Here is a 70,616-nt window from a genome sequence, read left to right as displayed (position 1 = left end):
TGACTTCCTTAGGGCCCGGGACCTCTAAACTATGGTTATTCATGGACCTTGAGGTCCTCTGCGGGGCATACCAGGAGAGGCAGTCCCATAGATAGGGAGGGTGATGCCACCATAATGTCCTGCTGGTTGGCCATGGTGAAAATACTGGACTAGACGGGCCCCCTTTGGTCTGATCCAGAAGCCAGTGTCTTCTGATGCCCTTGTCCTCTCTGATCCAGTTGAGTTGCTGTAAACTGGGCATATCCTGCCCGGCAAGGGGCTTTAGGCAAAAAATACTTCTGGATGTGGGTTTAGGAGTCCCCTATGTTGCTGCCCCAGATTCCTTCTTCTTCTCTCTGACCCTTCATGCCAGGAGACGAAGCCAACACTGTTGCCTACACTCAGGCTATTTGACAGGCCATATAAGTAGATTATTTAATCAAACCAACGAGGCATCGTTTATTTTCACATCACAATGAGCAAAATGACTTTTTTTATTCCCATTTTCCGTATCAACACAGCAGACTCGGGCAATAAAAGCTAAGCTCTAATTAACAGCTGGTGTGTCGGTTGCTGGCAGGCGTTGCAAGCAACTCGGCAACAAAGCAAACATATTTGCTATAAACGGCTCGGATTGTGGGGAGACCGAGGTGGCGGAGGAAACCCCAAGCATAGCCAAGCGGCCACCCTGCGTCCTTTTGGCACTGCTGCAGGAGAGGGAAGGTGGGGGTGGCTGAGCCATTTTGACCATGGGAAGATGGGAAGAGCAGTAAGGTCCAGTCGTGGCCGACTCTGGGGTTGTGGCGCTCATTTCACTTTACTGGCCGAGGGAGCCAGCGTACAGCTTCCGGGTCCTGTGGCCAGCATGACTAAGCCGCTTCTGGCGAACCAGAGCAGCGCACGGAAACGCCGTTTACCTTCCCGCCAGAGTGGTACCTATTTATCTACTTGCACTTTGACGTGCCTTTGAACTGCTAGGTTGGCAGGAGCAGGGACCTAGCAATGGGAGCTCACCCCATTGCGGGGATTCAAACCGCCAACCTTCTGATCGGCAAGTCCTAGGCTCTGTGGTTTAACCCACAGCGCCACCCCCATAGCCTCCGTCAAATAAGAGCAATGGTTCAGAAGAGTCTCTATGTCTGCACTGAGCCAGAAGAACATTGGTGGATGGCAGGCTAGGGGTGAAATGTGAGCTACCAAAATTGTGTTGTGGTGTACAGGGATGGCCACCACAGAGGAGAGCCAATGGCCTGTGCAAGGAGGAGTTAGTAGTGGGCAACGGCCATAGCTCAGTGGAAAAGCATCTACCTTGCAAGCAAAAGATCCCAGGTTCAGTTCCTGGTATTTCCAGGTAGGGTTGGGAGGGAACCCAGTCTGAAATGCTGGAGAGCTGCTGCCAGTCAGTGTAGACAATACTGAGCTAGATGGACCAGTGTTCCCAGATAATTTCTGGTCCCCCAGCAGGCAGGAAGGCAAGGCAGCTTTGGGGAAGAAGGTCTACCATGGGTAGCACTTCTGCAGCTGTAGACCAAACGTCTGAGTTGCTTGGAGAAACGGGCTGAGATTTATATGTTGCTTTAAATTATATTTAATATTATTTTTAATGCTGTGACCTGCCCTAGGACCTTAGCGTGAAGGGTGGGAAATCAACCAACCAACCAACCAACCAGTAAATGTAAGGCTAGGGGTGGCATGGAGACCCCATCCCTGAGTGCTGCCTCCTGACCAGTGAAAGGGCCAATGCCGCCTTCTGAAGTCAGCTGCTGGAAATTGTGGGAGGGGAGAAGGCTTTTCTGGCTCTGACTTTGCTTGAGGGTTTCTCATGAGCACCTGGCTTTATAGCCCTCCAATACAACTCAATCAATTTCTCAAGACTCTGCTGAGACAACTTGGATGTTTGGCTTCTGCTGCAGGAGTGCTATCCATGGTCTAGATGGGCCATTAGTTTGATCCAGCAGGCTGTTCTTGCGTTCTGTGTAGTAGGGTTGTCAGGTGTGTGGACCCCTCCTCGGGGCTCTTTTGAAGAGTCCGTGGACCATCCATCAGAGTCTGGTGGCAGAGGTGTCTCCTTGGGGCTCAGGGGGCATAAGGCAGATTCGTAGTGCTCACAGACCCACACAGAATGATACGGGGTCTGGAAACCAAGCCTTATGAGGAACAGTTGAGGGAGTTGGGCATGTTGAGCCTGCAGAAGAGAAGAGTTGAGAGGATATATGGAAGCCATCTTCAAATATTTGAAGGGCTATCATCTGGAGATGGAGCAAGCTTGTGTTTTGCTGCTCCCGTGGGGAGAACTTGATCAAGTGACAAAGAAGGAGATTCCAACTAAACAAGAGGAATATCCGGGCACAGGACCTTATCAGTAGTGGCACCCACCCTGTGGAAATAAAACATTTAGGAAACATCTGAAGGCAGCCATGTATAGGGAAGCTCTTTAAGGTTTAATGTTTTACAATGTTTTTATATATGCTGGAAGTTGCCCAGAGTGGCTGGGGCAACCCAGTCAGACGGGCAGGGTACTAATTAATAAAGAAATTATTATTATTATTATTATTATTATTATTATTATTATTATTACAACATAATGAATTGGAGGTTCCCATATTACCTAGACAATGTGAGTATGTTTTCACTTCTGTAAGAAAGGTGTTAATGGATTTTAAATGCCATCTTAAACAACAAAAAATAATATTTATAATTTATTGAACTTTGTATAGAAAGGGACTATCTATGATAACATGTTATTGGATACTTCTTTGCAACATATGTTTATGCAATGTCCATCGCTTATGAAGCTTTGGGGGAAAGTACTAGATTGTATAAATATTACTTTGGGGGAAATCTAATATTGTCAGAGGATAATATTATTTTAAATTATCTACCTACAACATGGCATTTGACAACTGGTAAGCATAAATGTATTATTTGCATCCTCACTACAACTAAAAGGCTGATATTGATCCACTGGAAAGATAAATATATGGCCCCCTTTAATCAATGGATAGAGGACATGGCAACTCTTGCAGTTTATGAATGGATAGCTTATAGACTGTGTATGGACAAATATATTTGGAAAACATTTATAAAAGGCACTATAAACTATAAATAATTGCATATGTATTAGAACAATAATTTCATTTACATACCATTGTATTAGATACTTATAGAATTACACTTGTTTGTTTGTTTCCAATGCACTATTTGTTCCTTTTGATTTGTTTCCCACTTTATTTTGTTTAGCTGAAATCCTTTCAATAAAACATTAACAATAAAAAAGGAATAACCTTCTGACAGTAAGAGCAGTAGAACAGACTTTCTCCATTGGAGGTCTTGAAATAGTGGTGGGATAGCCATCTGTCTGGGATTCTTTAGCACTGCAGGTGGTTGGACCAGTTGACCCTTTGGTTTAACAATTCTATAATTCCATAATTCTATGAGCTGCAGGTTCCAAAGGACCCCACTTCCAAGGAGTCCTGGTCCGGAGCCATGACAAATTACCTGCAATAATTTAACCAGGAGTGAATTTGCCCCCCAAAAAAACACCGGTGCAGAAAGAGCCTTGGAAGACAGGCGAGGAAGGCAAAGAAGGCTTTTAACAGGAAATATGGTGTTCCAATCTCCGTGACTTGCTACCACTTCCTCACTTGCGAGAACCTAATAAATTCCAAGGCAGCCAACAAACACACCCCTGGCAGGGCAAACATGAAGGACAAAGTGGAGGAGAGTTACTCTGTTATTGGAAAGTGTTTGATTTCAGGCCTTGTCCAATTCTCCCTACCGCCTCCCCGAAACATGCAATCTTTGTTTCAAAGCACTTAGCTGCTGTCTGCATGAACAAGAGAACAAAACGGAGGTGTTAGCAGAGTCAATATTTTCACAGGCAGGGACAAAGGTCCAGGAGCTCTGGTGAATGTAAAGCCTCTTCAAGCATCAGTTTACAGAGCTCAGGCCAAGTTTAGAGTTGTTGTTTTCTGGGAAATGACACCCAGCTTTTTGGGTGCACCCAGGCATAAAAGCAAGGGTGGGTGGGGGGTGGCCCTGGCCCTCCATTAATTTATATCCTGCCCTTCCTCCCAAAGGAGCAAAGGCAGCATGTTGCTTGACTCCCAGCTGCTATCAGCTGCTCCAGCCAGCATGACCAATGGTCCATGGTAATGGGAGCTGCCCATTGAAAGAGGACCATGACGATGACTTCCAGCAATGGCCTTAGTGAAGACACCCCCATCACTTAAGGAGATGACACTTGGTTTGAGCCCTTCACCCACCAATAAAAGCAAAATTGATTGGAAAGCTCCACTCTCACCACGATGTTCTTGGGAAGCGTTTCCTGGCTGAGCAAGTTATAAGGCGGGAGGGGTGAATACCAGGTTGTGTGTAATGTATTAATTGAGGGAGGGGGGAATAGATACAGTCCATGTTTTCCAGAAGGGTTTGTCCATTGTAGCAACAACAACAACAACAAAGTCTTGTGCCATCTTGAGGACTAAAGGCCTCAGTATACAAGAGAAAGTTCTGGGGATTTGAGGGATCCACTTTGGAATAGATGCTCATCATACTGTAAATACGGCTTTTAAAAAATTGAAGGACACAGGCCTCAAACACAGAAATCAAAAAGAAAAGATAGTCTTGGTACATAAGCAGAGTGTCCTTCCTATTCCACTATTATAAATAAATAAATAAATAAATAAATAAATAAATAAATAAATAAATAAATAAAATAAAATAAAATAATAATAATAATAATAATAATAATAATAATAATTGTACTCCACCCACCCGGTTGCTCCAGCCACTCTGGGCAGCTTCCAACATATATAAAAGCATAATAAAACATCAAACATTAAAACCTTCCCTATACAGGGCTGCCTTTATGTGTCTTTTAAAGGTTGTAGTTACTTATCTCCTTGACATCTGACAGAACGGTGTTCCACAGGGTGGGCACTAATACCGAGAAGGCCCTCTGTCTGGTTCCCTGTAGCTTCATTTATCGCAGTGAGGGAGCCACCAGAAGGCCCTTAATGCTAGATCTCAGTGTCTGGGCTGAATGATGGGGGTGGAGAAGCTATGTCAGGTATACAGGGCCGAGGCCATTTAGGGCTTTAACAGCCAGCACCAACACTTTGAATTGTGCTCAGAAATGTACCGCATGCAGAAACTTCCAGTTTCAGTCCTCTGAAGAATCATTGCTGGTGGCTGCCAAACTTCCTCCTCAGGGACCACACAAATATTAATTATGTCCTCTCTCCCCCCCCCCTCAGGCAGGCAGGGGAATCCCCTACTGAGGCAGTTAGACAGAAAAAGCATCCCAACATGCAAAAATACATGAGATCCATCAGATCAGCAGCATCAAAAAAACATAACATCCTGAAGGAATCTGCCCACCAGGAGAACTCAGTGACTCTGCAAGGCACCAGGTAAGTCGCACTGTCTTCCTGATCCATAAACCAGACCGCCGTCTCCTTCTGCCCCAGCCCCGCCTGGCTCTTGTCTCCAGCCCTCCGTTTATGTAAATAGCAACTCCGGCCATGTTGGCAGAGCCAGTGTTGACATTGTGTTATAAACAGCCATGTCAACAAGATAAAGTTAATTACTTATATTATTTGGGATCCCGTTTGCTTTGGAGGTTGAAATGATTAATAAGCAGAGATTGCCTCGCCTTCAATGGCGTGCTGGGGTTTTAAAAACAGAAGCTTTTTAACTGCCTGGGGTGTGGGTGTGTACAGACTATTATGCAAAAAAATATTCAATGCAGCAAAGTGGGGGGGGGAGCAGTCCATGCACTTGTAGCTTTAAGGGGTTTAAGGCACGGTGGTCCTCTCTGCAGCCCCCATATGGAAAACACCCAGAGCAATGACTTCCGTGGAGGAAAAGCATCATGTCTGAATCCGTAGTCTGGGTATCTCTTGAAGAAAGATCACACCACCACCTTGAAACAGCTTGTTGGCTTTGACCACATGGACAAAACAATGAATAGTACCTCCTACACAGCTGCTTTCGGCCATTTATGCTCTCAACTATTAATAAAAAGATCCCCCCTGCTTTTCCATTGGTTACAAGAATACCCAAGGAGTTCTCAAACTCTGCAGCCTGCCCAGGTGCCCACTTTCCAATGGGGGCGGGGAGGGAAACATCATGCAGTAGCTCAGATCAGGATGAGGAAGTGCCAGCAGGCAGGGAGGCTGCAGCATGTTAGAGCAATGTAATCAAAGGGGATGTGATGAGCCCATGGGGGTTTGACAAAGGATTTTTGCTGCTGCTTCTAGTATCATTTGGTCAGGCATTGAACCCAAACCCTGATCTGGCCCTTCTGTCACTAGATGCCTTCCTTTACACATAAGAACCCACCTGACAGACTGCTTATGACTTAGAGACTGTCTCCCATTGAAAAGGCACATCTAGCTCTTCTGGGCATCTAATGCAACTCAGGATTGTTAGAGATCAGGCTGAATCACCATTATTTCGACAAGGTCTGGTTCCCATATATCAGCTACTGCAAATATAGGTGGTATCAACAAAAATATTTAAAAGACATTAAGGTCCCTGAAAATCAGACAGAAAAACTGGAAGCCTCTTTTGCAAAGGAAGCAAATTATGGAAAAGTGCAGATATCTACCCAGCTCCCCTCTAGCCAAGGGAGGTCAAGACATGCAGCCACTTAGCATCACCCCTGCAATACACTACATGCAGAAAAACACATACACACAGGTGTTGGCTTTCATTTTCCCCACCCTCCAGTGTCAGCAGAGACAACAACAAACATCTGTTCCCATAACCGATGCGCAGCATTGTTAGCAGAGTAAATTGTGTGTTTTAAGAGGGATCTTTGTTGGGTAAACACTTTTGCTGCTGCTGTTTGCAAGGATGAACGAGACAGGCAAAGGAACAGGCGCCCAGGAGGCTGCTGTGTGATGCAACCAATAGGGGCAGAGGCTGCACTCTGGCCTTTTCAGGTAGGAAGCTGAGAGAACGGCTCTTACTTTATTTGCTGTTTTCTAATTGAGTGGAAGGCACCTTGGCCGGCATTCCTCAAAAAGAAAGAAGAGGAAGACAGGACATGTGGAGAGTGGGGGTCGGAGAGTGCTAAGTACAGTGGTACCTCGCACTTACATACACTTCAGGTTACATATGCTTCAGGTTACAGACTCTGCTAACCCAGAAATAGTAACTTTGCTTCAGGATAAGAACAGAAATCATGTTCTGGCGGTGCGGCAGCAGCAGGAGGCCCCATTAGCTAAAGTGGTGCTTCCGGTTAAGTACAGTTTCAGGTTAAGAACGGACCTCTAGAACAAATTAAGTACTTAACCAGAGGTACCACTGTACTGACAAGGGCACAGGGAAGTCCAAGACAAATGAGAAGAGCTTGCTGGATCAGGCCAAGGACCCATCCAGTCGAGCATCCTCTTCTCAGAGACCACCCAGATGCCTGCGGGAAACCTTCAAGGAGGACTCGAGCATAAGAGCTCTCTCCCTTCCTGTGGTTCCTTAGCAGCTGATATTCAGAAGCATTGCTGCCTCCAGCTCTGGAGGCAGAGCATAGCCAACATTGCTAGTAGCCATCAATAGCACTCCTCTATAAATTTACCTGATCCTCTTTTAAAGCCATCCAAGCTGGTGGTCACCTATGCCTCCTGTGGGAGTGAGTTCCATGGTTTTATGTCTTACATGAAGCACTTTCTTTTATTTGGCCTGAATCTTCCAGCATTCAAGCTTCACTGGATGTCTGCAATCAGTGCTTTTTCACTGGTGGGGGGGGGGACGGACGGACTCATACCCCTAAACATTTTGTGAATCTAAGGTTGGCCTCAATGAGTAGGAAAATGAGAGTACCTCAACATTTTTAAAGAAAAAAAGCAGCCTGTAAGTTCTAGTGTTAGGAGAGGTAGAGACGCCTTTCTCAATCCATTTTCTCCATGCCATGCTTTATTTTGTAAACTTCTGTCATGTTGCCTCTTATTCACCTTTTCGCTAAACTAACAAGCCCAAAACACTGCACCCTTTCTTCAAAGGGGACTTGATCCCTCCCCTTAATCATCTTGGTTGCTCTTTTCTGAAACTCCGCAATATCCTTTTTCAGGTGAAGAAACAGACACCAATCTGCATATGCCAATTCAGCCTTCGCCAGCTGGCACCCTCCAGATGTTTTGCCTTAAATTCTTTTATTTTCCAAAAAACAAAAATTTACAGATGTTTTGGTGTACACTTTCCATCAGCCCAAGCCAGCTTATTTGGGCTAATGGGAGGTTTAGTCCAAAACATCTGGAGGGCACCAGGTTGGTGTAGTCTGTGTTAAGAGTAACACAGTTAAGAGAGCCTTCAGATGCCGAGACCTGAACAGCACCTTGCCTAAACATACATGCAACATACACTACCCAAAGCATGAAACCAACCCAGCTTTGTTCAATTCATTTTTAGGTGGATGCTGTCCTCTAGTGGACTCTACTAGGCAAGCTCATACAGCCTCTTCTGTTCAATTCATTAGGTATCATCTCCAACCTACTTTAGGATATTATTATTCAGAAGGCGGCAGAGGAACCTAAACTAGGCATGAAGTGAAATATGTTTTTGCATTTTTTAAAAAAATGCAAATAGCACCAGCAAGGGTTGAGAGGTTAGAGGAAGCAGGAAAGGAAAATCTCATTTCTTCCCCTGCTTTGGTCATGGGGTAAATCCCAAGAGCAGCTCTTGATGGATCAAACAAAAGCCCAGCATCCTGATGCCCCTGGGAAGCCCAAAAGTTGGACCTGAGCAACTGCCTCCAACACCATAGGAATAACCGCAAACAACACTGATAGTCTTATGCTCCATGAATTTAATGCCCTTTTAAAGCCATCAGGGTTAGTGACTAGCACCGTATTTTATGGTAGCAAATTCGTTTTATGTAAGGGGCAGGAATGCCTGGTTAGTGCTGACTTATGACAGGGCCTCTTCAGTGGTGGCTTCCCAGTTGTGGAATGCTCTCCCCAGTGAGGTGCACCTGTCTCCATCATTATGCACTTTCAGGAGGAGTTTGGAAGCATTCCTGTTCACCCAGGATTTGGGTGGCTGAAGAAGACTGCTCCTGGCAAACCCAAGATCACTGAGTGGAAGAATGTTCTTAACTGTAACTGCTTTTAGAATGTCATAACTGTTTTTATTTTCCTTTTCAAACTGTGTATCTGTTTGCTACCATAGGCTCCTTTCCAGAGGAAGGGTGGGATATGAATTCAATGAGTAAATACAGCACAGTTGCTTCTTATGCAAAATTGAAAACCAAACGGCTAAAATTGTGTAAATTAAATGCATGCAAGGCAGAGAGCTTAAAAGCTCTTTTTGTGCTGGGTTTTCCCTATGTGGAAAGCACTTTTAAGCTGTCTGCCTTGCTTACCAGGCAAGTCCTGCTCAGCACATGGGCTCTAGGGTGCTCTCACAAGATCTTGCAGGAACTTGGGTGGCCTCAAGAGCATCCCAGAGGCCATGCACTGAGCAGGACTTACCCAGGAAGCAAGGTAGTGTTTAACAGCCCTCTGCCTTTCTTGGGGAGGCATGTACCACTCGGTGCACTAGCCCCAGGAGCATGCTGGTACGGTGGCAGTTATACACCATACCTGGAACAGAACTCTAGCACAAGATGAAATTGTAATGCAGTACATGATGTGTGTCTGTCCCCAATCTCCCAACATTCAGCGTCGCTGGATGAGCCCATTGGGAGTCCAAGCATTATGAAAAAGGGAGAACAAAATCTCTATCTGCTCCACAACAGCAGTAATTTTTATACACCTCTAGCCTTTTTAAACTAAAACACCCCAAGTATTTTAATTATTCCTCATCAAGGAATGTTAATCCCCTTGATGGTATCGGTTGTCCTTTTCTGAACCTTTTCCATTCCAGCTCTACAAGTTCCTCCGGCAGCTGGGGCCAATCCTGGATATGTTAGAGGGAGAACAAAGTCATGCCACATCAAATGCCCCTTTGTTTTATCAACACAAACTTCACCCCAGATGACGGGCTGTGGCCATTTCCGACTCGATGACGTCAATGGGAGGGGAGAAAGCTTTTTTAAAAGTACTGCCAGATATGTTAGAAGTAGACAAGGAAGACCACAGAATGCAAGATGCTGTGAAAATTTATTGGCAAATTCAGCCCTTTAAAATATACATATATATCACACGTGAATATAGTCACCTTCCTACACAGATGTCTACTCATCGTGCCCCGTTACAATCATGCATAGCAAACAAAACAAAGAGAGAAGGTAGCCAGCGCCGAGAGCCTCATCCTTCCCACTGCTCAGAATACATTGGCAGGAGAAGGCCTTCTCCACCGGTTTGCAGGGGCACAGATGCTCCCAGTCTAAGGACAAAGCCATTCCCAGCTGAAAGCTTGGGCAGGACTGCCATTCTAAACAGGCGTCAAGATCATTCTAAAGTGCATCAGGACAGCTAAATAAATAGCAGCACATTTTTAATACAGTCTCATAAAAATACCCATAAGAAGACAAAAAAGGTGGCAAGGAACACAGCTGAGCCCTATGAAAGGGAGTCTTGTATCCAGTCAAGAGGTAACAGAACAAAACAAGGTTGTCTTCTTCAATGCCACAACAGAAGAGAGCCAAAGGAAAAAAATGTACTTTTATTATATATTTGGCTCTTTCCTTGCCTAGCATATGTAGGCCTGCAAATAATCCCTTTGCCAAAGAAGTCCTAGAAGGAATCTCCAATAGTTCATGGTTTTCTGCGCCTGCAAAGGAAAGAAAGGTTTGTGGTCATCCCTCACACATACCAAAGTTGGAAGGTCATGATCGATGTAAAATTCTCAGCACACAAGCAGAGCCCCTTGCGATGAGGCAGCTCCCAAAACCTCCTGATGCCCCCGCAGAGACTCCTGCAAGAGGCTATTTCCGGCCCTTTGGCTCCAGGAGCTGCCGTCGCATCCCAACATCTACCCCACCCCTACCCAGCAGACAAAACCTTCAAGAAAAGCTTTCTGCAGTTGAGCCAATTGGTCAGGAGGGGCCGACGTAGGGAGCAGCAACTGCCCAAGGCAGGGCAGGATTTGGCAGCCCACAGAGGACAAAAAAGGATTCTAGCCTGTGCGGCTGTAAAATATATGTGAGCAACACCCAGCAAGGAAATCCAGAAGCCACTGAGGGGAGGGGGTGTAGAGTATGAGCAGGCTTCCTTGTCCTATGGAACATCCTGCCTTCTCTGTAACTCAAACTCAGCACTACCTTAGAGGTTTCTCCAGGTCCTGATGATAGCTTTTCCCCACTCAGAACTTTCAGTAACTTTTTCTTTTCTTTTACCTCTGATGCCCTCTTTCCTGCCTGTTAACATGTCTTGTAAAACTGCCATGTTTTCGTCCCCTGAGCTGAAGAGATCACTTTCACAGCTTGGTCGGCACCTATCTGCAAGAGGCCAAACCTCAATAATAAACTCTGCCCCCTCTGCCCCCCACCCCAAAGCCAACATCTCCCAGGCACAGCTCCTGTTCCGTCTTCAGGCCCTAAGCAGAAAGCCTGGTTCTGGTTCCAAACCCAGCTTTCTCAAGAACACAAAGCTACAAGCTTAGGGAAGCAGAAAGCCTGGTTCAGTATTTAGGAGTGAGGGGTGAGAAGGAGAGAGAAACATACTTGGGCTGAGCGTGGTGCTGGTATCCAGGCCCCAGGTGAGAGCCTGCCTTCATCTCCACTGCGACAGAACACTGGACAGAGAAACACAGAGAGACCACATGGGATCAAGAGGCAACTCAGAAGCAGTCTTTGCTGCCCCCCCGGGTTACACCAGGACTAATACAGTGGTACCTCGGGTTAAGTACTTAATTCGTTCCGGAGGTCCGTTCTTAACCTGAAACTGTTCTTAAACTGAAGCACCACTTTAGCTAATGGGGCCTCCCGCTGCCGCCGCACCGCTGCTGTGCAATTTCTGTTCTCATCCTGAAGCAAAGTTCTTAACCCGAGCTAATATTTCTGGGTTAGCAGAGTTTGTAACCTGAAGTGTATGTAACCCAACGTACCATTGTAATAATAATAATAACAACAATAACAAAAAATATATAGTTGTATGTTGCTCTATACCTGTCAGGGCAATTTACAACATAAAATCACAAAATACATAATAAAAACGACAACCCAATAATCCCCCCCCTTCCACAGCACATTTTAAAAGGGCACTAGATGGCAATCAGCCAAAGACCTGGTTAAAGAGGAAATTTTTTGGCTGGCACCTAAAGGTGTATAATGAAGGTGCCAGCCGAACCTCCCCGGGGAGAGCATTCCACAAACAGGGAGCCACTGCAGAAAAGGCCCGTTCTCGTATGGCCACACTCTGGATCTCTCGTGGAGGAGGCACACGAAGAAGGGCCTCCCTGGAACTTACTCTTGTTTCTACATCTGTCCACTCGGACTCTGTACCCTCCTCTGCAGGTGAACGGCTAGAGGGAGACGATCTTCGCTTGCGGCTGGAAGAAGCAAAGGAACATCAGTTGAGGGGAAGCTGTGTCCAGCTGATAGAAGCAAGCCACAATAGGGCGCCTGGCTGGTTCACAAGCCAAGGCCTTCAAGGTCAAACCCCCTGTCCAGAGGTTAGGTGAACTAGTCACAGATTAACGGGTGGGGGAGCAATACCTGCCCCCCACATCAAGACTGCCATCATTTTCTGACAACCATGTTTTTTGTCTGTTTACTGAGTATTTTTATACCTTTATCTCAAATGGAGCCTGTTTTAAGGATAGTTCTATGTTTGTATTGAATTTTATGGCTACTCATCTGGAAAAAGCAAATGGTTAGTTTAAAGGATTGCTCATCAAACCTGATCCTGCCCTGAAAACTTCAAGTCTGATCAAATCCACTGGGAGATGCACTTCTTGGCCTTGCAGCAGGAACCTGCCTCATATTATTTACTAGCCTTGGGTACACAGAGTTCTCCAAGTTTCTTACAACGTATTAAAAAACTTAAACATAAATACTTTATGTCAGGATACTAAGTTACAGCGGTCTCACTGGGCCCTCCCCCTACTCCCAGGAGCAAGAGAAGCCCCATGAATGGACATCTTGGTTCTGTGCGTTTTAAGAGGGCAAGAAATCTGGGCTAGAAAACTCACCCTGTTGGAGACTCTTGCTTCAGGGTCTCTATCTCTGTGAACTGGACTGCCTGGCCACCTCCTCTGGTCTTGTAAACATCACCCTATAAGACAGGAACAGTGAAGAAGCTCTTTGCATCGTGAGGGGGGCAGCTGAGGTTCCCACTCTTGTATTGTTTTAACTGTGCTCCATTTTTACAGATACAGTGGTACCTTGCAAGATGAATGCCTCGCAAGACGAAAAACGCGCAAGACGAGTTTTCCGTTTTTTGAGTCGTTCCGCAAGACGAATTTCCCTATGGGCTTGCTTTGCAAGACGAAACATCTTGTGAGTTTGTTTCCTTTTTCTTAAAGCCGCTAAGCCGTTAATAGCCGCTAAGCCGCTAATAGCCGTGTTTCGCAAGACGAAAAAACCACAAGATGAAGAGACTCGCGGAACGGATTAATTTCGTCTTGCGAGGCACCACTGTATATAGATCAGGCCAGACCAGCCTAGGAAGCCTAGCCTGGGTTTGAAGGCAGTGAAAATGTAAATTGATGCAGTAGAATCACGTCGGGGGGGGGGCTGCATTCCAGGAAGGGCACGTATATGCTAAAAACATACCCCTAAACTGCCCCCAGGCAACCATCCCTGCCTTTCTTGCCAAGCTCTGGGATGCTTTCACAAGAACTCGCAGGGCCATCTGAGTTCCCGTGAGATCTCACAAGGGCATCTCTGAGCCCAGTAAGCAAGTCTGAGAGATTAAAAAGCACTTTCCATGCCAGGAAAACTCAGTGCAAAAGGAGCTTTGGAGCTCTCTGCCCTGCATGCAATTAATTTCTGGGATTTCAGCCGGCCAGCTTTCAACTGCCCAAGGTTGAAATCATGCCAGTTAATGGTGTGCAATATGCATTTGTATGCATCTCTCCACATGCCCCTCTGCTCTAAATGTGTAGAATTCTAATGGCCCCACAAGAGTTCAGCTGCTTTGCAGCCCAACAAGCCTCAAAGTTTGCTTGGAGGACTTTGTTAGAAAACAGGCAGACATTTGGGAAAGCTCCCTTGCCTGCCTGCTTGATTTCTGGCCCCCTTTACCTTGATGAGCTTTGTCTCAATCTCCCCATCGGAAGCCAGCTCCTGGTGGGTCAGCATGTACTTGTCGCACTTGGCTAGGGCCTTCTCGTTGGCAGCCGCCACTGTGATGGAGTGGGGGACGTGGGGCTGCATGACTGTCTCAGTCTGGACATTGGAGGCAGGCTTGTGGTCCACCCATCTCTCCCCAGCTGAACGAGAGCGCCTGTGCCGGATGCGAACTGGCGGAGCATTCTAAGTGGGTCCCAAAAGGAAGAGAGAGATGCAAAAGGGGATGAGCAGCAAATTTCACCCAAGCTTATCTTTGGAGAGCCAAGTCAACAAAGCAATTCAAAATCTTTAGTCACTTTATTCTCATCCCCAACTCTTAAGATATCCCTTCAGTGTCATGCATAAATCTTATAGGTGCAATCGTAGTATTTTGGGGAGGGTGGAAGAGCTGGAAAAGGAAGAGCAAAGGATAACAAGTAGTCTTGATTTTAGAGCAACAGTGTTGAACGCAGGCACATTACCAGGCTGGGGGCAAGGAGGGTGGGGTCAGTCCATGGGCAAAACTCTTCAATTCCAATAGGCCAAATCAAGTATGCACACAAAAGACAAGACAAATGCAACACCCCCACCTGCAAAGATTTCCTAAGTTGGCTGAGCATCAAACGTTCCTGCCTCTTTGCCTTTTGCCCTGCTGATGGACACTCAGATTAAATGCTCCAGAGGTAAAATGCTGTTTCACAGCCACACAGGGAGTGGGGAGGAGAAATGTTGGGACAAGGTAACCTTTGCTCTCAAGTAGGCCTGATCACCATTATAAGGTCCAACAAGCTGCCCCGGCCACCAGGTTTTCCCAGGACAGTCCTCACCCACTTGTGAATCTTCCAATGCTTTGGACCACAGCTCCCATTAGCATGACTGCTGGACATGTGCTCAATGGGAGCCACCATAAGCAGCTGTGTAATGTGGCTATAGAGCAACAGGAACCCAGAAGACCAGCTTGGGGAGGGACCATGTAGTTCAAGAGCTTTGGATGCAGAAGGCCCAGGACTACATCTATGGTCTTGGTTGTTGGGTGGGCCAAACTAGAAGCGACAGGAAAGGCCCCTCTCATACCAGAGCACAGAGGGACAAATAGCCTGGGCAGCTCCATGCACTTATAATTCCTTTCTCATGAAGCCCTTGATGTAGGGCAGAGGGGAAGGCAAGGGGTGGGGGACCTCTGGCATTCCACATGGTTGGACTACAAGTCCCATCAACTCCAACCTACATAACCAATGGTCAGGACTGATGGGGGCAGGTGGCTCAACCATGGGGCAACCCCACATTCCTCACATCCCAGAAAACCTAAGTAATAAGATTTCATAGGGGTGTATCCAATGCTTGTCCTACTCAGAGTAGACTCATTAAAGTTATTGGGCATGACTCACTGAAGCTCATTAATGCCAATGGGCCTACAGTGGTGCCCCGCAAGACGAATGCCTCGCAAGACGGAAAACTCGCTAGACGAAAGAGTTTTCCGTTTTGGAGGTGCTTTGCAAAACGAATCTCCTATGGGCTTGCTTCGCAAGACGAAAATGTCTTGCGAGTTCCTGCGGGGTTTCCCCCCCCCCCTTTTCTAAGCCGCTAAGCCGCTTATCAGCTGATCCGATAAACCGATAAGCCGCTAAAAGCCGCTAATAGCGCTAATAGCGCTAATCTCTCAATGGGCTTGCTTCGCAAGTCGAAAAAACCGCTAGATGAAGAGAATCACAGAACGGATTCTTTTCGTCTTGCGAGGCACCACTGTACTCTGAGTTGAAGTAGCATCAGCTACAGCCCATGAACTTTGCCTCCATGGTCACCTATGCTTAGCCTACAACAATGCATTGTAGCAGCCTTGTTGCCCACAGTGACCATTGCCCCATTCCATGGAACTAGCCTGTTAGTTATACTGGTCCACACAGCACCCCAGGGCTCTAGAAGAACCTTTCCCAACCTGGTGCCCCCTATCCTTCTGGACTACAACTCTCATCAGCACGGCTAATGGGAAAGACGAGTGCAGATTCACACAGTGTGACACAAACACCACTGCAGCCTGTCAGATGCACTTTCCAAAGTTTTGATTGCCCTTGATTGATGCAGAGAAAGAAAATCAAGAACTCTTGATTGGAGGCAAGTACAGTATAAGTTTTCTGATTTACAGCTGATTTGCATCGACAGGCTGATTTCACTATTTGAAGATGTTTAAGCAAGCTGACATGTGTTTGGGACTGGCTGGCAACAGATTTAAGTGTGTGCTTTAAACAATCCCAACTGAAAGAGATTTCAACTACCGTATTTTTCACCCTATAGGACACACTTTTTCCCCTCCAAAAATGAAGGGGAAATCTGGGTGCGTCCTATGGGGCGAATGCAGGCTTTCGCTGAAGCCTGGAGAGCGAGAGGGGTCGGTGCGCACGACCCCTCTCGCTCTCCAGGCTTCAGGAAGCTCTGCGCAACCCTCGGGAGACCTGCTCCGAGGGTTGCGCAGAGCTGCCTGCAGTCCCCGGCTCAGCACAGCTCTGCGCCGCCATCCCAAGTGGGGCGCTAAGTCCCGCCCCGCTCGGGATGGCGGCGCAGAGCTGCCTGCCGTGCCGGAACTGCCTAGTTTGCTGGAGCTCCTGAAGTCTACTCCTGCCTTTGGACACGCCACTGCCACCACCGCCGGGGTGCTTGCAGATGTGCGCCGCCATCCCGAGCGGGGCGCTAACTCCCGCCCCGTGCCGGGACTGCAGGCAGATCTGCGCCGCCATCCCGAGCGGGGCGCTAAGTCCCGCCCCGCTCGGGATGGCGGTGCAGAGCTGCCTGCAGTCCCGGGATCAGCGCACTTCTCCCCATTGCCAGCCCCACAAGCTCGGGGGACAGCGGGGAGGCAGAGCGTGCCTTCCCACTATTCCCCGACCTGGTTCTTCCAGCCCCGCACCTGGGGGGGAAATAATTGTTTTTTTCTTTATTTCCCCCCAAAAAAACTAGGTGCGTCCTATGGGCCGGAGCATCCTATGGGGCGCAAAATACGGTATTTGGAAAGCTACCTCATAGCAATTTAAAGCAAGAAAGATGCAAGTTTTACATGTTGAGAAGTCTAGCATACAACATATTTCAGATCTTTAAAATGGAGAGTCAATTAAAAGTAGCTACCCAGCCCCAGATGCAGGAAAGCTTACAGCCATGGGACAAGCAGAGTCTGGCTAGAATCCATCTCCTAGAAAGGTTTTGTTTGGGCTCCAAAATTAAGTCCCAAACTGGTCCGCGAGCTTAATTCAGGTGGTCCACAGTGGATCTGTGGTGCAGCTGAAGGTGGGAGATAGCAAATTAACTATGCATGTTAATTTTTAAATTTTTATTTTTACTGCTTCTTTTAATTCTTATATATTGTATTCACGCAATTTTGCTTTTGCTGCGCTCTCCATGGCTTTCAGGGGATGGGGAAAGGCAACCCTTGAGCCACTATGCCAGGCTCACCCCAGCGTCAAGCCCCGCTAGGAGGAGCAGCACTAACCCTGCAGCACAGGTCCTCTTCTACCTCTAGAGCCTCTCTAGCGCTGGGGACCTCGAGGGCGCCGGTCCAGCACATGCCTCGCCTTCTGTCTGACATGGCACAGTGCCTAGCTTGCTGGAGCTCCTGAGGTCTACTCCTGCCTTTGGGCACGCCACTGCCACCACCGCCGGGGTGCTTGCTGCTCTGAGTAGGCGTCCTCTGCTCCCATTCCGAGACGCAGGAGGCCACCGAAATGCTGCTGCAGGAGTTAGAACGCCTGTGCAGCTGTGGCTGGCTTGCGGCAGGCAAGTTGGTGGTGTTAGGGAGCTGAGTGACACAGGGACTAGAAAACTGAAGAGAGGTGCAGTTAGCAAACAAGGAGAGGGAAGAGAGAGTCAGCCCCCAGATTCCGGCACAGGCAGACACCCACCGTGGCCCCCAGATCTATTGGTCTGAATTAAGCAGATTTACAGAGGGTTTGGGGGAAAGAACAAAAGCAGGGAACAGAGGCAGGGACTCAGCGCACTCGCAGCCAAATTCCCTTACTGGACTACAAAATCCCCTAGCCCCAGAAAGCCACCCAGGCTGAACAGTTCAGCTTCTCTAATGCTTCTGCCCGACGCACAGACAAACACACATAAGAGACACTTAAAGACAACCTACAGGGACTGGGGGAGGCGACAGGGACCTCTGCAGGGGCTTCTCCCGATCCTTCTCCCGAGAAGGCCGCTCCGGTTTGCTGCCCTTGGGTTCCGTGACGATGGCTTTCAGCTGCTTCAGTTTTTCATCTTTCACCCAAAGCTTGTTCTGCATCTCCAGCTGCTTGGCTGCCACCCGCCGCTCCTGCGAGAGAGAGAGCGAGAGCCAAGTGGTGCTAGGAAGGGCTCCGGACAGAACCACAGGAAGAGAAGATGCTATGGGCCCGTGGAAGAGGACATGTTCCCCCCGCCCAAAGAGCCTTGCAGGTATTGAGCAGCAGCACAAAGACTGTCTTTCCTGCGGGATGGACACCACAATCACACAGATGAATGATTCCCTGGGCCCTTGGTGGGGGTAGATAGGATCCCCTTTTGCTTGAACCAGAGAGTTCAAGTCAGCAAAGCTTTTGGGACATGCAGACTTCCTCAAATCCCTTTCATATTGTCCCAGTAGAGAAGAGACTGAGCTGCTGGGCATGGTACAGGCACCCAAGGATGCCTTTGCAGCCATGGTAGGGAGGAAGAGAATGAACGAACAAAAGTCCTCAACATGCCATGGGCACCCAAAGAAGTACCTTTCTCTTGATCAGGCTTGAGGGGGGAAACACACACAAACACAAAAACCAGGAACGAAAATCAATATATCTCATGCACACAAATAAGCAGCGGACCACATAGATCAGCAGGAGCTTCCCAAATTAGCCAGGAGTCCAACAGCTCAATTCCTTCTGCATAGGAGGCAGAGCAGAGAACTAGACGGACTGCATTAACCCTTTCCTGCCAGCTCTCATACGATATATGATATATTTATTGTCATTGTCCCATGCAGGACAACGAAATTGAAAAACTACATAAAACTACATAAAACATTCAAAAACCCCTAATGCGTAGCAGGGAATGGCTCAAATGATCTCCAGCACTGCCTCATGGTAAAACGACAGGGAGCAGGGAGTAGCATAACATGTGCATTGCATACAAAAGGTCATGGCTTCCACCCCTGGCATGTCCAGGTAGGGCTGGGAAAGACTGAAACCCTGGAGAGCTGCTGGCAGTCAGTGTAGACAGTACTTAGATGAACCGATGGTCTGATTCAATATGAAGGGTCCTAGGAACTTCTGCCTGGAAGCATTCGGATTGTGCCTCAAGCAGCTTGCCTCCAAAACAGTATTTACCCCAGTGTGTGGGCACACACAACACTTACGCATTCCTTCTCCCACTTCATTGTTGTCTCCGTCACCATGCCTTGCAACCGTGCTTCAAGGCGGCGCTTGTCAGAAACTTGTCTCTGCAGCTTCTGGCTCTTGCTTTCCAGCTCCTGCTGCAAGTTGCGCTTCTCCTCTTCGTAAATTGTTGTCGTTTTCTCCAATATCTCGATCTGGTAAGACAAAGTCCACTTTCTGTTACCAGAACTTCATTTTCACACCCCCATGCTTCCATATCCACACCCACCCTTACATCCAAAATAGAGGGGAGGTTTGGGGGCAAAAAAAGAACCTGCACTGCAACTGAATGTCAAAACGTGCATAATTTGAAGCTGTCAGGCATGTGCTAAGAGGACACCCCTGTTTCAAGACGACAGCCTCAAAAATGATCACCGCTGGGCAAAAAAGCTATCATACTTGCAACTTCTAGGTTAGCATAGTGCTCAGCAAGTTACAAGAGTCCCACTTGCACTGGGGTGGGGAGAGGAGAACAGGGATCCTTTTGCACTCCATCCTGTGGGCAGCAGGGCAGCAGTCAGTGGTGGGCAGAACCATAGAGACTCTTATGCACAGGCCACACTCCAGCCATACAAAAACCAGAAAGTTCTCTCTCTCTCTCCATGCACACACACATGGCATTCTCAAGTTTTAAGGACACATTCCAGCCAGGCAAACACCCTCAAGGAGCAGAGTTAACAGGGGTGTGTCCTGAGTAGCATCCTAGGGGCCAGATGGAGAATGCTGGAGGGCTGCATTTGGCCTCTGGGCCTGAGATGCTGCACTCCTAGACTTATGTGAAATAGGCCGCATGCTTAAAGAACATAAAGGCACAGAACCCAAACCTTGTATTCCAGAGTTTTTGCTTTCTTTTCTAGGCGTTCGATCTCAGTTTTCTGGGCTGCTATAAATTTTTCTCTCTCGGCCATTTTAACTTGTGCATAGTTCTCCTTGGAGACGATACTGGAGTCAAGCTCCTGAAGCATCCCCTTGACAGAATGCACTGCAACAAAAGAAAAAGCAATCTGCGTTACTGACTGGATTATTTTTTTTTAAAAAAAATATTTATTACTTTTCCAAAAATTTAAACACTAAAAAGACAATACAATACAATACATTAAACTAACAAAACAAAACAAAATAAAATAAATCAAACAATTTCATTATTCCATCTTTCATTCACTTATTTCCACGACCTCCTCACACCTCCCTTTTTGTATTCCACTTCTATTAATTATTTCAGCAATTCCTTTCCATCTTCCTCTGTTTTCTAGCCTAAAATTATCTTAACTCATTCTAACCTTATTTTTCCCTTTAATACTCTATTAATCTATTTATACTTAACTCCTTATAACTTTTCTACTAAAGCCATATAACTTCATTCCAACATTTTTCTAACATTCATTAATTTTACAGTATTTCTGTAAATAGTCTTTAAACTTTTTCCAATCTTCTTCCACCGACTCTTCTCTCTGGTCTCGGATTCTGCCAGTCATTTCCGCCAATTCCATGTAGTCCATCAACTTCATCTGCCATTCTTCCCTGGTGGGTAAATCTTGTGTCTTCCAATACTTCGCAATGAGTGTTCTTGCTGCTGTTGTTGCATACATTAAAAAGTTCTAGCCTTCTTTGGCACCAACTGGCCGACCATGCCCAGGTGCGTTACTGACTAGATTAGGCCAACTCTCCAGAGAAGCCTGGGTCATCCCATGGGAGCAACATTATGGGATGTGTTTCTAAGACCAGAGTAAAAGCATAAGGCTCCCTTACCATTTTTGCCCTTAAGAGGATGGATGTTGTTTATATAATCTTGTTATATTTATATATTTTTTGTATGTTATATATGCCACCGTTGTATTTTGCCATGTTATTATGAAATGCAGTGTTTACTTCAAAATGCCCTCCTGTTTTCTTTGTTGTAAACTGCTTTGAGAATGATTTCTTTGTGGAAAAGCGGCATGCTAATAAAATGAAGGAATCTCTCCAAAGATGTGGAAGCACATTTGTAAAATGGGAAGTATGTGGAAACCCTCATGTGACAGAAACCAGAGGAGAAGAAAATATCAAAGTGCTTCAAGTGGTAGATACGAGGATAATTCACTACCAGTTGCATCTTCTGATCAGAAAATAAGGCATTCCTGTTTAGAATCTGATACATTAAAACTAGTCATACCTTGGTAGTCAAATGTCTTAGTTGTCAAACAAATCAGCTCCCGAATGTCGCAAACCTGGAAGTGAGTGTTCCGGTTTGCGAACTTTTTTTGGAAGCAAACGTCCAATGTGGCTTCCAATTGGCTGCAGGAAGCTCCTGTAGCCAATTGGAAGCCACGCCTTGGTTTTTGAACCGTTTGGGGAGTTGAATGGACTCCCAGAACTGATTAAATTCAAGAACCAAGGCACAACTGTATAAGCAAGAAGACTACAATGGCTAGATATCCAATGAAGCTGAGTGTCGGATGATTCAGGAAAGATAAAAGAAAGTGTTTCAACACACAGTTAAACTACGGAACTCACTCAGACAAGAGGCAGTGATGGCCACCAACCTATATGACTTTAAAAGAAGATTAGACAAATTCATGGAGGAGGCTATGAATGGGAATAAGCCATGATGGCTATGCTCTGCTGCCACAGTTGGAAGCAGCAATGCTTCTGAATACTAGTTGTTGGAAACCAGAGAAGGGGAGAGTGCTGTTGGGCTCAGATCTTCCTATTTTCCACACTCATCTGGTTGGGCCACTGTGAGAAAAGGATACTGGACTTGGTGAGCAATTGGCCTGATCCAGCAGGCCCTTTCTTGTAATAATAATAATAATAATAATAATAATAATAATAATAATAATAAATTTTATTTATATCCCGCCCTCCCCAGCCAAAGCCGGGCTCAGGGCGGCTAACAACAATCAAATAATCAGTCAAATAATCACACAATCTAAAATATTTCATTATAAAATTAATTAAATCAAATTGATGGCAACCAATTATGCAGAATTATGTGCAGGTTGCCAGAGGAGGGAGTCAGGCTGCGCCCTGACCAAAGGCCTGGCGGAACAACTCTGTCTAATAACTATAATAATAATAATAATAATAATAATAATAATAATAATAATAATTTATTATTTATACCCCACCCATCTGGCTGGGCTTCCCCAGCCACTCTGGGCAGCTTCCAAAATATTAAAATACTATAATACATCAAACATTAAAAGCTTCCCGAAACAGGGCTGCCTTCAGATGTCTTCTAAAAGCCTGGTAGTTGTTGTTCTCTTTGACATCTGGTGGGAGGGTATTCCACAGGGAAGGCGCCACTACCGAGAAGGCCCTCTGCCTGGTTCCCTGTAACTTGGCTTCTCGCAGTGAGGGAACTGCCAGAAGGCCCTCGGTGCTGGACCTCAGTGTCCGGGTAGAAAGATGGGGGTGGAGATGCTCCTTCAGGTATACTGGACCGAGGCCGTTTAGGGCTTTAAAGGTCAGCACCAACACTTTGAATTGTGCTCGGAAACGTACTGGGAGCCAATGTAGGTCTTTCAAGACCAGTGTTATGTGGTCTCTGCGGCCGCTCCCAGTCACCAGTCTAGCTGCCGCGTTCTGGATTAGTTGTAGTTTCCGGGTCACCTTCAAAGGTAGCCCCACGTAGAGCGCATTGCAGTAATCCAAGCGGAAGATAACCAGAGCATGCACCACTCTGGCGAGGCAGTCCGCAGGCAGATAGGGTCTCAGCCTGCGTACCAGGTGGAGTTGGTAAACAGCTGCCCTGGATACAGATTTGACCTGTGCCTCCATGGACAGCTGTGAGTCCAAAATGACTCCCAGGCTGCGCACCTGCTCCTTCAGGGGCACAGTTACCCCATTCAGGACCAGGGAATCCTCCACACCTGCCCGCCTCCTGTCCCCCCAAAACAGTACTTCTGTCTTGTCAGGATTCAACCTCAATCTGTTAGCCGCCATCCAACCTTGTGTTCATAAGATGAATTTTTTAAAAAATGGAATAGCTGAGGCGTGGTGGCCCCCGGCTATTATTGGACTCCAACTCCCTTCAACCCCAGCCAGCGGCCAGGGAGGATAAGAAGTGGACTTCAGCAGCAACAGGAGGACACCAGGTCAGTTACCTCCAAGGCAGAAGCACCCTGAGCTGCCTGCATAACGACTTTTGGCCAGGAGTCATACAGCTCACCGTTTTTGGTGAACTCTTCCGACAGCATCTGCCGGATGCGATGGCGTTTCTCAAGCACTTCGATCAGTCGAGGAAGGGTCTGGTCATCATGGATGTCCAGAAGCTCGCAGGAAGACATTGGGGGGAAATTCTGCAGCAGCACCTCTGTGATAGACCGCTCCCGATCTGCAAGAGACAATGAAGCAGCTGTTTCAAGAACATATCTTGGCCAGGGCTCTGGCAAGCTCCCAACAGGAGGAATAGCTGCCAGGATGCTCTGTACAGAGCCTGGATCCCAGGTGCATGGAGGGTTGCTAGAACAGGGCACTCTGTTAATTTAAATGCACGCCTATCAAGATAACCACAAAAAGACCTTAAGGGTTAATACACACACACACACACACACACACACACACACACACACACGTATATTCTAGGCCAAACCTCATATGATACAGTGGCTGAAGTGCAACAATACCCTGATGCCTTCTGTGAGAAGGGACTGGCTCTGCAGCAGAGGAGGAGGAGAAAACAGTGGTAGTTTAACCCTTTTCCTCCACCCCTGCTGCTCTTACCCAGCTAACACTGAATGTGAGAACACAGGTCCAGAACACCATGTTCAGGCAGTTCTGTGTATGTGTGTACAAAGCAGGAAGGATTAAGACAGTTGAATAAACTAGAATGAGAGGTCTATGTTGCTGGTTGTTTGATAAATGCCGCTTTGGGCACTCTAAGTAGCCTCTTGTGATTTACCTCCATCAATCGGTCCACCTCGGATTTCCAGCTGCCGTGAGAGCTCCTCCCGAAAGGCCTGGTTCTTAAACCGTCGACCGGGGATTAAGCCGCAGACTGGCTTCTCAGCAGGCCTCGCAACCTCTACTTCTTGGGTGAGCTCTGCGAATCGCAGGACTTGCTACAAAATAATGATATATGGGAGTATGTAGGATCTGGTACTTTACAACACAATTAAACAGGAAATGGAGACATTAGTCAAGCCTAATTACACACCAATAGATTTGCGTATGCAAGATCTAAGGATTTCACATTATTTTCTCTCCCTCCCACCCACCCTATAAGACGCAGCACAAGTTAATTCTGCTCTAAAAGGTAGTTCCACTACAGAGCAGGTTTGTGCTTCATTATTTGGGTCGACCAGCCTCCTCAGATGTAAAGTTCTTATAAATAAAGGTAGCCCTCCCCTTCATCCCAGTTTCAGCAAGATGAGAGCAAGGAAGCTCAAAGAAGATTTAGATTACCAAACTCTCATCGTAGTCTTCAGCCTTTGGGTTCACACAGACTATCATGCGCACTTTGCCTTCTCCATCAAAGTAGTTCTTGAAGAGATGGGTTAGTTTAGAGTCTCGGTAAGGGACCATCTAAAGAAGAAAAAAGTCCTTAAGTTCTAAAGAAGAAAAAAGTTATCAGGAAGAAAGACTGCCAGGGGAGAGGGGGACCCACAGAAATGGGGAGCAAGCACACACCTTGTTGGTCCCATAAGTTTGGTTCTCCCGCAGGGCTTCAATACAGGTCCTCAGCGTCATTAGGGACTGGTTAATATTACCTGGAGGGGAAAGGGAAAGGTGTAGCCCATTATTCACCCCAAACCATGCCTTGGTCACAATACATGGTTTGAAAAAACAGGGACATTTTCATACTGTAAATTTCCTGCTCTCGGGAGAGTAAAGGGCACTTTCTATATATTTTGCCCACCAGGAGGCCCTCTCAGACTGGACTGTAGTGGAGGCTAGCCAGTTTGGGCAAACGTGGCACTGCCCCACAATCTCAGTCTGCCCTCAACCAGCCCACACTGTCTTCTTAAATACATCCAGTCCAGGGGATTGAACTGTCAGCTTCCTCTTCCTGAAACTCAGAAGAGAACCTTTTGGACAGCATTAATCAGCCAATATATCAAAGCCCAGTTTCATTTATTTCAGTCCATTGTTATTGTCCAAGGGTTTCCCCTCGGAGGCTGGGGGATCTCAAGTTCACTGGAAAACCTTTTATCAGCTCCTTCTCCAAGACAGAAAATCTATCACAGGCTGCTATTGTGACAAGCCATTATTCTGGTTAAACTCCATTTAAGAAAGGCATAAGAAAAAACGTCCCTGATGGCCTTAACCTGCCCATCACTGCCACTTGCCAATCATCCAAGAGGACAAAGCAGAATCAGAGGTTAGCAGGGTGAGTCAAATGCTCTGCTCACTCTCCTAAGCACAGTAAGAAAAGCCTGTTTTCTCTGGCAGAGTAAGGAGGAGATTTATTGGGGATTTAGAAGCACTGTCAGTGGGATTGGCACACACAAGCTGCACTCTAGTTGTTGCTTGGGTCATCTGAAGAGAGCCAGCCCACCGGCACTAGAGACAGGCTGGCAGTGCTCATAGCTTAAATCCATTGCAGCAGAGGTTGCTGTTTCTCTTCTTGATAAGCTAAAGGATGGGAAACAATCCCCACCCTCTGATTGTGAAAATGACCCAAGTCCCTGCTAAGGGAGGGGATCTAGAAAGAAAAGGTGGGGGGAACAGAGATCCTCCTTTGTAGTCACAAGGCAGGGCACAGTCTGGGCCAAGTTAGCCCCGCCTACTCCTGATGGGGGGCAACCCCAAAGGAACTGAAATGCCCTCCTTGCTCTATCAGAGAATACAGTTTCCCACCAGGCTTCAATGGAAAGCTTTCATGAATGGAGCTAGATTTCGTTTTCATGCCCGAAAAGGGTGGCAAAGCTTGGACAAGGAAGTCACAACCCCTACCTGCTTCCCGTAGTCTGTTCCCTTCTGCTTTGGTTCTGTTTGTTCTCTCACTCCCTGCTAAGTCAACCAAAGATAACTGGCTGAAGGTTATCAGCTCTCTGTCCTGCAAGAGAAGGGAAGGAGTCATAGTTTTAATAAAGAAACAACCACAATGAGAGAAAAGAATCTTCCTCCACAAGTTGAAAAGAGCAGCAGCTCTTTCAAGGCCTTGGTTGGGAGACCTGTAGCCAGCTCTACATCCCATACCTTGGCTATCAGATGGGAGTCATTTTATGGATCTACCTTTTGGGAATGGGTTGGGGGAGAGAAAAGAGCAGCTGTGCTCTCCTTAGCCCCTCTTGATTTTACCTGTAGAACATTATCCCCACTGGCATCAAGTGGCGCCTGGGCCAGTTTGATCAGGAACACACTATGGGAACGGCTGGATTCACGATTGAGCTGAGTGTTTGCAATGCGCCTCTTCTTTTGGCCTGTTTGATAGAAAGCAGGAAAAAGTCCTTTAATCTAGCAGAGACTGAACACATAGCAATCAATAGCATTCCAGGTGTTGGTGCATCGTGGTGTGCACACAGTTCTAGGAGCCATAGCTGAAGGTGGTCCAAGCTAGAAAAACATACAGGAAAAGGAAGCCAAAAGGGGCAAGGCTTGGAGCACCATTTTTTCCCAGAAGTCAATATATTTGGGGAGGGATGTTTTGGTTGTGTGAGTGACAGCTTAAGGAGGATGTGGGGGATTTATCAAGTTGCAAATGGCACGGAAACGATTTTTTCCCTCTCCTGTATCTGGAAGTTGGGGTTAATCAATGAATTTCAATGGCAGTCAATACAGAACAGAAAAAAGGAAGTGCTAGACACAATGTGTGACTTATGGAATATGCATGAGCACAAAACAGGGCAATTAGCTCAAGTGGTTTTTAAAAGGTGTGAGACAAATTCATGGGATAATGCAATCAATGGCAATTAGTTATGCCAACTGTGCTTTCACAAGGACTGGGTATTGCCCCCACCCTCAGCAACTGATTTTCAGGGTGGGGCTAGTCCTGTTGCATTTGTGCTCTGCTGCTTGGGCTTCCTATAGGCACCTGCCTGGCTGCTCTCAGAAGACAAAGAACTGGACATTATGAACCGTCTATCCTATCAGGGCTCAAACAGACAGGAACAGGAAGCTCTGTGGCAGATGTTTTCCTCTGTGGCAGTCCTCTGCCACAAGGGCAGCACTTTGGAGGAGCCCAGGGAGTTTCCTACCTCTCCAGAAGACTTCAAAAGCTTCCTCTGTGGATTTGACTTCCACCTCCGTGCATCCTGCAACATACATGTTGTGGTTCTGATCCTCGCGGAGAATTTTGGACTGGGGAAGTCTGTAAGAGTGAGGGTGTCAATGAGAGTCGGCCAGCATCAACATACTTATTGCTAGCAAGGGGAAGCCAAAAACTAACCACGCCAAGGTCAGCTACAGCACAAGCTGCCATGCAGGATTAGCTTATTCGGGCAAGAAGGGAAAGAGAGGGAAGGTCAAGCCATTCAGACTTCATATAGGGAGGGAAACACTCAGGTACATGTCAGCTATCAACAACAAGCTGCAGGGAAGAAAAGCCAATGGGAGACATCACACCAGTTTCACTAAGTGCAAAACAGCCAACTGCACATTAACAAGAGGAAAATATAACCTGTGCACATACATAAAGTCAGCACTTCGCACTGGAGTGCCACAGCTGCTCCACCTAGCAAAGAAATTACAAGTGTTACAGGCCCACACCGCCTTTCTCCCACTACACAACCCTTTTCAGACATTTTCCCAAGACATTTTCTGCTTTTGGAATGTATGCCTGTGACTTTTAGGTGAAGTTGTGGCAGAATTTGTATGTTTTTGGAACATTCCTAAAAGTCTGTTTTGGGGTTACTTCCTATGCAGGCAGCCAGCAAACACCAGAGTTTGGAAGACTTTTGTTTGTGGGCAATGCCAGCCTCAGAAAAAAGGAGTGTGCTCAGTGATGCTTCTGCATAACCCTGGACCAAAGATGCCGAAGAAATGTTGACGAAGAGAATAGTGCCTACGCCAAGGCTAGGTAAGACCCATATTGGTACCAAAGCTGACTTCTGCAATGCATCTGTAAGCATGACACTGCTTCACAGTAATGTTCACTATTACAGAAACATTTCCTCAATACTACCTCAGCCCAATGTTCTGGAAACAGACACAATCCATTTGTTCCCCAAGGCATAAACCATCAGATCTGGAATCTATTTCCAACTTTACTTTTTGGAATCCGAAACACCAGACCACAATTCTGTCACTTACATTCCATGTAGCTATAATCTGGTTAGCTGTCAGATTCAGAGAGCCAGGCTGAAGGAAGTTTACTCACTTTGGTTTGATGGCGTCAAAGGGGCCTTCATCCAAAAGGTCATAGATGTAGTTGTTATAGATCTCAATGTAGGAGACAAACACACTGTAAACATTGTCTTCATCAACTTCTTCCGCTTTGCAGTTGTTTTGGACATTGATCATATCAGCTATTTCAGGGTCAATTTGCCGCCTGCTTTTAAAATAAAAAATAGCACAGCAAGTTGAAATTTTGATATATTCGACAACGGATCTATGGCAGTCCCTGATGGGATGAGGGTGTCCCAGCCGCCCATTGCACTTACTTGCTAGATGGAGTTTTTGGAGTTTGAAAAACTTCTCGTTTCTGACGTTCAAGTAAAGCATCGACATCACACTGCACCTCAACCCCATTCTTATCATCCAGCTTGAACACCTGAGGTTAAAGGTTTTCAGAAATAAGGTAAGTCTTTCCAAGAGGAAAGTAGCAATTTTATTTTACTAATAGTGTCACAATTAGGCTATTGGCCAGTGGTCTCTGCTATCTCAGACCTGACCTTCTCGACCTGAGAAGCAGGAAGGACAGCCAACACCAGCTGAAGATTTCTACTCAAACTCACATCCTTCAAAATTCACGTGCCTGGACCTTAAGATCAACTGTGGTGGGGAGGGGCAGTGCTGATTCAGGGCCTTCTTAGTGATAGCCCTGCCCCACACCTTTGGAACACCTCCCTCTTCTGTCATACTTTGTCATTCTGTTGGGTCTGCACAGAGAGAGGTATGTGAGATATTGGTAGTTTTATATTTTAATCATGGGTTAAAAGTGGGAAGAGTTGATCTCACTGTATTTTATTTAAATTGTTGTTACAAACCCCAAGCTCATTGATTTGATGTTTATCTGTTACATTTAGGTCTGACTTTTCCTTCAAAGAGCTCAAGGCAGCATACATTGACTCCTCCCTATCCTATGTTACCCTCACAAAAACCTTGTGAGGAAAGTTAGGCTGAGAGATAGCAACTGCCCAGGGTTCCCCAGTGAGCTTCAAATAGCTGAGGGATTTGAACCCTGGCTTACCCTGTGCCGGCTCTCCTCTTCACATTTATGATGAAGGGCAGGAAAGAAATTTAATAATCAAGCCTGTCCAACCAACAACGAAAGTTTCTAACATTCATAATGGGGAGCACTGATTCAGAACTCATCAGAAAATACGTTGAGATTTACACATTGAACTTTTGCTGTTGATTGTTTCCCCTTCATCTCAGTTTGCCTTTTACAAAAAGAAGCACAAACTCTCTTAGCTACAGAGTAAGCAGTAAGTGCAAAAGAGACCCTCTGAACTCCACCCAAGTGGTTTGCAGGGGGCTACCCTGCCTTTCAGGACTTCTTCTCTACCTGCATTGTGTGTCTTTAAATGCAATGCATCCCAACCTGTTCATTCAATGATTTATAAGTTAAGCATGTGGCAATGGGAATAAAACCGTTTACACACCAAGACTTGGTAGGAAGAGACTTACGTATCGTTTGGCCTGCAGAGATCCTATGCTGTTGAAGATCATGTCTAAGCAGCGAGGAAGCAGGCCACCGTCACCAGGAGAACCAGTCATGGTGTAAGTTTTCCCACTCCCAGTGACACCGTATGTAAAAAGGAGGCCTAGGAGTCAAAGAGAACATTTTATAGGCAAATGTCTACTTCATCCTTCTGTTTCACAAAAAAAACACTTGGGCTTACAACGAATCAAACTGTACCATAAATGCATGATATACAAACAATACAACAGAGGCAGGCAGAACAAAGAAACACAAACTTTAAAAAGCTTTCTCTACCCAGCAGGGTCAAAACAGATGTCCGTTTCAAATAAGGATTTCCTCAGTCTAGGTGCAGCTATGAAGAAAGCGTTTTAAGCTTCACCGACCTCCACAAAATGAAGTATTTTATTCAATTAAGATTGGATGATTATAGGTGTATTTGGGCTGAACATACTCCAAACCATATATGCTTTTAATCAGTACAAAATAAAGTAGATCCTAATCAATATTTGGAAAGTGATAGCAGAATGTGCAGGAGGAAATGAAGCAAGTTTAGAAAAAGAAAGATCAGTGGTTAGATATCAGCTAGAGCATGAAATGTACTATCCTCTCGTACCATTTTTCCCATGAATCAGATCATCCACTAGAGGTTTGGCAACAACATCAAACACATGTTTCTGAGTCCCACCGACATTAAAAACCTCTTTGAATGAATATTGAACCTGAAGAGGAAGACAACAAGCTGTTATGAAGCAACAAGCAAGCACTTTGCTGCTGTTTCTAGACCTCAAATTATGTCTTGCTTTTTTTAGAAAAAAAATATTGATTGCTTACTCAGAAAACTTTAAGCACAGTATGTAATAAAAATATCACTAAAATGCAGATAAAATCAGCAAAACTCTTTGAAAAACAAGCAAATCTAAAATAACTATCAATAACAGAGATAAAAGCAGTAAAATGTTTAAAAATAAATACACATAATTTATATCTAGATAGGCTTGCTGAACTAAAACAAGGTTTTCAATAGACATCTAAAAATAGATACTAGGGCTCCTGCCTAATGGCTGATAAGAGGATGTCTAGCATTGCTGCAGCATATTAATTCCTAATAAACACATTTTACTCTAATTTTCCCCAAGATCCTATTAGTTCCCCATCTCAAGCAGTAGTTGAGCATAGTCAAGGGAAGCAGCAAGCCTCTGGCTACCAGCTGCTGGGGAGAAGCGGTAGACTACTATTGTTCTCATGCATGGCTTGCGGGCTTCCCAGGGGCATCTGGTTGTACACTGGACTAGGCTATCCTTTGGTCTGATCCAGAGGAGCTCTTTGTTATGTCCCATGAGAGGGGCACTTGTCCTCTCATTACAAGTTTTGCCTTTTACAAAGCTTTAATTTGTCCTCCAGGGAAGAAAGTTCCCTGCAAATGTTAAAGGATAAAGCAGATCCAAACCTAAACTCAACAGAACCTCAGTTTTCAGCTTTTGGTTGCTGGCCACTTTCCAGCAGGCTTTACCTCCTTATACTCCCCATTGCGGAAAATTCGGTATCCATCTGGTGGGTGAACCTGGACTGTTGTGGTATTGATCACTTTTACGCAGCATTCTTGGTCTGGCACACTGAGTGGGCGCAGCCGGCAGTACACCTGAGGAAAAAGTGCTTAGAAATGTCACAGCTTGCAGATTCCAAGTCTTAATAAGCCTAGCAGGTGAGATAAACGAAACTTCCACCACTAGCCCCCATTTTAGGATGAAGAGAGCCCACCACTAGGTAGCCAAAACAAATGCACCAACACAGAAGGCTGAAGGTATCAGCAGGCTGGGGGGGGGGGGGAGACGACCCACGGTTTGCAGAAATATAAAAGGTGTTTCTGAAAGAACCCTAAAGAGGACCACTGGAAAGAAATGCTGGAAAGAGAAGAGGCAACAGCAAAATTGATTTCCTTGGATCTTTCATTAAAATAATTTCTTTCTGTGAACCAAGAAATTTGCCCTCAGGACTGGAAGTGAGGACCTCCCACAGAGACAGAAATCCAAGATTTTTAATGTAGCTGGGAATCAGTGTCTACCACAGACAAAAAACCTAAAACATATTTCCACTTATTGCTCTCACAAAGGACTGTGTGACAAAACTAACGAGCATCTTGTAGCATCAGAAAGATCAGCCAAATTAAAGGTCAGCTGTCACCACAGGCCATTATTCTTTTAGCACATGTTTATACAGTATACCTAAACCAGTCTAACCATTGATGTATTTATGTGAAAGGATCCAAGGGGGATCTCCCTGACCTAGGAGAACAAAGTTCAAATTCCCACCTGATCGGGAAATGCAATGGGTGACCTTAGGCCAGCCACTGCCTCTCAGCCTACCCTGCCCCATATGGTAGACGTGTGGGCAATATGGAGAGTGAGAGAGCCATGAATGCCACCTTGAGTATCTTAAAGAAAATGTGGGATAGAAATAAAAGTAAATAAAAGTAGCAAAGCTGTGAAGGGAACCTCTGACTGAGACCCCAATTAATTGTCATAGCAGATAATGGGTGAAAGAGAGAATATTCATGGGAAACATGAAGTTATGCCCTTATTTGCTTACGGACTCTGCCTATGTTGATCTGCTGTCAGAGCATCTCACCTATTCATCTAGAAAAACACACATCACATGAGGTTTGCATTTACATCCCATGTCCATCCCCTGTATCAGCCACTTACCCCAACAGGGTCCTTCAAATTGTTGCTAGATCCATTTTTCTGCCCAGGCTTCCTTGGAGTTTTGGTTTTCCTGGAAACAAAAGAAAGAAAAACCATCAGGCAAGCCAATCAAGAACCAAGGCACACAGGGGACAAATAACCTGACTGCTCTGGGATCAGTGTGACAATAATGCAGGAGCATGCTTCAAGTCACCTTGTCAACCACAAGCCATGTGAAATAGTTTTCATTGATAAGAACAGCTAAGGCAGAAAGGCACTGCACTACTAATGCTACTTAAACAAAATATCACATGCAGAGCATTTTAGTTTAGAAGATATGCAATCCCACACACCCCTCCTTCTCCAATATTGTGGCTTTCAGCTAAAGGCAATCTAGAATGGACTCCAGGCCAGTCTTAAATGCTCTGCTAGAGTTGAAGTCCATGTAAAAAAAGAATCTCAAACACAGAGGAGACTAGAGACAGGAGGAACAGCAGAGCACACATATTTCTTTTGTTTATATCCCTCCACTCTGTTAAAAGAAAAGGTAGTCAAGGTGGCTTCATCCCTTCTGGACTCTGCCAGCATCATCTCCTATGCTCTTAAAAATTACAGTGGTGCCTCGCAAGACGAAAAGAATCTGTTCTGTGATTCTCTTCGTCTAGCGGTTTTTTCGTCTTGCGAAGGAAGCCCATTGACAGATTAGCACTATTAGCAGCTTATCTGCTGATCGGATCAGCTGATAAGCGGCTTAGCGGCTTAGAAAAAGGGGGGAAAGGGGAAAAAACCAGCAGGAACTCGCAAGACATTGTCGTCTTGCAAAGCAAGCCCATAGGAAATTCGTTTTGTGAAGCACCTCCAAAACGGAAAACTCTTTCGTCTAGCAAGTTTTCCGTCTTGCGAGGCATTCGTCTTGCGGGGCACCACTGTAGATAGTGAGCTGGTTCACAAGGTAAGAGTCGTCAACAGGCTCATCTCAGCTATCTGTAAGACCTATTGCAGTCGTTAATAGTCGGCAACAGGCTCATCTCAGCTATCTGCCAATCTCCCATTCCCACCACCCTTCTGAGTAATACCCCTCCCCACCTTCACACTATATAGAAGGATCTGGCAACTTCTGTTTCAGTGTATCTGAAGAAGTGTGCATGCACACAAAAGCTCATACCAAGAACTAACTTAGTTGGTTTTTAAGGTGCTACTGGAAGGAATTTTTTTATTTTGACTATGGCAGACCAACACGGCTACCTATCTGTAACTAGACTCTGGAATGTTTCTGCCTTCATATGACACAGCTGATGCCTGGAGAGGAGCATCATTTGTTTTAAACTAGCATTTCATGGCAGGAACCTGTTGCTTTTAACTATTGTATGGTCGTAGTATCACAGTGCTTATAAATGATAGAAATGCATAAAGTTGAAGGTCATTACTGTATTAGAATCTAACCTTTTTTCCTTTGCCATTTGTCACTCTGGAAAAAGCTAGTAACACTTTTTTGTAACACAGTTTAGAGATATGTCCCTGATTTAGTTAAAGTAGCGTGCATAGATTATGTAGTTGCTTGTTTAGAGCATTTGTACCCTGCTCTTCAGCCAAAAAGGCTCCTACAGCAGCTTACTAAAAACACAGTCTCTGCCTACAAGCTTACAGTATTAAATACATGTCACAAAAGGAATTGACGAACAAATACAGGAGAGGAAATAAAACAAACTCAGGCACCAATTCTTATAAGTCTATTAGCAGCTCTTACTATGGCTAGCTAGAACAGAAACAGTTCAGGGCCAGATACAGCCCAGCTTCCAATCTCTCCTGTTAAGACAGCCTGCTACCAAGCAATACAAATACAAGAGAGAGAATCTCTCATATATAATCTATGCTATTTACCGGTATATAAATTGATATACAGGTTATAAAGCGAGTGAGAGAGATTATATGCATACACATCTGAGAATTTTTTCAATCTTATTTCATTTATGAATCACTTCTCACAAGGCACCCCAAAGCAATTTTCAATATATTTACTTAAGTAGAACAGTTACATAGGTAATAGTGCTAAAACCATTGCACATATAAATCAATTCAAATCTAAAACAGATACCAACTGGGTATCTCTCTCTCTACCACACACACAAGATTTTATATACACACAAGTAATTTTTAATCTTTTAAATGTGTTCATTATTTTGTGTTTCAAATTGCTGAAGCCATATCTGTAAATCTCACTGAGACAGTGCTTTAGAAGGCAATTAATTAATTACTGTACAATAATAATCGGCAACTATCTATATAAACATATGCGTGTATATGTTAAAACATCTTAATTTAGACAAGTCTACCCAGATACATAAAACAATGGTCTGTATTCTAATCTGTTTGTCGCTGCTTTTTATTTTTTTCAACGTTTTAAATAGTTGTTGAACTGTTTATACCCATTTTTTTTGTTTTATACTTTTTGTAGATCGTTTAACAAAGTTTGCAATCAAGCAGCATATATATTTTATGACATATAGATACAGAGAGAGCTAGAGAGATAATGAATGCAGATAAGTACAGTATCTCAGACATGAATCTGCACGATAGAAGGGCGCTTTTGTTCGAGGAAAATAGTATGGGAAAGAGGAAGGGAGGGAGAACTTTAAAGGGAGGGCTGGGGGGCCTCTAACTAGGCGCCACTCCACCCGCCCCGGGTCACTCACGCGGCCGCCTTCATCTCGCCGAGGCCGCCCCGCTCGTCCTTTTTCTCCCTCTCGCAGCCCTGTTGGCGAAGGTTCGGTTTGAACGTTCCCTCCCGCTTCCCAACATCCATTGCGCGGCCCGCTGTTATTCAAATCCAACCAATCAGGATGGAGCTAGGGAGGGAAGGGGCGGGGACAGGACAGCGGCCCTTCGCCGCCTTCAGCCTTCACTCCTTCTCTGCTGTCACCGCCTCCTTGCTTATTGGCCCTTGTTTCTTTGTGTGGCGTCGTGGCGCGAGTTTTTTACCTCATAAAGCAGCGCGCGGGAAAGGGAGGGAGACAAACCGCCCCGTCTCCATGGAAACGGGAAAGCCAAAGCGAGCTCAGGCCTTAACGAAGCGGGCTAGGCCCCAGATGTGCAAATCTGGTTATGAACGTAAAAAAAGACTCAAGAGGGACTGCTGCGACTTTAAAGAAGTAAACTCCCTCCCTCTCATATACACAACATTTCTTCCGATGAAAATAGGGACGTCCCATTTCACAATGATAATTTTACTTTTTAAAACCCACATATTCCTACTGGGTTGTTTCAGCCACTCTGGGCAGCTTCCAGCATATATAAAAACATAAAACAAACTTTCCTATACAGGATTGCCTTCAGACGGCTTGGGGGTCAGATAAGGCCATGCCCTCCAACATTTCTCGAATGAAAATAGGGGCACCCTAAGCAAAAGTGGGACATTCCAGGATCAAATCAGAAACCGGGACAGCTGTAAATCAGGGATGTCCCTGGAAAAGAGGGACACTTGGAGGGTCTGCTTTCTCTCTCTCTCTCTCTCTCTCTCTCTCTCTCACACACACACACACACACACACACACTGTGATAAATGCTTCACAAGAATCTTTGCTGTTTTTGGTGTAAAGTAACAGCAACACACAGGACACAGGTGGCGCTGTGGGTTAAACCACAGAGCCTAGGACTTGCCAATCTAGAAGGTCAGCGGTTCGAATCCCTGCGACGGAGTGAGCTCCTGTTGCTCGGTCCCTGCTCCTGCCAACCTAGCAGTTCGAAAGCACGTCAAAGTGCAAGTAGATAAATAGGTACTGCTTCAGCGGGAAGGTAAACAGTGTTTCCGTGCACTGCTCTGGTTCGCCAGAAGTGGCTTAGTCATGCTGGCCACATGACCCGGAAGCTGTACGCGGGCTCCCTCGGCCAATAAAGCGAGATGAGCGCCACAACCCCAGAGTCGGGCACGACTGGACCTAATGGTCAGGGGTCCTTTTACCTTTACCTTTTAACATGAACACACATTTCTCTATCCCACCATGTCAGAGCTTTTACAAGGTTAGGTTGCCTGGAGGTGACCATAGGTGCCAGCTTGAAACAAACTCAGATCAAACTGTGGTTTCGGGTCCTTGATAACTAAGCACAGTGGTGAAGAAGAAGAAGAAGAAGAAGAAGAAGAATTTATACCCTGCCCATCTGACTGGGCTTCCTCAGAGTTTCCTATGTTTGGAAGGAATGGGAAACTGCAGTTTATTAGAAACTGGAAACGGCAGCTTTCGAGCTTCCCCTGCACGTGAACAAGAGAGGAAAAAGAGCACAAGCCTGATACTTGCAGTGGTTTGTTCTCATAATGCTAAAATCAGGATTAACCAACATCATGGCTGCCAAATGCTGTTGGACCGCAACTCCCATCAGCCTTAGCCAATGGTCACGGATAATAGGAGCTGGAGGCCAATGGTCAGAGATGATGGAAGCTGGAGGGCACCACAATGGGTAAGTCAATGCTAAACCACTGTTGAGCACTAAACCATGGTTGAAGTCTGAACCAAGCAAGATGTGACTGTGGTTTGGGAGAAGATTGGTTTGGGCAGTGTTTTCCTCTCCTTGGTCAATCAACCCACACAAACTGTCAAGGTGAAGAGCAAGTGGCAAGTCATGAATAAATGGGTTGGAGGACTCTGTTCCAAACATCTCAGAGGCTGAAGGATCAGCAAGTGTGGGGAATCTATGGCCCACTGCCTAATTAGGCCTGGCATGAGTCCCAATTCTGCCTTGTGAGGTCATTGCCACAAATCCACCAGTCTCATACCTGACATCATATGTAATATCAGATGTGACACAGGTACAGAAGCAGCTGCACAGGGACAATCGGGAGCTTAAAGTGAGCTCTCAGCTTTGCTGATCTGGAACCCTCTAAACGTTTCGTCTGTACTAGCTTGGTAAATGATGCTTTAAAATAAAGAGCAAAATCTTTGGGTGCAAGTTGAATGTACCTTTCAAAAGGGCATTTATTCCACAATAGCTTCATTCACTGTTACCAAAAAGTGCTTGTGTGATACCCCAGCAGAGGCTATTTACAAAAATATAAACTTCTTAATATATATAATTTCAAAGAAACCTCATATTATTTCATTGCAAGTTTCTGAATTAGAAAGATATGTACATTAGTATTTTGTGATAGAAATGTTACATGTGCTTGTCATTTCAAATAAAGCATAAAAACGCATGGAATTATGTTAAAAGGCCACTGTGGCTGCTTTGGCATGAAAGGTGGCCAACATTTCTATGTTATCAGTGCAAACTGGCACATCAAGTTAAATTGCAATCACTATTTTAAAAATAATAATCTGACACAAACTTAAGTGGCTGAAGTTATTTAGAGTTCTCACAGAGTCCTCAGAATTGCAGCTTGGTATTCTAAATGGTCAATCAGGATCAACAAATGAAAAGCTATGTCCCAAATTGGTTAAGTCTTCCAGCTCAAGTTGTAGAAAAACCACAATACAAAATCATATTCATAATAAAAAAGAATCATTTAAGTCACTTCTCAAATAATATTCACCAAGCCTCATTTGAAGTAGTTTCTAATTTGTGTTGTACTTCTACTTTTAACTGCAACATAATTTCATTTCATTTCATTTTGATTTCAACATGCGTTAGTCCTTGTGCTTGCTTCCTTTCCTGCAGAATTTTGGCATGGAATAGAGCGTCGTTGAGAAAGCAGCAATGATGATAAGATTGACAATGATGGCAGCTGCAAGGGACCCAAAGGTTTGAGAGAAGGATGGAGCCAGCAGCCACTCACGGCGGTTGGCCATGTCAACTAGAAGGGCTTCCATTTGGAAGTGGGTCCCAATGATCCCACAGATGTGGAAGAGCTGGTGACTGTGCCCTGTGAGAGATCAAAAGAATACAACACTCAGTATTTCCATATGGGGGCACAATCCCTCCCTTGCAGTAAAATCAACAACGAGTCTTATGGTCCCTCAAAGTTTACTACGGAATAAGCTTTTTTGGGCTACTACAGGCTACTTCATCAGATGCATACAGTGTTATTGTGAATTGCAGCAGATCCTCCAAGTATCCCTATTTTCCAGGGATATCCCCAATTTACAGATGTCGTCCTGGTTTCTGATTTGATCCCGTAATGTCCCACTTTTCCTTAGGATGTCCCTATTTTTAGTGGAGAAATGTTGGAGGGTATGGAGTTGTCCAATCCCCAAACCATCTGAAGGCAGCCTTGTATAGGGGAGTTGTTTACATGTTTAATGTTTTATTATGTTGTTATATATGTTGGAAGCCACCCAGAGCGGCTGGGGCGACCCAAAAAGATGTGTGGAGTATAAATGGTAAAATTATCATTATGGAATGTGACGTCCCTGTTTTCATCAGAGAAATGTTGGAGGGTATGACTCATTCCTGTGACTGCAATTTGTTTTAACAGTTGTTATTACTGAATTTTAAATTGTTGTAACATGCCCTACTGCCGAAGGGCAGGTAATAGATTTAACAATGCATTGTGCTGCTGGTTGGTGGTTGTTCTGTAATAATTAGGATTATTATACAAAGTGTCTTGCTGCCCAACTCTGGGGTTTTGCACTTGCCCATGGATGGGAGATATAAGCCAAGCATCCTAATGACTCTGAAGTGGTTCCTTTGTTTCTCTGAATCCAGAACAAGTTGCTCTCCTCCAACAGGGCTGCTCTCAATTCCTTGCAGCTGTTATTCCCTTTCTCAGGTGTGGCCACAACAGCTGATTAAAACAGCCACCTTTATGTTATCAGTTGCCAATATCTGCTGGAATCCACCCATCCGGTTCATTTCAGTGGGGCCTGCAAGGGGGAGAGCAGCCCCTTGTTGTCCTCACCTATGTAGTCAAAGACTCCAGGGGCCAGCCGCTCCGGCAGGTGTGTCGCAAAAAGGAAACAGGTGAGGCAGGCAAAGACAGTGTGCTTGAGGTGGATTGGAATTACGCTCTCCGTGCAACTTCTTGCAGCACATAAGTACAGCTGTGGCATAGAAAGGAAAGCATAAGATAATCTTCCTCAACCTGATTTCCTCCAGGCTCTTTGGACTACAGCTCTCTTCAGTCCCTGCCATTGGAGCCAGAAGGTGCAGGGGCTGATGGGAATTCTAGTGCAAAATATCCGGTGAACACAAAGTTGTGGAAGGTCAATATAAGCTCCTTGTTTAGCCCAATTATGTTTAGCCAGCATGGTGCCCTCCCTCCAGAAACTGTAGGAAAGTCTAGAAGTTCCAGCATAATCACAAATCTATATTTGTCTACTCACAATGTAAACCCCACTGAATTTAATAGGGATTGGGGCACAGCAGCTTATTGTGGATTTAGTGCTGACTGTTCATGCATGGAAGTCGTTCTCAGCACCCACATAATATCGTCCTCTCTGAAAGGTCACCTCATATTTTTATTCTTTTAATCTGGATTTACTGTTTCTGTATGTGTGCTTCTTAAATCGTTTTCTGATCAGATTCTCCATGGAAAGAACAAATTCAGATTAAATGGGAAATAATGAGGAAGCCCTAGAACCACCCTTCAGCAGCCATGCATTATGTTATGTATAAAAACACAGCAGACTGAGGGAAACTATTCTTAAAGCCATACATACCCTGTAGAAGAGAGGGATGCTGTCGAACACATAAGGATGAGCAAAGGCGAATGTGCGAATTGTTTTGCTGAACTTTGGCTGCTCCATTTCATTGAACCTGAATACATTTTGAAAACATATATGTGAACGAGCACAGTGCATAGGTCTGGTTTGCAGAACACAGAGTGTGTAAGGCATGGGTCTTGGCTTTGTCTCCCATTCTTATCAAAGCTTTCCACATCCTCACATGACACAGAGGGAATTTCTGCAATTTACTTATACTTAGATGTGTATCCCATCAAGACCTGCATGCTTTGGGGCCAGAATGGCATTGCCTTGGCACCAAAATGCTAAAGCTATGCCCGCATTGCCTAGGCACAGACCAATCCATACTGTGCGCAGCCCCAATGACTTTTTCTGCTCAGGTGGTTAGGAAACCTTCATTCAACTCAACTGATTCAAGCTTATAAAGAAGGGAAGACTCAAAGCACAAGAGGCCAAAGAAAATACTTGGAACTCAAATAAATAATTTTAATTATTGGTGGGCGCGGTTGGTTGTTTTCATTTTACACTGAGCTCTTACAGATGACCCATTTGTTGAGCTGTCATCCAGATTTCTTTTCTATAAAATTTGTGTGGAGGTTATACAACAACACTGTTAATCTAACGTTAATTCTGATCTGATTGCATGGAAGTTACATGATGTTGCCGTTATACCACACTTTCTAGTGTGGTCTCCTGTCACTTTTCTTAGCCAAAAAAATTATGGTTGTTTTTTTAAAAAAGAAAAAGTGGGTTTATTGTGCAAGAACCCTACATCCACTTCAGTTGTACAATTTTGGCATATCACGGAACCTGTGAGCAGTTTCCCAACTGATGAATTGCCCAAACATGTTACATTACAGGATGTATCCAAACCACCCTGCACTGAGGGTGGGCCAAAAGTCATGTAGCCTAAGAAAAAATCCTCACTTCACTGTTCTCTATAATGGAAGCTTGGAACTTGCTTTATGAAGCCTGAATTTTGAACCATCAATCCAAGGCCTCTTCATCCTGATTTAGGTCATCTGTTTGGCAGAATGCATGGAAAACACGGGACAGAGCGTCACCAGCAGGATGTGGGCAAAGAAAGTGAAAATTGAAATGAAAAGTACATGCCAAAGGATGTAGCAAAGCCAGCTGACCTTTGGACTAAAAGGAAGCCTTCAGAAATGTATCATTGTCAATGTCTTGTTTTCCCTTTGCACCTTTAAGCAGCTGCTGATATTGGCTATCACCACCACCACTATATAGAAGGATCTGGCAACTTCTGTTTCAGTGTATCTGAAGAAGTGTGCATGCACACAAAAGCTCATACCAAGAACTAACTTAGTTGGTCTTTAAGGTGCTGCTGGAAGGAATTTTTTTATTTTGACCACCACCACTGTGACCACTGATTAGGCACCTGAGTTAGTATTGGAAGAAGACTGATTTGTTCCCAATTAAGAGTCTGTATTGACTTGGGTGACATATTGACTATTAGCCACCAACTGTCGTCAATTAGGTGGAATCACTGTTTTGGTTGTTAGTGTCCCCTGCCTGCTTGCCAATCTACACCTCAGTTGAGAGGGGCCCATGTTACCTTTCTATGCCGCCACTCTTATAATGGAAATAGGGAAGGCCGAGCCTGTTGGTTACACACAGTAAGTTCACATGAGAAAAATGCTTGGATGCAGAAATAAATACTTGGACATGCTTGTATAAATGGCATGTATCTTATTGCCAGTCTAGCCTAACTCAGTGCTTTGAATAAGAATATAAGGAGAGTCTGCCGGATCCGGCCAATGACCCACCTTGTCCAGCATCCTGTTCTCACTGTGGCCAACCAGATGCTCCAGTGGGAAGCCCAGTGGCAGGATCTGAGCACAAGAGCTCTCTCCCCTCCTGCGGTTTCCAGCAACTGGTATTCAGAACCATTGCTGCCTCCAACTGTGGAGGCATAGTTATTGCAGCTAATAGCCATCAACAGCTTTCTCCTCCATGAACATAGGAGCCAACTTCTATAGGCTTCCCCCCCCCCAATAAAATATTTGAGAGGATCAGGCCCTCAAAAAGTTGATTAACATTGCCATTCAAACGGGGTGTGTGCACCATGTCGTGATCAATTATGCAGGGTGGGGCTTATCACCCCCCAATATTTTATCGAAGTTGGCACCCCATGCATGAATGGGTGCAATCCCCTTTTAAAGCCATCTAGTTGGCTTTAATGTTCTGATTATGCAGGCAATGTCCACAAGTATTGACCTTTTTCTTTTTTAAAAAGGCACATTCCCCCTAATTAAAATAATAGAATTGGAGAGTTGCAAGGGACCCAAAGCATCATCTATTCCAGTGGTTCTCAACCTTGACTCCCCAGATGTTTGGGCCTACAACTCCCATGATTCCTAGCTCACAGGACCAGTGGTCAGGGATGATGGGAGTTGTAGGCCAAAAACATCTGGGGACCCAAGGTTGAGAAAGGCTGATCTATTCCAACCACCTGCGAATCAGCCTCATCACTTATGAGTATATATCAGTGCTTCTCCCTGATCCAATCTTAACAAAGCATCACCTGACTCAGTATGCTCACCACCTCTGACAGGCCAAGATCTCCCTCCCTCCCTGTGTTTGAATGCTACCTCATCACCCTCAACCGGGCTCATCAGAGATGTGGTGGGCACACTAGACGATGTGGGGGGAGGCTTGTTGTCATTCCCCTGACATGTATGAGGTGGATCAGGGAGAGGCAGCATCAAGTCCAGCCCAGAGTGTTGAATTTATTCAGGTACCATCCTCCCTCATAAAATCCCTTGAGGTGGGAGCCCTATACAATGGTACCTTGGGTTACATACGCTTCAGGTTATGGATGCTTCAGGTTACAGACTCCACTAACCGAGAAATATTACCTCGGGTTTAAGAACTTTGCTTCAGGATGAGAACAGAAATCGTGCTCTGGCAGCATGGCGGCAGCGGGAGGCCCCATTAGCTAAAGTGGTGCTTCAGGTTAAGAACAGTTTCAGGTTAAGAACGGACCTCCAGAACGAATTAAGTACTTAACCCGAGGTACCACTGTATTTATTTCCTTGTGTTACACAGGAAATCACCATCTACGTAAGGGTTAGCTAACATGACACCTCCGGATGTTGTTGGTCTCCAACTCCCTTCAGCTCCAGACCTTCAGGGATGATGGGAGGTCACTGCCATCTGGAGGGCACCAGGTTAGCAAAGGTTGCTGGCTGGGGCTGATTGGAATTGTGGTCTGATATTTATAGTGCTATTGAAATAGAAAATAAATATATATTTCGTTGGGGGGGGGGCTGTTTTCTAGTGTAATTGACTCAGTTCCAGAATAAATATTATTCTCCCCAACCCAGGATGGCACATTCCGAGCTGCATTCCCATTGCAGAGAGGAAGCTGTCAATACCTGGAATAGCAGGAGAGGCTTGTGCCCACGACTGTGTTGAGCACAGCAGTGGCGACGTAGTAATGGTGGAATGTGCTGCCAATCCATTCTTCGGGGAAAACGTAGGCAGAATAAGCAATGGCGGAGCCTAAAGGGATAAAGCAGACCCCACAACTCTATCAGACAACCTGCGTTTCCACGGACACCTCACCGCTTCCCCCCAATGCTAAACTTGTGTGGTGCATGGCAATCTTTTTCTAACCAAAATGGGACCACTCACAAACTAAGAAGTCCCAGGCTCAATTCCTGGCAGCATTTCTAGGAGAGACCCCAGCCTGAAACCTTAGAGAGCTGCTGCCAGTCCTGAGCTAGATGGACTAAGGGCTTGCCCTCACTTCCTCTTGTCCTGCTGCTTTCCTCCAGGAAAAACCACTCTTTAGAGCTCAATTGAAGCAAACAGCAATTTGGGTTTTGTCCAGATTGATGTTTGCTCTGAATTAGCACCAAAGAACTGCTTTTCCCTGGGGAAGGAGCGGGGCAAAAAGGAAACCACTCGACCCTGTGCTTTCTAAGTGTGGACAAGCCCAAATTGCTTTGCTTACTTACAAGGTCGCTTCCTCTGTTCCTATGATGCACAGGCAACCACATTCTCCGCAGCACTCGGAGCCACAGCTGCGGTGCCCTCTGTGGGGAACGACACATTTTCTTGGCAGCAAAACGCTGTGGTTTGCGCATTAGGAAAAATGCAATAATCTCCCTGCTGCAAAAGGAACACACCTCAAGTCAAGGCTCCGATACATTGGCTCGCATCCTCACCTAAGCTGTACAGGGCGAGGGCACCATAATCAAAGAAGTAGCAGATGTGCCTGGCCCTGCTGGACATGGTGCTGAACGTGTGAGCGATGCTGGACGTCAGCGGGTAGATGCAGCAGGTGACCATGTAAGCCAGAAAGGGCCAGGTGTACGAGTCCCTCCAGACATCCAAGGCGTAGACTAAGGCCAAAAGCTTCCATAGGAAGTACCTAGAAAGCAGAAAAGCCAATCAGCTAGCAGCAATAGTCTTGTAGCTTACCTTAAGAAGATAAGAAGAGTCTGCTGGGTCAGGCCAAGGGCCCATCTAGTCCAGCATTCTGTTCTCCCAATGGTCACCCAGATGCCCATGGGAAACCAGCAAGCAGGATCTTGCTTTCCAGGCAACGTCAAGGTTAAGATATGGAGCTGCTAAGTAACTCCCACACATTCGATAAATGCCACCTGTGATATTCCTGGAGGCAGGCTGGAACCTCTGGTAATGTATTCATTCCCCTTCCTTTCTCTTTAAGTGACAGCTGTCATTGCAGGGTGCATGTGCCCGTCCCAAGCAAGCCCATTCGGTGAGGTTACCTGAGGCCATTATGCTAATCCCCCCCCCCCCAGTGGCTGGCTGTTGCTCCTTGAGTCATTCTTGGTGCTTTGGCAGCTGCTGCAGAGAGAACGTGGTGGCCTTATTGTTTGCAAGAGAGTAGATCTGCACGGAGGTGTTTAGAGCATGGGGTGAACTTAACCAGAATGTAAGAAGAGCCCTGCTGGGTCAGGCCAGTAGCCCATCTAGTCCAGCATCATACTGGCCAACCAGATGCCCCAATGGGAAGCCCACAAGCAGGATTCGAGCACAAGAGCCCTCTCCTCCTGCAATTGCCAGCAACTGGCATTCAGAAGCATCACAAATGTGGCAGCAAAGCATAGCCATCATGGCTAGCAGCTTCAATAGCCCTCTCCTCTGTGACTTTGTCCAATCCTCTTTTAAAGGCATCTAGGTTTGTGGCCATCATCGCCTCCAGTGGGAGAGAGTTCCATAGTTTAATTCTGTGCTGCGTGGGGACAACCTTTCTTTTTTCCTCTGCCTGAATCTTCCTACATTCAGCTTCATAGGGTGTCCACAAGTTCCAGTGCTATGAAAGAGAGAAAGCAACTTTTCTCTGTGCACTTTATCCATAATTAGGAGGTTTCGTCAACCAGAGTGGCCCAGAGAGATGCCACTGCAGGTACCTTTCTAAGAGCTCATCCACATGTGTGTATGTTGTGGGGGGCAGGCTTCATGTTGTGGGGGGGGGCGGCGGAACCTCAGTTAGTTAGTTAAATATTTGTATTGATTTACTTGATGGGGGGGAGGGGGAGGCTGCTACATTCTGTCCTGCGTTTCCAGACACAGGTCCGGGATTTCCAAATCTGTGTCCGAGCAGGTTTCTTTCTTCCACTGCCTTCCCCAGAAAAACCCATGTTTTGCCACTGAATGGAGCAAAGTTCATCGAGTCTCTGATTCAGCAGTAAAACCTGGGGTCTCTGGGGGAAAGTGGTGGAGGGGTGGATGGAACCCCGCTCAGACACTGACCTGGAAATCCCAGACCTGTGCCTAGCATGGCACAAAAGGAAGTGTGGATGAAACCTGAGAAATGATAGCTATCTCCAAATATCTGCAGGGCTGTTCCATGGAAGATGGAGCAAGCTTGTTTTCTGCTGCTCCAGAGGGCAGGACCCAAATCAATGGATTAAAATTACAAGAGAATCCAACTACACATTAAGAACCTTCTGACGATAAGAGCTGTTTGACAGTGAAACGGAGCCCCTTGGAAGGTGGTGGTTTGTTTTTAAACAAAGGTTAGAGGCCCATCTGTCAGGGATTCTTTAAGCTGTGATTCCTGCACTGCAGGGGATTGGACTAGATCATGGGAAGGCAAACTAAGGCCCGGATCCGGCCCAATTGCCTTCTCAATCCAGCCCGCGAACAGTCCAGGAATCAGCATGTTTTTACATTAGTAGAATGTGTCCTTTTATTTAAAATGCATCTCTGGGTTATTTGTGGGGCCTGCCTGGTGTTTTTACATGAGTAGAATGTGTGCTTTTATTTCAAATGCATCTCTGGGTTATTTGTGGGGCCTGCCTGGTGTTTTTACATGAGTAGAATGTGTGCTTTTATTTCAAATGCATCTCTGGGTTATTTGTGGGGCATAGGAATTCGTTCATATTATTTTTCAAAATATAGTCCAGCCCCCCACAAGGTCTGAGGGGCAGTGGACCAGCCCCCTGCTGAAAAAGTTTGCTGACGCCTGGACTAGATGAACCTCAGGGTCCCTTCCAACTCTACAATCCTATGACTCTATGAGTTTGTGAAATGGTAATGGTAAAGATAAAGGTAAAGGTGCCCCTGACCATTAGGTCCAGTTGCGGACAACTCTGACGTTGTGTGTTCATCTTGCTCTATAGGCCGAGGGAGCTGGCGTTTGTCCGCAGACAGCTTCCAGATCATGTGGCCAGCATGACTATGCCGCTTCTGGGGAACCAGAGCAGCGCATGGAAACGCCGTTCACCAGTGGCGTAGCGTGGGTTGTCAGCACCCGGGGCAAAGCAAATAATTTGCGCCCCCTAACCCGTGGATTTGCGCCCCCTAACCCTAACCCCCAGGGGTTGCGCCCGGTGTGGCCGGGCCCCCCTGCACCCCCCACGCTACGCCACTGCCGTTCACCTTCCTGCCAGAAGTATTTATCTACTTGCACTTTGATGTGCTTTTAAACTGTTAGGTTGGCAGGAGCAGGGACCAAACAACGGGAGCTCACCCCGTTGCGGGGATTCAAACCACCAACCTTCTGATCGGCAAGCCCTAGGCTCTGTGGATTAGACCACAGCTCCAGCGGCGTCCCACCCCTTAAATCAAAAGCCCACAGCTCCTTTGAGGCCATTGTCAAGGAACACAGCTCCTTCTTTTATATATTTCAAGTGCACAGACAGATCATCACATACCAGGCAGGCAGAAAATGCGTCCAGATATTCACAGTTTCATTTGTCATTTGGAAAAGGCTGACGATGCAATCTGTTGCGGAACTTCTCGGGTGACGGTACCCAAAAAGAATGCCCTTCTCTCGGAAAACCTGCAGGAGGACAGCCAGCAAACTGGAGATGAGCCAAATTTGCTACAACTTGCATAGTTCACAGCCAACCTCGATAGTCCTAAGCAGGAGAAGAGGGCTAGGGAGCTGCAGCAACAACCACAAAGGCACTGTGATGCCTGCTTTGCAAACAGGACCTCAGGAGATTAATTTTGAAACTTTCATGGGTTCTTGAAGGCTGGTTAAAAGCTCTCAAAGAACACAAACTAGGACTGTGCACCCATTCCCAACTTAAGTTGCAGTCAGGGCATCCTTTGTCTCAATTTGGATCACTGCTGGTTTGGGTAGAAACACATGAAAATGCAGCATTTTGTAAGAAACAACAGAATAGATCCAGATTGCTGCTTACATTGTGTAACCAGTGCCCTGGATGCAGAGTGAACAGGGCAGTGTAGATCTGTGGTTCCCAAACTTTTTGAGGGCCGCCACCCCACCCCCCACCCCACCCCCTGTTCCATAAACTGTACTCCTACCCTTCTCCACAAAAACCACTCTTCAGAATAGTGGTTTGCATAACCCTTCAAGGAAGATAATAACACAATAAAAGTCAAAACAGTAACAATTCATTGCACATTTTTTCAAAACTCAGTTAAAACTAGTTTAATTTCAACAAAATAAACTTGATCCAGTCATACCAGCTTTTTGAAATCTGATTGTCATTTTCACCTCCAGTGCCTCCCTTGCCTCTTAGTACAACTCCCACTCCAGGGGAATCCCAGCATCTGCTAGGGGGCGGTTCCACCCTCTTTGGGAACCACTGATGTAAAGAGCCAAGAAAATGCAGGCAAGATGTTTCAAGCTTGCTGCTGTGTTTTTTTGCTTTGGAAATGTCCACCAGATGTCTCCACCACCACAATTATGAACACAACTTATAATAAAAGTTCTTTCTTTTTTGCTGGACTCAGTGATGGCTCATTAAGACTGTAGTTGTATTCACAGGTAAGTGTTGTAGATTTGGGGGGGGGGTGGCACTTAATCCCTGAGAGGGAGTCATTTAGTTCTGTTGAAGAAAGCACAGCAAAGAGTCTCCTGGAACATGAAAAGGCTGGCACGTTGTTCGCAGTATAACATTTTGTTGCCACATGCAGTTGGGTGGCATTTGCTGGGCTCACATTTTTAATAGCAATCTACTCATCTGTACTTCCTGAACCAAAATGTAGCTTTCCTCCGAAGTCTCAAGCTATCCAAATGTAGCAATGCAGTCCACAAGCCATTAAAATATTTTAAACAGCAAGTATTAGAGGAAAACTGCTTACAAAAAAATGTGTACATTAGTGAAAATGACTTTGAAAAAAATGCATTGGATCAGGGGAAATACATGCAAAAATCTGCACAATTTTCTACATGGGCTTTAAAAAGACAAGTTTGTCAACTTGTGAGGGGAGTGAGGCTTCCTGTTCCTCATCAGGCAATGGCGCTCCCCCTACCTTTCCCCACCCAGTCTTTCCCAGGCTATGACTTTAAGAGCAGCAACAGCAGCAGCAGCAGCAGCAGCAGCTGGGAAGAGAGTTCAGGGATATTAAAAAAAAAATAGTTTTATAAGTTGTGCCTTTTTGTTTCTCAGTTTGATCCTTTTACATGGTTTTGTATGTTTTGTGGTATTTTATGCTTCGTGATTTGCTGTTACTTTTATTGATTATTGATGGGTAATTCTTTACTGTGGCTGAACTGTTTAATTATTACTTGCTGATGTTTAATTTTACTGTTTAGTATTAGATTCTGATGGATTGTTGCTTTGTTTGATATAAGTTGTTTATTTTAAAGCTATAGTGACTTTTATGTTGGATCAGATTGTTACTAGTAATACTTGATGTTTTACCATGTTTTTATGTTTTGGAAACCACCCAGAGTGGCTTGGGCAACTCAGTCAGATGGGCGGGGTATAAATGAATTATAGTATCATCATCATCATCATTCAAAAATGGGATACTATAAACTTAAAATTGAAAAGGACAGGTGTGTCCATTCCTCTCCAGACCCTACTTTCAGTTACGAAGGAGCCACCCAGGCCTGTAGGCATGCCGTATGCCCTCATGAGACCCTCAGAAAAAGAAAGGCGTTGTTCAGAAAGCCACACCAAATGCAAATCTGAGTGGCAGCTAGTACTCTGCAGAACAGAAATGGAGAATACAGAATTCAGTCTGTATGGGTGTGACCCTCTCCTGCCTAGCAGCCACCGATGAATAAGCAAAGCAAGTTCAATAAGCTAGCTAGACCAACACCTCAAGAGGTCTTTTCTGTCACAAGCAAGCCACTCCCGGGATTAGCTGGGACCTAAGGCCTACAGTGCCAGCTTTGCTTCATGCTGAAACTTGCTTTGGTAGACTAAGATGACTTTCATGTTTGCCTCCAAATGTCCTGGGAGGTTGAAATTCTTCCAAGAGTTAACTGTTCATGCAACTTAAATGTTCACGCAGAGTCATGGGAAGAGCTGTATCTCAGTCATGGAGCATCTGCCTCACGTGCAGAAGGGCCCCAATCCTCAGCAGCTCCAGGTAGGGCTGGGGGAGACTCCTGCCTGGAACACTGGAGAGCTGCTGCCAGTCAGTGCAGACAATGTTGAGCCAAATAGACCCAATGGTCTGATTCAATGCAAGGCAGCTTCCGATGTCCAAACCAGGGTTTCCTTCTGGCCTGAAACAGTCTGCTCTGGCATATGTGCCAACATTTCTCTGATGAAACAAGGGACATCCTAAATAAATAAATACATATAATTATTCTATTATTTATACCCCACCCATCTGACTGGGTTGCCCCAGCCACTCTGGGTGACTTCCAAAACTATTTGTTGTTGTTTAGTCGTGTCCGACTCTTCGTGACCCCATGGACCAGAGCACGTCAGGCCCTCCTGTCTTCCACTGCCTCCCGTCAGACTCATGTTTGTAGCTTCGAGAAAACTATCCAACCATCTTGTCCTCTGTCGTCCCCTTCTCCTTGTGCCCTCAATCTTTCCCAGCATCAGGGTCTTTTCTCCAAAACTATACAAAAACACAATAAAACATTAAACATTTTAAAAAATCTTCCCTATACAGGGCTGCCTTCGGATGTCTTCTAAAGTTTGTACAGTGGTACCTTGGTTCCCGAATGGCTTAGTTGTTGAACAGATCGGCTCCCGAAGACTACAAACCCAGAAGTAAGTGTTCTGGTTTGCCACCGCTTTTAGGAAGTCGAACGTCCAACATGGCTTCCGCAGCTTCCGCCTGAGCACAGGAAGCACCTGCAGCCAATCAGAAGCAGCACCTTGGCTTTTGAGTCAAACAGATTCGTGGAATGGATTGAGTTTGAGAACCAAGGTACCACTGTATAGTTACTTATCTCCTTGGCTCGGGGGTCGCATAACTCCATACCCTCCAATGTTTTTCTGATGAAAATAGGAGCAGCCTAAGGAAAAAGCAGGACATTCAGGGATCAAATCAGAAACCGGGATGGCTTCTGTAAATCTGGGGCTGCCCCTGGAAAAAGGGACACTTGGAGGGTCTGCTCTGGCAGTATTTGGGGCAGGTTCTTGGGCAGAGGTCCAGCCCAGTCTTCCTGCCGCCCACCTTCCTTCAAGTGAGGGCTGTGACCTTCAGTGGGCACAGCATGTGTTCAAACATGGTCAGAGGGTGCCCTTCCTCTCACGACTGGCCCAAGACCTTGTCCCATAGGAGACCACTCAGCCACTTCGGTTGGCAGAATTGGCATTTCACAGGTGCTACGTCATACCACATTTGTAAGAACGAGTTATTTCAGTGCGGCAGCACCCACACTTTGAAACTCCCTTGACTATTGACACCATTGTATTCTTTTCACCACCTGCTAAAAACATTATTGTTTAGACATGTCTGTCCGGGTTTTAAGGAAGTTGATGCACTTTTAAAACCTGTTTTTAGCCTATTGTTATTTTAACTGTGTGAAAGTTTTAAATTCTTGTTGTTAATTCTTCCTGGTGACAATTGTATTGCTTTATCTTTTTTTTGTAAACTGCTTTGAGGTTGTTGGTTGTTGTTTTTTTAAGAATCAAGCGGTGTATAAATTTGATGAAATAAATGGATAAATAGCCTGGTTTGAAGGACAAAATGGTGCAAACCTGCCCACCCCCCAGCCATTCCACACACAGAAGCCGAGTAGACTGTCAGATGAAGCTCACTCAAATATTAGTGATGCTAAGAGCATCCTCCAGCACACCTGGAGGCAGCAGACCGGTTGGGGAGGTGGAGGGAGGCAGGGAGCAAACATACACCTGCTCTCAGAGGGTGTTATGTACTGAGTTGAATAGGATTCAGAATGCAGCAGTCTGATTGGTCCTAGAACAATAGGGTCCAGGATACAGCAGTCTGATTGGTCCACAATCCAGCTCCAGGTGGAAGTGAATCTGCAGCCTGATTGGCTTACAAGTGAATCGCAGAATTAGCCAATCACGTGGGGCCCATTGTGTAAATAATGTATATAAAGCAGACATTCTGGGGGAACTTCCATTCCTCCTCACCACTATGAGCTGAATAAAGAGCATGAAATCCACTCTCGACTCTGAGTATATTTCAGAGGGGGGTGGCCAGGGGGCTTAGAAAGGGCAGTCTGGGGATGGGGCCTGCCACCACTCCTCTCCAGCACCTGTAGCAGTTGCCTTACTTTGCCCCGTGGTTGGGGCACCTCTGCCTCTGCTAGTGTTGTGCTGGTTGCTTCCTCCAAGCCCCACCTGGGAGCTTTGCCCTCTTTAAAGAAGAAGATACAGCAGGGAAGAGAATTGAGACCATCCTGGTTTCATACCATGTGGCCAGTCAAGATGGAAATTAAAGCTGCACACCCCCTCTACATTTAGAGCCCATCCACACCCCCAAGAATCCTGGGAACTGTAGTTCACCCCTCACAAAGCTGCAATCCCCAGCACTCCTAGCAAACTACAGTTCCCAGAATTCCTGGAAGGGTGGGAAGAATATGCTCTAACTAAAACCAATAAAATAGACCTTTAGAAGACATCTGAAGGCAGCCCTCTATAGGAAAGTTTTTAATGTTTGAGGTTTTACTGTAGTTTTATACTTTGCTGGAAGCCACCCAGAGTGGCTGGGGCAACCCAGTCAGATGGATGGCATATAAATAAAATTGTTGTTGTTGTTGTTTCATTTGCATCCCGCCTTTCCTCCAAGCAGCTTGAAGCGGCACACATCGTTCTTCCCCTCATCATTTAATCTCCACAACAACCCTGTGATGTAGCAAACTCAGTATGGAGGCCAAATGGCTGAAATATTGGGAAATTCTGGAGCAAGAGGGAGACAGAATAAAACTGCAGAGCTTTGAAAAATTAAAAAACAAAGTGTGAGATTGGCTCCATTATTACCAAATAATGGAGGCATATAATTTGGATAAAAAACTTGGCTTCCAGGTGGAAAAATCAAAATTGGACAACACAGTCAGATGGGCAGTGTACAAATAATAACATTATAATTATTACTTACCACAGTCAATGCTAATAAAAAACTATCGTAATAATAATTAGACTGGCAGTGATTGGCCTGAGGTCACACCCAGCAAACCTCAGGGCCGAGCGAGGGGTTTCAAACCCTGGTCTCCCAGGTCCTAAAGGGACCCCTGACCATTAGGTCCAGTTGTGGCCGACTCTAGAGTTACGGCGCTCATCTCGCTTTATTGGCCGAGGGAGCCAGCGTACAGCTTCCGGGTCAGCATGACTAAGCTGCTTCTGGCAAACCAGAGCAGCGCATGGAAACGCTGTTTACCTTCCCGCCAGAGCGGTACCTATTTATCTACTTGCACTTTGAGGTGCTTTCGAGCTGCTAGGTTGGCAGGAGCAGGGACTGAGCAATGGGAGCTCACCCTGTCGCGGGGATTCGAACCACCAACATTCTGATCAGCAAGTCCTAGGCTCTGTGGTTTAACCCACAGCGCCACCTGCGTTCCTTAGTCACACTATTATGCCACACTGCCTTACCCAGGGTGGCATTCACCTTGCACGAGACCCATGTTGCAAAGGCCCCCTTTACTCACCTTGGGAACCTGGTCAGTGTGGAGCAGCCGGGGAAGCTTCAAACTCAGGATGGTGTTCATGGTCACAGGCTGATCTGGGCGGAGAGTTTTCCTCTGGGAAGAACTTTCCCGCCTGAGAGACAGGCAGGTTGGATTAAGTCTTCATCGGCGCCTCCGTTCAGACTTGCCACGGATACCTGGGGGCGTTTTTTAAGGAAAGAGACAGCGCACGAGGGTTGATATAGGAATGAAAATGATCGAGAGATGGACCTCAGCAAGTGTACAGGAACCCACGAGGTTAGGATTGGTGCCCCCCAAAAAGTCATTGCCCCAGGCAGAAAACTCAAGTGGCAGCAGCCCCACTACTTAAGGAGGGGGTTCAAGCTACTGGGTAGCTCTCCCCAACCAGCACATTGCAATGTGTACCAAACACGATCTGCATGCAGCCCCAGAGAATTTCTGGACTCCGTATTTTGACCCTCTGCAAACATGGCAGCTTCTCCTCAGGCTTAGATTCAGGGAGTGGAGCTCCATGAACACTCACAGTCCGAAGGCATGGCTTTACACAGAAGGAAAGATACAAGCACATGCTCTCATGTCACAGAATTCCATTTGTATATACAGTGGTACCTCGGGTTAAATACTTAATTCATTCTGGAGGTTCGTACTTAACCTGAAACTGTTCTTAACCTGAAGCACCACTCTAGCTAATGGGGCCTCCTGCTGCCGCTGCGCCGCTGAAGCACAATTTCTGTTCTCATCCCGAAGCAAAGTTCTTAACCTGAAGCACTACTTCTGGGTTAGCGGAGTCTGTAACCTGAAGCGTGTGTAACCCGAGGTGTCACTGTACAATAATTTTTTATGAACTTCAAGTCAACCTACGTAACAGAATTCAGTTACAGACACAGGCTTTAGCGTACCAAGTGCAGATTCAGGTGATATCGCAGCAAATTTTTATATTATCTCAGAAGAGTCATTGCCAGTTCTGTGTGGTTCTTAGAGAACTGCACTGGCTGCCGATTCAATCTGCGGTACTGGCACTTTTATGGGTGCCACCTAATACCCATTTCCACAGCTGAAAGAACTTAAATTTATAGTGTGGCGTCACCTACTCGTTGGAACTCCCTGCCTATTGATGTGAGGCCTTCACTGTATAGCCCCTCCAAAATGAGGCGTTTGGGATTGTGAGAGCCTGAGAATCCTGAGTCCTTATTTACAAAGGAAAACAATAAAACACCCTTTCTCAAAGCAATTTTTTCCACTTCTCACCACTCGCCTATGTTGTGGGAGGCGTTCAGATGGGGCTATATATCCTGACATTACTGAGCCAGGCCTCTTTAGAGATTCAAATACGTGCCCTCAGTCACAGCGCAGATGTCGGAGAATTCCGACAAAAATAGAAAAGGGAGCTGAAGTTACATAATTTTGCCGCAGCAGACAGACTAATGTAGTCTTTTTGGTAGAAGATGAACTGCAGCGGAATGGAAGCAGCGCCGGGTGCACAAGATGCAGAAACAATCAAATCAAAACAGCCGGTGCAAAATGTGTTTCCCACTCACCTCTCCTTAGATTGATTTTTAGAGAAGAGCCAGAAAAACTGGGTAAAAAAGGCTGCTCAGAATAAGGGCAGGAAAAACTGCCCTTGCTCTGTGCTAGCTTTGTGGCATTCCATTCCCAACAGGATTCCTGATTGGCTGGGATCAACTCAAGAGGAAGCCCATTTTTAAAGAAGGAAATGACCTCAAAGCAGTATCTTGAGGGCTGGATGGTGACTCCTAAGAACTAGCTGTAAAAAGCATGTGGAAAATACCCCCCCCCCCGTCTCTTCTTCTTGCCTGCCCAAAATTTCCATAAGTGGAAACCTAGCTCAACCTTCTTACCTACCCTGAATTTCTGTAGCACATGAGCTGCGATTTGCTGTAGAAATTGATTCCTCTGGTTCTAGCTCACTGCCTGGCAAGCTACTACCCCAGGAAGCTAAGAGGCAATACGAGTCTCTCTTCTCTCTCACATGCAGTGACCAAAACGCAGCCAGGATGAGCCCTTGAAGTCTGCATTGAACTCTCCCTAGGCAATGAGAAATTCCTTGCAGAAGCGGACTGTTTAAAAAGGGAGGTGTTGATTCACTGCAGGAAGAATCCACAAAATGCATAACTTGGCCACACCTTTTCTCAGCCTGCTATTATCCTTCACCTCTTTTATTTCTTTTAACCCACTTCCTCCCGCCCCCATTTTCTATAATGGCTGCCTGCACCCATTTACCCCACCTCTCTTCTTGTAAGTGTGGCCAGTCAAGAATTTCCTGAGTAGCCTGAGCCTGAGCAGATGCCAGTATTTTGGCAGCCAAGTTCAAGGTGCATCTCAATCCCACCTCAAGCCAGGAAAGTAGGTCAGAATTAATATTTATTTCATTTAACAATCGCTTCCAGAAAAGGAAAGAAAAAAAAAACATCTCAGAGCAATTACATGATAAGAGCATGTTCTCTTCATTTTATTACAGTCGTACCTTGGTTTTCATACAGCTTAGTTCTCAAACGTTTTGGCTCCCGAATGACGCAAACCTGGAAGTGTCTGTTCTGGTTTGCTAACTATTTTTGAAAGCTGAACATCTGCTGAAAGCTTTGTCAGCTTCCGATTGGCTGCAGGAACTTCCTGCAGCCAATCAGAAGCCGTGCTTCGGCTTCCGAACATTTTGGAAGTCGAACGGACTTCTGGAACAGATTCCATTCGACTTCCAAGGTACGATTGTATTTCGTACAAGTTATACACCGCTTGATTGTAAAATAAAGAAAAGAGAAATAAATCCTAAAAGCGGTTTGTGAAAAAGATACAATAAAATTATCTCTAATTGAACTGAAGCGTTTCAAAAGGTTAGACTAAAAACAGATTAAAACTCACATCGACTTTCTAAGCATCTGGGTCGGCTTGTCTGAACAAAAGCGTTTTTAGCAGGACAGTGATGACTAACCTGATATCAAGAGGCAGGGAGTTCCAAAGTGTAGGTGCTGCAGCAAATACTAAGTTCTTACAAATGTGGAACAGGTATTATATAGCACGTGTAACAGAGCTAGTTCCACTAGTGGTCAAGTGGGTGTAAGGTGATCTCATAGGTAAACTGGTCCAAAGTTGCTCAGGGCTGATATACTAATAGCAACACCGTGCACTTGGACTGTTGAAATGATTTTATATACAGTGGTACCTCGGGTTACATACGCTTCAGGTTACAGACTCTGCTAACCCAGAAATACTGCTTCAGGTTAAGAACTTTGCTTCAGGATGAGAACAGAAATCGTGCTCCTGCGGCGCGGCGGCAGCAGGAGGCCCCATTAGCTAAAATGGTGCTTCAGGTTAAGAACAGTTTCAGGTTAAGTATGGACCTCCGGAACGAATTAAGTACTTAACCCAAGGTACCACTGTATAACAATTTTAAGACCAATACAGATACAGAGAGAGGGTTTTCTTTATTTAAAAAATCCACTTAATTGGTTCATTGAAAGAGGAACATCTTTACCAGGTGCAAAAAGGACATTAAAAACGGACCCTGTTGGATATACACCAGGAGGGAGCCCAAAATAGTAGTAATAATAATAATAATAATAATAATAATAATAATAATAATAATAAATTTTATTTATATCCCGCCCTCCCCAGCCAAAGCCGGGCTCAGAGCGGTTAACAACAGTAAAATACCGTATTTCTCGCCCTATAGGACACACTTTTCCCCTCCAAAAATGAAGGGGAAATGTGTGTGCGTCCTATGGGGCGAATGCAGGCTTTCGCTGAAGCCTGGAGAGCGAGAGCGGACCCCTCTCGCTCTCCAGGCTGCGCGGACCTCTCAGCAAGCAGCGGGAGCGCTCCCGCTGCTTGAGGAGAGTTGCCGGCATCCCGAAGCCTGCGCGCGCTGAAATCAGCGCGTGCAGGCTTCGCGGACCTCTCCGCAAGCAGCGGGAGCCAGCGCTGGGCTCCCACGGCTTGCAGAGAGCTGCCTGTTTGGGGGCTGGGGTCGGGGGAAGCTCGGGCCGCCCCAGCCCCATGCCTGGGGAGAAAATAAATTTTTTCCCTTTATTTCACCCCCAAAAAACTAGGTGCGCCTTATGGGACGGTGCGTCCTATAGGGCGAAAAATACGGTAATACAGCATTCTAAAATCAGTTCATTATAAAATCAGTTCAAATCAAATTAATGGCAACCATTGGGCTAGAGTTCTGTGAGGAGCCACCACAGACACGGTTTCCTGGTGAGATAATCCCTGTTAAGAGACTCTCTTCCGCAGAGCGAAGCAATCAGATGGCTATACAAGCATCCCCCCGCTTATGTGGGGATTGCATTCTGGACCCCCACACACATAAGCAGAAATTGTGTAAGTGGAGAGCGCCCTCTCTGCCGATCTCTCTACAATCCATAACCAAAAATATCCATAACTAAAATTAGAGCTCTGGTGCTGGCAGGAGGCTGGAGGATGCATGGGAAAGCAGGCAATGCTGCTGCGCTACCCCGGACATCAGCTATTAGGCGGGGAGGCTGAGCAGCCTAAACAAAGCTCCGCTGCACCTCAGGTCTCTTCAGGGCTTCGTCCGCCCTCACTGATGTCCTCTTCAGGCTCTGGGAAGGGTCTCCTTGCAAGCAATGAGGACTCTCCAGCTCTCTCCTGCCATTCCCAGTTTGAATTAAACTATCTATTTCCCGGCACCCTGCATATACACGGTCGCACATGAATCAATCGCACGTAAGGGGGTGGGACGCCTGTATAAGGAGTGAGACAACCCCCTTATCACACCGACAGGAGACTGCAACTGAAATGTGGCAGTACCTAGACTGTGGAACTCCCTGCCTATTGATATCAGGTAGTTGCCTTCACTGTCCTCTCTTCAATACCTGCTAAATACCTTCTTGTTTAGCTCATACGTTTTCAGCCTATTGTTATTTTAACTTTCTGAAAGTTTTAAATCCTCAATGTTAATTTTTCTTGTGGATACTGTCTTGCTTTATTTTTCTCTCTCTCTTTTAGTTTCCTTTTTTTTTTTTTACAATCCAGCGATGAATACATTTCATGAAATAAATGACCAGTAACTCCTTTCTTGGCTTAACTCCTTTCCTGGCCAGGCAACCAAGGTCTGGAGCAAAGCCACCACCGCTCCTTAAATTTACTGCCCCACCCCAACTCTGGCAAAAGTCTGGCTCTTTGCGATGGGCTCCTGTCCCCTTCCCCTCTAAATTGCAGGAGCTGCTGTCTGGCACAGCGACATACCTTCCCTGCTGCGTCTGGCAAGAGACATCCCTGCAGGCCACTGTGTTCATGTTTGGCTTGGTGACCGTGCAGGTCCCCCCCTCCCGGCTTATCTCAACATGCCAGCGTACGCCCTGTATCCAAGAGAGTGTGTGAATCTTGCAAAACACACAGCGACACAAAGCCCCACCTGACTGCTGAAGCACACCGCCTTCCCCACCCTTTCTGGATGCTAAATATTTTCGCCAGGTCGTTCAGGACACAGGATCGCTTGCCTGCCTGCCTGCCTGCCTGCCTGCCTGCCTGCCTGCCTTCCCCACAAGGATAAAGCAAGGGTTCAAGCATCCATCCTCCCCACCCACCCAAAGGAGAATGTTATGCACCTGCAAGGAGGTTCAACATTCTGGGTAAATAATGGAGATGTTAATGAGTAACTTTTTACGACTTCCCCCATGTGGCACCAAAGATGAGATTGTTCAAGCGAAGAACCAGCCTCGGACCAAACCCTGCTGTGCACGCCCTCAAAGACAACCTTCCCCAACCTGGTGCCCTTCCAGATGTTCTGGACTCCCGTCAGCTCCAGCAAGGGCAGCTGCACTCCCACCAACACCAAACAGCTGTGCCAAGGTGGGGGAGGCTGCTCAAAATGGTTTGCAAAGCAGGGAAAAAACAGCCACAATCTCACACAACTCCCTGTGATTCCAAAGAGGCTGGTGCAGATGAATATCATCTAAGTTGACTGCTGGTAGGGATTTGATTCAGTTTGCACTTAAAGGCAAAGTTCCCTGATTTGCAAAATGATATCAGAATAGAAACCCCACACTCCTTCAAAATTCACGGCTCTCCAAATTTTGTAGCACAGTTCTCCCTATATATGCAACCATATACTTGCTTGGGTAAAGCGTGCATAAAGATGCATATAATGGGGGGGGCAGAGGAACGCATTATAGTGAGGAAGAATTTCTTTGCAAAAATGTGCTTTTCAGGGGGTTGAACTAAATGACCCTCAGGGTCCCAGTATACCTGAATAAGTGTCTTCACCTTTATCATTCAGTCTGGACACTGAGGTCCAGATCCAAGGGCCTTTTGGTGGTTCCCTCACTGTGAGAAGTCAGATTGCAGGGAACCAGGCAGAGGGCCTTCTTGGTAGTGGCGCCCGCCCTGTGGAGCACCCTCCCATCAGATGTCAAGGAAATAAACAACTGTCTGACTTTTAGAAGACATCTGTAGGCAGCCCTATTTAGGGAAGTTTTTAATGATTGATATTTTATCACTTTCTTATTATTAATAATAATATTCTGCTGGGAGCCACCCAGAGTGGCTGGGGAAACCCAGCCAGATGGGCGGGGTATAAATAATAAATTATTGTTATCATTATTCTTCCAACTCTACATTTCTACAGTCTGTGAATTTATGGGATATATCAATAAGGCTGACAATGATAGGTAACATCCTTACCACCCTCACAGCGGCTGGGTGGGACTAGATGCACCTTTGAGTCCTTTCCAGTTCCACAATTTTATGAGGAAAAAGAACAATCGTGTGGCATTTTAAGCTGGCAACGCGTACACAGCCTTAGTCTACCCCCCTCAATTAAACACAATTGGAAACAAGAATGTTTCTGAGATCTGCCTGAAAGGTAGCAAGGAGCAGCCGATCTCGGCCACTGACAGGCACCTGCCCAAATCCACCAGGTCAATGTCTTACTTGACGATGCTGTGCGACGTTGCACAAATCCAGCTCTGCAAATCCAGCAGCCCCTTAGATCTTCTCTTGAGTTATGCTGCAAGCCACCAGATGGGCTCGCAAACGCCGCTGAAAACACTGTACTCCTAGGCGACCTGAGTCGCTCCTGGCAAGCCTCCCTGAGATGGTCCCCTCCAGCAGCAGTTTGCAGAGAGTCTGGTTAAGGAGTTTAAACATTGATGGTTGCAAATACCTCACTTGAGTGGCAGGAGAGAGGAAGGGCAGGGAGAAAAGAAAGAAACCAGGAAGAGCTCTGGGGCAACCTCCCAGGGTGCGGCTGCTTCGAGGTGGTTCAAGGACAGAACTATGTATACCTCGCGGCCTGCCGCTGGCACGGCTAGGGTTAAGCCCCTCCAGGTAAAGCTGTCCACTCCAGTTTCTCAGTTTTTGCAATCTCAAGCTGAGTTCTCCCCTTTCCACACCAGTCTGTGAATTTTTCTTAAGCCCTCTTGTAAATGCACCAGAATTTCCCTATGACTGTCTCCTAATCTCCACATTTTGGCAAAGCAATTTCCCTACATATATTGCATTCAGGTATGCTATCTTTATGATATACCGTGGTACCTCAGGTTACATACGCTTCAAGTTACATACACTTCAGGTTACAGACTCCACTAACTCAGAAATACTGCTTCAGGTTAAGAACTTTGCTTCAGGATGAGAACAGAAATTGTGCTCTGGCGGCGTGGCGGCAGCAGGAGGCCCCATTAGCTAAAGTGGTACTTCAGGTTAAGAACAGTTTCAGGTTAAGTACGCACCTCCGGAACAAATTAAGTACTTAACCCGAAGTACCACTGTATATGCATCCCCCCCCCTCAAATATTTTATTGTTTTCACTTATTTATACGAGAAGCAAAGATCAATATTCAACAATCCTGCCCGCCCCCCAGCGGAAGCACCAAATGTCTGTTTAATGACATTTCACTTTTATGCCATTTCGGTTTTTGTACGAAGATATCATCCCATAATCTGCCATGTGTTCTTGGAGGCCTATCACCATTTCCCGATGATGCTGCCCATGTAGAATACATGCATTTTTATGCACACGTTATCCTTGGAGATGCACTGTTCTGCTCACATGGCTTGGCTGGAAAACCGCATTGCAAAATTCGGAGAAGTGTGACTTTCCAAGGATGGCTGTGTTTTGGCCCATGCATTGTTTCAGAAAGGTTTGCTGTACAAGGAAAACTGTTGTGGATTTCTTCCTCCCTCCATGCTCAGATGCAACAAACAAACCTGGTGCCTTCCAGATGTTTTGAACTGCAGCTCCATCAGAAGACTGGGACCGATAGCGTTGTAAATCCAAAACATCTGGAGGGCACCTGTTTGGGGAAGGCTGCTTTATGGAGACATACTTTCCTAGCCAGCTTGCGTTGCTCGAAACTGCTGTCTCTTCTGCCAAGTTATACAATCAAACCCCATTTTCATAATGCAGGTTATTTAGCAACATCCTCTCTCTCGGGTATATTATTCAACAGGCAGAAGGAGCCAGGAAAACAACAGGCCAGAGATGAGTTGCTCTCGGCTGCCCCATAAACAGTTTGTTCCTTCCTGGATTAACCAAGTCTTAGTAGACCCAGAGGATTCTGGTTGCATCAGAACTTTCTGCCAGTCAACTGCAAGAGTTTGCAAAACATTAAAAAGGGTCCTTGCCTAGGTTTGACCTTAAGTGGTTTCCCCAAGAAACTGTCAATCATAGTATCATAGAATTGTACAGCTGAGAAGAACCCAAAGGGTCATCATCCAGACCCCCAGGAATTGCTCGATTACAGAACAACAGATCAGTTCTATCAAGAATGGCATCCTAATTCCCGCAGACTGGATCTGGTGCGGACTGGCCAGCCAGCAGCAGCCTTACCAGATAATGTTTGGGGTGTAGTAAAAACATGGGTGTCTCTTTTGGGGAAAAAGGAATGTACTTTTGTATATTGCATCTTACCTCCAAGGTGATATGCATAGGTCTCTTCCTCCCCATTTAATCCTCACCTGTGAGGTAGGCGAGGCTGAGATGCAGTGATCACCCGCTGCAAAGGTCACCCGGGGAATTTGAACCCAGGTCTCCAAGCTCCTAGTCTTCACTTAACCCCCACAACAACCCTCTGAGGTAGGTTTGCCTGATAGTGTAAGTGACTGCCTCAAGTTCACCTAGTGAGAATCATGGCTGGGTGGGGATTTGAACCTGACTCTCCCAGGTCCTAGTCTGGTGCTCTAACCACTACACCACCAGCAGCTCTCTTTGGAGAGGGAGCTATTTTACCCTAGTCTTCCAGCTGGAACCCAAGAGCAAATACCTATGTATTGTGCCAGAAGGATGGCTTTGCCCCTGAACCCTTTTACATGATTTGGGGGGAAGGGGCATGGCTCAGCAGAACAGAACTCCCTGACCAGCCTTCAGATACTACAGCAACTGGCCAGGCTAGTCTTAGCAAGTGGAAATTTACAGATGCTGCAAAAAGGCAGCTCAATATTTATTTTTTAACCATTCCGCAAGTTGCAAAACAAGAACAGCACGAAATTAACATGCAGTGAAAACAAGACGGACAGCCCAATTAAAGCACAGCAGACTGAAACTTTTTCCAAAAATAAAATAAAAAGTTACTTTTGTTCCTGTCCTCTTTGCCCAGGCAACACCAATGATTAGCATGCCAAAGAAATGAGGAACTGTATTTCCACTAGCCAGAGAAAGCAAGCCTCAGGCTGGACCCTCAGCCTCTGTTCTGGACACCCAAGGGACTCAGGGCTGGTTCACACCTTCACGCTTGTCCCCTGAGGACTGTCCGCTTAGGGCGACTTACGTGATTTAAGAATCCACCACCACCAAGAACATTCTCAGGCTCAATAGAGCCATTCAGTGGAGTCAGTTCACATACTTAGGGTCGAGCCATCCTCAAACGGTGGCCTGCATGTCTGAACCTGCCCTTATTACCACTGCAGGGGGTTGGACTAGATGACCCTTGGGCCCCTTCCACCTCCACAATTTGATGATTCTAAGGTGACTCACAGCAGGGTTTTGAGGGACTCTGGAGCTGCCTTCCATAACCTGGTACCCTGTGGATGTTTAGGACTACAATTCCCATCAGCCCCCCAAAAAACAGGGCACCAGGTGAGGGACAGCGGTACTGATGCTGAGGCTCTTTTCCTTTTCATACTCCTCTGTCTCTTAATCTTGTCTGCTGTTGCTGAGCCTCTTTCTTCTCTCCCCCCAAACAGTCTGTCACAAGCTCTTTCCTGTTTCGCCTCCCTTATCCTTGATTGTTTATAGAGAACCAACAACATGCCTGCCACTTTAAACGATAGTCTCTGCTCCCAAGGAGGTTACAATCTCAAATCTGGCTTGGTGGTGAACGCAGAGCACAGCCATCATGGCTAGAAGCCATCAATAGCCCTTTGGCTCTATGAATTTGTCCAGGCCTCTTGTAAAGCCATCTAGGCTGGTAGCTATCACTGCCTCCAGTGGGAGAGAGTTCCATAGTTTAACTATCCGCTGCGTGAAGAAGTCCTTCCTTTTATCTGTCCTGAATCTTCCAACACTCAGCTTCCTGAGATGTCTGTGAGTTCTAGTTCTAGTTACAGGTAGGTAGCCATGTTGGTCTGCCGTAGTCGAAACAAAATAAGAAAAATTCCTTCCAGTAGCACCTTAGAGACCAACTAAGTTTGTTATTGGTATGAGCTTTCGAAAGCTCATACCAATAACAAACTTAGTTGGTCTCTAAGGTGCTACTGGAAGGAATTTTTTTATTGTGAGTCCTAGTGTTAGGGGAGAGGGAGGGAAACTTTTCTGCCTCCACTTTCTCAATACTGTACCATGCATTATGTTAAAAACTTCTATCATGTTGCCTCTTACTTGCCTTTTCTCTAAATTAAAAAACCCCAAACGCTGCAACCTTTCTTCATTGGGGAGTCGCTCCCTCCCCTCAAATCATTTTGGTTGCCCTTCTGAACCTTTCCCAACTCTGCAATATCCTTTTTCAGCTGAGGTGACTGGTATGCCAATTGTGGTTGTGCCATAGATTTGTATAACTGCAGTATGAAACGGCCTAGCCCCAGTTTACAGAAGGGTTCTTCCTGTAATAATAATAATAATAATAATAATAATAATAATATACCACCCTCCATCGTAAGATCTCAGGGTGGTTCACAGAATAAAATACAGGGTGAAAGGAGTAAATAATTAAAACAAAACAGCAAAACAATAACTCTCCCCTTCCCACAGACACATTCAAAAGGCTGTAGAATATTAATCGGCCAATGGCCTGGTTGAAGAGGAACGTTTTTGCCTGGCACCTAAAGTACAGTGTCATAGACCCTAGGAATGAATAAACCCTAGGAATGAATAAATGCTAAGATTTTGATTAAGTGGGATACGGATTAAAACGCAACCTGCAGAGATGCGCCAGACAGGGGATTCCTGGGCTGGCTTATGCAAACCAGCATTTCCTTAAGGGAATGACAGAGGCCCATTGAGGCAATGCAAGAGAACTTCCCCCATGCCCTCAGGTGTGAAGAGAGATAGGGGTTTAAAGCAGGGGTAAGCAACCTAAGGCCCGGGGGCCAGATGCAGCCCAATTGCCTTCTCAATCCAGCCCATGGACGGTCCGGGAATCAGTGTGTTTTTACATGAGTAGAATGTGTCCTTTTATTTAAAATGCATTTCTTGGTTATTTGTGGGGCATAGGAATTCGTTCTGTTTTTCTTTCAAAATATAGTCCAGCCCCCCACAAGGTCTGAGGGACAGGGGACCGGCCCCCTGCAGAAAAAGATTGCTGACCCCTGGTTTAAAGGGTTGCCAAATTGATGGAGTGTGTGTATTGAGCAGGGGTTTTCTAAGAGGAGGAAGGAGGAAGGAGGGATCTATCTTGGAGAGAGGCGCTGCTGCCTCTGGACTTCCTCCATGCAGACTGAAGTTGTAAGAAGGTGAACAAACCCTATTTCTTAAAGCACAACAGTCTCCAAAGGGACACGGACCCTGTGTGTGTGCCTGGGACCCCATGGGCTCTTGCCACTGCTTGGCAGAGAGAGGGGCAGACACCCAACTTTTGTGACAATATAATGAAGGCACCAGGCGAATCATCAGTATAGCAGAAGAGGGGAACAGCTGCCTCTGACATGTGTGTAGACTGAAGCAGGAATTTCAGCAGGTGTGGTATATATGGGTGTTGTTAGAGAGCAGCACAGCAGGGGCAAGACCGGGGTCTTACACCCTGGGCCCCATGTCTCCTACCCCTTTTTGTAAACTGGGCAGACTGCAAAACATTGGTGACCCCAGCCACCGACTCACCATCATTTTCCCGGAAGCATCTATACAGTGGTACCTCGGGTTAAGAACTTAATTCGTTCTGGAGGTCTGTTCTTAACCTGAAACTGTTCTTAACCTGAAGCACCACTTTAGCTAATGGGGCCTCCCCTGCCACTGCACGATTTCTGTTCTCATTCTGAAGCAAAGTTCTTAACCTGAGGTACTATTTCTGGGTTAGTGGAGCTTGTAACCTGAAGTGTCTGTAACCTGAAGCGTCTGTAACCCGAGGTACCACTGTACATATAGATTCACATTCCTGAATCTGTGCTCTGAGTTCTTTAAGCACTGCCTCAGGGGTGCCAACTTGAATAAAATATTGTGGGGTGGGGGGCAGCCCTGCATAAATGATCACAAGACACAGTGTATGCACACCATTTGAAAGGCAATGCCCATCAACTCTGGAGGAGGCTGCCCCCCTCAAATATTTTGTTGGGGTGTGTGAAGGAACCTCAACCCCTAGGAGCTGGCTCCTGTGCAATGCTTCCAGTGTAGTATCTGTGGGAAGCAAATGGAGGCGGGGGAGGCAACTGCAGACTACCCCTTCCTCCTCACCGCTGCATCTGGTGAACCTAAGGAGACCCCTACCAAACCCCCACAAATCTAGGGTTAGGAGGAACAAGACTGGGAGGTCATAATCCCAGTTTAGAAATTTAAGAGTCCAGTACTTACCTCTGCCAGCCAAGCTCTGTCAAAGGCATGGAGAGAGAGGCAATGCTGCTTCTGTTGCTGCTGCTACTGCTGCACCTTCTCTGGTTTCCAGCTTCAGAGGGATGCTCTCGTGGGATGGAAAGGAAAGTCAGTCCCCAGCTCTTAGCCTAGACAGAGGAGGGAGGCTTGACAGCGCTAGGCCATCTCCACAGGTTGAAGAATGTGACCAGCTCTTTCCAGAAGCCACTCCTTTCTTCTGGTTGTATTTGCAATTAAAGGAAAGAGACAGCCTTTTGGGTGGTTGTTTTTTTAAAAGCGTGCTGGGGTTTCCCCACCCCAAATGCTCCTTCAGTTAAAGAGTCCCCAGGCCAGCAAATTAGCCAAAGCTTGCAGCAGTAGGACTTGCATTCAGGGCGTAAACAAGCGAAAGCAAGTCTTTCCAGTTCAGAGCTGAAAACCAGCTGGTTTGGCCTCACAAGAAGTGGGGAGATGGGATGTCTCATGCTAAGATGCAAAAGCAGAGGGCTTGCTCCTGGTTATGGTTGCTTTTTTAAAAAAGTCAGAGCTACCTAAAAGTATTTCAAGCATCCTCCCACCTCACTCGCCACAAACAGAAACCGGGGCATGAATCCAACCATGTCTTCTCAGAAGCAAGTCCTATTGAACTGAATGTGGCTTACTCCCAAGTAAGCAGGCTCAGGATAGCAACAGAACCCTTTACATCTGAGGTGTGAAAGCTCAGGAATGGGAGCTGACTGTGGCCCTCCAAACCTCTTTACCTGGCTCTTTCCAGGGCACACCCTGGCCTTTTTGCACTCATGCCTGTGCCCTGCCTGAACTGAAGATGGAGAGTTGTGTATGCACTGGAAGCCTCTGACTTTTTAGCTGAACAAAGTTCTGAGTCGCACCTCTTGCTTCTGGCTCCAGACATCACTGGAGTGTGGCCTTCAGTAGGCTGCTCGGGCTGGAAAATATCTCCCCCCAACCCCTGCCTTGCATATGATGCCAGAAATCACTGCTCACCTCACAACAGTATCCAGCTGCAAAGGGATTCCTTTGCTGTTGCTGCACCTCAAAGAGTGGTGCAGAAAAGAGAATGTGGACAGACCCCCCCCCCAGCCTGCCCCAACAGAGGCAGATTTAGGGGAGCGCAACCAGTGGATTTCAGCATCAACGTCGGCCCTTGTGGAAAGATAGCTGCCCAGGTAGAAGTGATCAACATTTTCCAACGATACACCGTTAAGCTGGATTTGTGGCACTGCAGAGGGGTTGTTTAGGTGCTTGTTGGTGCAGCACTTTTTAAGCAGATGTTGGATGGCCATCTGTCAGGGACTCTTGAGCTGAGATTCCTACTTTGCCAAGGGGGTTGTGCTAGATGACCTTTGATGTCCCTTCCAACTCTACAATTCTATGATTCTATTAGGGAATGCACTTGAGAGTGGTAATTGCTTCTGTGGAAACATGGCTAGGAGGCATCAGCTGCAGTGGGTGGGCGAAAGCCTCTATCCATTTGAGATCCCAGCCATCTACTTTGGAGAAATCCAGGGGTAGATATTTCTCTCCCCTCTGCATCTCCCTTCAGATCCCTCCTCCTTCGCCAAAGCGCCAAAGCAAGAGATCAGGTGCTGCCAATTACAGGCCGTCTTCCTGGTCTCGTCTCCTGGCAAGCTAGCCACTTTGTTCCTCTAAGCCCATGTGGGGTGCAAAGGGTGGCTCGTAGACTTCTGCAACCTGTGCAGGATTTCAGGATGGTTCAATTAAAGCAAAACACCTGAGGCTGTTTGGATCAGCAGGACTCAAGGCAAATCCACAGGAAGCAATTAGAGGCAGCGACAGCGGTGGCATCATACGTCATGAAACAAAGCCAGGTGGTGATGGTGGTGGTGGTTGTGTCTTATTAGGCCCAGCTCAGGTGGGGGCTACTTCTCCCTCCCTATACACCCTGCAACAGTCAGAGCAATGGACCCCTGCATTGATGGAGACATTGCTCAGGATTATTTGAACCTTGGTTCTGGACTGCTCTGTGCAACTAGTCATGATGGGAAATGAAAACATTGCAGGGTAGGCTGCTGTTGTTATATGCTGAGTATGCTCACCCTTCAAGAGGGAGATGCTCTCAGGCCTATAGCACAGTGTTTTTCAACCACTGTTCCGCGGCACACTAGTGTGCCGCGAGATGTTGCCTGGTGTGCCGTGGGAAAAATTAAAAAATTTGAAAGATTTTTTTTTTTAAAAAAGTCACATTTTCGATTGGGGCGCTGTCCCCGGAGGGAGGCGGGCGAGTCTGGCGGCGAGATGCGGAGCGGCGGCGGCGAGGAGAGGCCGCCCAGCGCGGGGCTCTCGCCGTCTGCCTGCCTGGCTGCCTGCGAGCTCGGCGGGCAGCGCCTCCGTCCGCAGCGCCTGCCTCGCGGCTCTCATTCCCTGCCCCTGCCAAAGCTCACCCAGCCAAGCCGCGCTCTCCTTCTTGCCTTGCTTTGCTGCCTCCTCCCCCCCCACCCCCAAAGCTTGGAGGTTCCCCGGCGCCGGCCCGCAGGTTTGACCCCCTTCTCACACCTGTTCGCGCTCCTTGCACGGAAAGGGGCGGATGGGGAGGAACGGGGCTTGCAGCTGCCTCCGCTCGCCCTCCCCCCTTCCTTCGTGCGTCCCTCCTGGCGTGACACTGCGTGCTGACGTCACGGGGCTGTAACGTGGTGTGCCTCGAGATTTTTTTCATGAGACAAGTGTGCCTTTGCCCAAAAAAGGTTGGGAAACACTGCTATAGCACACCTGCAAGGAATTGTTCTTTTAGTGTAGCAGCACCTAGACTTTGGAACTCCCTGCCTCTTGACACCAGGCAGGTGCTTTTACTGTACTCTTTTCAGTGCCTGCTAAAAGCATTTTCATTTAGCAAACCCTGTCCATGCATGGAGAATGCAGGCATGCATTTCGATCTTTCTGTTTGCCGTTGATTTTAATTATCTTTTGCAACTTTATAAATGCTTGTTTTGAACTGTCTTTCCTTGACACTTTTAATGTTTGGGGTGTTTTTTGTTTTGTAAAGCGCTTAGAGGTTTTATTACAATCCCATGATAGGCAAATGTTTTGAAATCAATAAACAAGATGCTTTTGCAAATGTAAGACTGTAACTCCAGCACCCAGTTCTGTTGTGAGTTGGTTTTCTCATAGCCAAAAAATAAAAAAAAATCTATCTTTTTAGGAGGGATTAATCACTTGACACCTTTGCAGGTTCAATCTCAGCTGCTGAGAATTTGAGGTCACCCTACAGGACTCAACTTCACTCTTGGGTGGGACACCATCACTGCCAATTGGCAGCTTGTGATCTCCATTACATTACATACCAAGATTATGTCAGTAAAAATTCAAATTCTGCAATCCGAATAAGAAATATAGGCTAGCAAACAGGCTTTTGCACACAACCTTCTCCTCTGTGGGGAAGAATAAGGAATACTGCAAGGTACTGAAGCCCCTGCTCTGTATGTGTCCAGGGTAAGGGCCTGAGGAGCTTCTAATACATATTCAGTGATCTTGGGGGTTTTTTTGTGTCTGTCCCTAGAGTGACCCCCTCCAAGTGCACCCAGAAACAGCCTCTACCCATCCTGTGCCTGGGAGAAAAGTCATAAGCAGGAGGCCAGATCAATCATTTACCCCGAGGCAAAGCATCACAGTCACCAGCTGAGTTCATTGCACGTCAGCTAGACTCGGCTGTGCCAGACCTGGCTGGCCTGGACCGATCCTGCTCCACAACAGCCATGGGGGGCCTCTCTGAAGCTGCTTGAAACTGGTTTCCCAAGGAGATCCATGCAGGGTTTTCAATTTAGATATAACAAAGTTTAAATCAGAAACCAGCTAACGCTTATGGAGAGACGTATTCTCCATTGCCCACTTGCCTAAGCCTGATGGAATAGAA

General features: G+C 46.2%; 2 protein-coding genes across 16 annotated transcripts; both read right to left on the bottom strand.

Annotated features, from left to right (window-relative positions):
- Window positions 1-10,065: 10,065 nt before the first annotated feature.
- KIF23 (kinesin family member 23) lies at window positions 10,066-37,727 on the bottom strand. Of its 9 annotated transcripts, XR_014213403.1 has the most exons (25): window positions 35,616-35,850; window positions 32,944-33,013; window positions 31,752-31,880; window positions 30,855-30,960; window positions 30,226-30,362; window positions 29,037-29,146; window positions 28,754-28,927; window positions 28,067-28,108; window positions 27,633-27,745; window positions 26,737-26,858; window positions 26,389-26,491; window positions 25,123-25,202; window positions 24,898-25,017; window positions 24,395-24,554; window positions 23,663-23,827; window positions 20,337-20,494; window positions 19,494-19,667; window positions 18,258-18,437; window positions 17,616-17,945; window positions 14,111-14,341; window positions 13,057-13,139; window positions 12,333-12,414; window positions 11,588-11,658; window positions 11,261-11,362; window positions 10,066-10,695 (listed from the first exon to the last, which is right to left on the bottom strand). XR_014213403.1 is itself a non-coding variant. In XM_082198384.1 (24 exons), the coding sequence occupies exons 1-24, from the start codon at window positions 36,961-36,963 to the stop codon at window positions 10,680-10,682; spliced, it is 3,033 nt and encodes a 1,010-aa protein (XP_082054510.1). In that variant the 5' UTR covers window positions 36,964-37,727; the 3' UTR covers window positions 10,066-10,679. The 9 variants fall into 9 exon arrangements, 8 of the variants coding, with proteins under 8 accessions (XP_082054510.1, XP_082054509.1, XP_082054508.1 ...); XM_082198384.1 differs by lacking the exons at window positions 11,261-11,362; window positions 35,616-35,850 and adding an exon at window positions 36,887-37,727; XM_082198383.1 differs by lacking the exon at window positions 11,261-11,362 and having other exon boundaries at window positions 28,754-28,924; window positions 35,616-35,851.
- A 131-nt stretch (window positions 37,728-37,858) lies between these two features.
- PAQR5 (progestin and adipoQ receptor family member 5) lies at window positions 37,859-67,102 on the bottom strand. Of its 7 annotated transcripts, none has more exons than XM_082198769.1 (9): window positions 66,731-67,102; window positions 53,815-53,990; window positions 47,687-47,814; window positions 44,726-44,931; window positions 43,931-44,057; window positions 42,109-42,153; window positions 40,509-40,605; window positions 39,749-39,890; window positions 37,859-38,773 (listed from the first exon to the last, which is right to left on the bottom strand). In XM_082198769.1, the coding sequence occupies exons 2-9, from the start codon at window positions 53,872-53,874 to the stop codon at window positions 38,538-38,540; spliced, it is 1,041 nt and encodes a 346-aa protein (XP_082054895.1). In that variant the 5' UTR covers window positions 53,875-53,990; window positions 66,731-67,102; the 3' UTR covers window positions 37,859-38,537. The 7 variants fall into 7 exon arrangements, with proteins under 7 accessions (XP_082054895.1, XP_082054896.1, XP_082054897.1 ...); XM_082198770.1 differs by lacking the exon at window positions 66,731-67,102 and adding an exon at window positions 60,727-60,972; XM_082198771.1 differs by lacking the exon at window positions 66,731-67,102 and adding an exon at window positions 59,041-59,175.
- Window positions 67,103-70,616: the final 3,514 nt, after the last annotated feature.

This window comes from Podarcis vaucheri, assembly GCF_965113315.1.
Source record: "Podarcis vaucheri genome assembly, chromosome: 14".
Classification (NCBI taxonomy): Eukaryota; Metazoa; Chordata; class Lepidosauria; order Squamata; family Lacertidae; genus Podarcis; species Podarcis vaucheri.
Note: the sequence above shows the minus strand (reverse complement) of the source record. Positions and strands in the feature narration are given on the sequence as shown.

Excerpts from the sequence above, each read along its gene's own strand:
- KIF23 (XM_082198382.1), bottom strand. The coding sequence starts at position 35,725 with ATGGATGTTGGGAAGCGGGAGGGAACGTTCAAACCGAACCTTCGCCAA. Across the intron at positions 30,961-31,751 it reads GCAATGGGGAGTATAAGGAG|GTTCAATATTCATTCAAAGA; the intron begins GTAAAGCCTGCT and ends CTTCCTCTTCAG. Across the intron at positions 25,018-25,122 it reads AAACTTATGGGACCAACAAG|ATGGTCCCTTACCGAGACTC; the intron begins GTGTGTGCTTGC and ends TTTCTTCTTTAG.
- PAQR5 (XM_082198769.1), bottom strand. The coding sequence starts at position 53,874 with ATGAACACCATCCTGAGTTTGAAGCTTCCCCGGCTGCTCCACACTGAC. Across the intron at positions 47,815-53,814 it reads ACACTGACCAGGTTCCCAAG|GTTTTCCGAGAGAAGGGCAT; the intron begins GTGAGTAAAGGG and ends GTCCTCCTGCAG. Across the intron at positions 42,154-43,930 it reads AGCCTCTCCTGCTATTCCAG|GCTCGGCCTTCCCTATTTCC; the intron begins GTATTGACAGCT and ends TGTAACCAACAG.